The sequence below is a fragment of the Glycine soja genome, chromosome 8 (genome assembly GCF_004193775.1).
Source record: "Glycine soja cultivar W05 chromosome 8, ASM419377v2, whole genome shotgun sequence".
Taxonomy (NCBI): Eukaryota; Viridiplantae; Streptophyta; class Magnoliopsida; order Fabales; family Fabaceae; genus Glycine; species Glycine soja.
The window spans coordinates 37,437,409-37,509,497 of record NC_041009.1 but is presented as its reverse complement, the minus strand read 5'-3'; the positions used below and the strand labels follow the sequence as shown (position 1 = coordinate 37,509,497).

The 72,089-nt window shown below is 35.0% G+C and overlaps 1 protein-coding gene, 1 long non-coding RNA gene and 1 pseudogene across 2 annotated transcripts; 1 reads left to right on the top strand and 2 right to left on the bottom strand.

The window, feature by feature from the left end:
* The first annotated feature begins 7,156 nt into the window (after positions 1–7,156).
* On the top strand, positions 7,157–10,714 carry LOC114424137 (annotated as a pseudogene).
* A 14,698-nt stretch (positions 10,715–25,412) lies between these two features.
* Positions 25,413–27,407, bottom strand: LOC114424136 (UDP-glycosyltransferase 91C1-like). The gene is made up of 3 exons (XM_028390997.1): positions 27,257–27,407; positions 25,697–25,827; positions 25,413–25,619 (listed from the first exon to the last, which is right to left on the bottom strand). The coding sequence occupies exons 1-3, from the start codon at positions 27,405–27,407 to the stop codon at positions 25,413–25,415; spliced, it is 489 nt and encodes a 162-aa protein (XP_028246798.1).
* Positions 27,408–50,496: 23,089 nt separating this feature from the next.
* LOC114423054 lies at positions 50,497–53,979 on the bottom strand. Its single transcript, XR_003668787.1, has 2 exons — positions 53,420–53,979; positions 50,497–52,223 (listed from the first exon to the last, which is right to left on the bottom strand). It is a non-coding gene; the product is annotated as an uncharacterized LOC114423054 (long non-coding RNA).
* Between the last annotated feature and the right edge of the window lie 18,110 nt (positions 53,980–72,089).

The following is a 72,089-nucleotide window of genomic DNA, read 5'->3' as shown; positions in this document are numbered from 1 at the left end:
GGTTCCCAGGTAAAATGTATTTATTCCCAAATGAGTTATAATGTACTTAACATTCGAGTCTTTACTCACATGGATATTGTTGTGTTAGGTATAAATTAGTTTTGAAATGGAACACAATGGGGAGAAAGCTAACTTTCATTTTTGGGATGCAACGTGTATCAAAATGTTCGGTAAGACAGCCAAGGAATGGAGACAGGAATTGATTGCGGTATGTATTGTAACATACCCTCATGGATGAAATGACAATTCAATATGAATTTACTATATTGCAATTAAATTTATTTGTTTAAATTTATTCATAATAATTAGGGTGGTGACGAGATCAAAGTGTTCCCTGAGTGTGTGGATGATTTGGTTGGTAAGACATTGGCGCTAAGGTTCAAGTACCGTGTAAACATGCGCTAGTCATCTGTGATGGATGTTAGCCAAGAGGAACATCATATCCACACATTGACTTTCAAAATTGGTTTACAGGTAATAATTAACTTATCGTAAGGGTGTATGCGGAAATTTAAAAACATTTGATGTTGTCTCTGAATGTGGTATATGCAGGATGAACGAACTATAGGGAAGTCACCCGTATCATGTGCTGAGACTTCATCAGGGGATTACCATTCGACAGTATGTAAATTTGTTACACCTTTCATTAAGTAATTAAGTACAAATTTGGTTTAAATATGTTATTGGGGCGTGCTAATAATACTTTATGTTTGTTTTGTAGCCTTCATTGTCCCAGTCAGCTGACTATGACCCTGGGAACACTGCCTTCATCACCCCTGCCAAAAGATTGAGCGGTCAACAAGCCACAAATGAATTTGATTCTGAGGATACTACTGCGTATGAGATATCCACAAACAAACATATTAAAGCTAAGTAATCAGTTGACATTTTAATTATATATTGTATGCTTAAATTGTATATACGTTTGTTGGGTTATTTTGGTTTATGTTTGTTGGGCTATTTTTTGGTGATGTTGTACCCACTTAATTAGTCATGTATGGACAATGAATTCTATCGACATTATTTCGTATGGTTAAATTTGATATTAGTAATCGTTGTCTATTTAAGATCGTGATGGGAACTATATTGTTAATGATTAAAACGGTGTCTTCGAATTGAAATCCAGACTAATAACATACGACTAAATTTTGTCACCAACGGACAAATATTTACGTCTTTGAATTTGAAATTATCAATTGAAAGAAAACAAAGTTTTTATCAATTCTTTAAACCATATTATGCATGTTTACATAAGGTACATTGTAATTGTTGTTCTGTACACGTGCCTAATTAGTGGGGTTAATTTGCTAAATTCAAATAATGTCATTTGTATTTGTGAAAAAGTAAAAGAGTTGTATTTTGTAATTAATGATAACATTTAGTACGATTTCCTACAGGTTGACAAGCCAAGATCAGCTTCTGGACTTACGACGGCTTTATTACGGTATATTGTAATTATCATTTGAATTTGTAATTACGTCTTTGAATTTGTAATTATCAATTGAAAGAAAACAAAGGTTTTATGAATTCTTTAAACCATTTTATGCATGTTTCCATAACGTACATTGTAATTATTGTTTTATACACGTGCCAAATTAGTGGGGTTAATTTGTTTAATGCAATTAATTTCTTTTGTATTCGTAAAAAAGTAGAAGAGTTGTATTTTGTAATATAATGATAACATTGTGTACGATTCCGTTGCAAGTTGACAAGCCACTATAAGCTTCTGGACTTATGACGCCCTTATTACGGTAACGTATACACTTATACAAAATCACTGCCATATAAATTGTTGGAATTTGTGCCAAAGCAGGTACTATTTAACCTAATACTTTATAGTATATTATTTTCCATATTAGTGTTAGGTTATACAGTGGAGTACCTTTCACATATAATAGAAGTATATATTAGGTATTAGACGTGACCTGACCTGCATATTCCCAATACCCAGTACACGGGAAAAAGTTAATGCCTCCGTGCCAATTACTTAAATTATTTAGTGTTAGGTTGTAATGTAAAGTACGTTTTGCGTACAATAGCAGGACATATTAGGTATTAGGTTATAATGTAAAGTACGTTCCCAATACCCAGTACATCAAAAAAATTAATGTGATTGACAAGAGGAAAGTAATGTATGATTAAATTCTATTAGAAGTGAAAGATTTCACCAAAATGTTAATATATGAATAATTAATAATTAATGCATTTAATTAAGGGTTACAGAAAGAGTAAAAGGGTGTCCATTAATATACAATATTATTAGTAATTAACAAACACATATATGGGAAGGGGGAAAGAATAGCAACTATTATATGTTGTATACTTAATGGAATTGTCATTTGCATGTAGACTTTGGCGACAATATTATTTTTTGGGTAATTGATAATTAATGCAATTAATAAAGGGTTATGGGAATATTAAAAAAGTGTTAATTAATATACAACATTATTAGTAATTAATAAACACATGTAGACGTGATATGAGAATGAAAAAAGGATTCAATTATTAACACGGGAACTTGGAAAATTTAATGAATGTTAATTACAATTTCAAAAAATTATATTTGTTGCCACACTTTGCAATCAATGGTTACACAGTATTCGAGTATATGTTAAGTGCGGTTTCCAATACCAAGTAACTGCTACATTAATACTCATTATCTATTTTTGTAAAAATAATTGAATCATTATCAATTGCAATATACAATTTGTATGTGGTAATTACAAAATCTTCATTTGTCTCTCTTTCTCTTTCTCCTCTCAACATGAGTACACAGACATCTACGGGCTCCAATGTTGTAAGTCTGTTTACTTTCACTTTCTTCTTCTTTTTCTTTTTATATGTGAATGTTGAATGTAGTTTGATCATTCATGTTGGTGATTGTCATGCTCTCGAGTATGAAATTGATGCTACATTCTTAATATTTCCAACATGTCATAATGTTATACTTTTCCAAAGTTTACACTATTGAGAACTTGCAATGTATATGTTTGGAATGCTTTCAACATTGAACTTCATATTTGTCATGACAATTTGGGATGACATTTTTGTGTTTTTGTCTTTATCTCATTTTTGTGTTGTAAGTTTGTCTACTTTCGCTTTCTTCTTCTTTTGTTTTTTATATGTTAATGTTGAATGTAGTTTGATCATTCATCTTGGTGATTGTCATGTTCTCGAGTATCATATTGATGCTACTTTCATAATATTTGCAACATGTAATAATGTTATACTTTTCCAAAGTTTACACTATTGGGAACTTGCAATCTATATGTTTGGAATACTTTGAACATTGAACTTCATATTTGGAAATTGTATCTACGACGATATTTTTGTGTTTTTGTCTTTATCTCATTTTTGTGTTGTAAGTCTATCTACTTTCACTTTGTTATTATTTTGTTTTTTATATGTTAATGTTGAATGTAGTTTGATCTTTCATCTTGGTGATTGTCATGCTCTTGGGTATGATATTGATCGTACTTTCATCATTTTTCCAACATCTAAGTCTGTTATACTTTTCCAAAGTTTTTACACTATTGGGAACTTGCAAATGTATATGTTTGGAATACTTTTGACATTTTCGTGTTTTTGCCTTTATCTCATTAATAATTCTATGAAAATGGTATAATTTATAATATTTATTTGGGGAAATTTTGTCATTCAGGCCCCACCTAAATTCTTGGGATGCATAGTAATATATCAATTTCAGGTTGCATTCCATGTTGATAGAGTAAGTGTTTCCCCATGTAATTATTTTATCATTCCTGTAATTTATATTGCTATTGTGATATTGTTGAATCTTTAATTGCAGAACTACATTGAGGTACCCTCAAAATATCATCAGTAATGGGTTCCTGATTACCCCCCTAATGTGCTCTTTGATTACAATGGACACAAGCACATTATAAAGATTAGAAAATATAATAACATATACTATTTTGTTGATGGGCTTAAACAATTTAGAAGACAGTTGAATATATATGAAGGTGTCATGGTTCACTTTATGGCACCCAACAATAATACAACTTTTCATCTTCATTTCACTCCACCACTAGAAAGACAGACATGTGGAAGGCCTCGTAGATCCACAAGAAATTATGTGTTAACCATAGACATTACCCAACCTATGATCTCACATGCTACCCCATTGGTATAACTTTATTGATATGATAAATGTTTGTTTTGTTTATTAATATCATAAATTATAAATGTTTGCTTTGATTATTAATTAATAATGACCTTACAATCATTAGTGACTGCTTTGCTTTAAATGTAGTTGCTGCCCCCCGAGGCTCTCAATTTGGTTGGGCCATCATCACTATATATGACTATTCAGCGTAGTAGTGGGCGTCGTTTAATATGGACGATGTCTATGGACAATGGCGTTCGATGTCTGGCTGGACCTTGGTACCGGTTCTTAATGGACAATAACCTAATGGTTGGAGATGTGGTCGCCTTCTATTTTCAGCCCAACCAACATGTATGAGAACTTATCTTGAGGAAGCAACTCATATGGGATGACGAAGGTTAGTCCGATTGAAGAATCCAGTCCACAGTCCAATATAATTTATTTGCCCTTTTTTGTTAAACTTATTTTATTTTGTAAGTTTTGATGAACCCGAATGGTGTAACTTAATCACCATGGGTGATTAAACAATATTTAATTACCTTCGGGTATTAGACAATATATATTTTGGGAGTGTTTTATTTTCATCTATGTGACCGTAGTATATTTTTTCTTCATATTATTAGTCAAGTTATTACATGGTTTTTTTTAATATATATATATATATATATATATATATATATATATATATATATATATATATATATATATATATATGCCCGAATATTTATATAGTTTTAAAGTATTAATTGCTCAACATTTAGAACCACAATGGAGCGTATGACTTTACATGTTCCTAGGATCTTTAAAATTACTTTACACAACCCATTTTCTAAATTCACTGCTCTAAAATATATTGGTGTACACAATTCAATAAAAGTGAAGCGTAACTATTTAGAATACCAAAATTGTAAATCATTTTCCACCTATTTAATAACAATAGAAATATAATAAATATATATAATCAGTAGTTTAAACAATTTGGCTTTTGTGAATGTAACTTCAGAAATATGGAGCTTATTATTCTTTCAAAGACCACACAGGGTTATAAAAAGCTGCCAACACATTTAATGAACACAATTAATAATGTGTACTTGCAAGTACTGTAGCCAAAAGTGAAGCAATGGAAAGTGTCACCCAATGTCCAATCAACAACTTGGGCAATGCACGAGAAGGGCTTCTTCTTCACTTTTAGTAGGTTCTCTTAATGGAAATCAATTTGATAATGTTGTTTTTCTATCATCATCACCATTGAATCAAATTCAACAACAAATAACATGCAGATAAACTTGAACGCTGAACCAAAACGCAAGTTGGGAAAGCTAGATTGAGACAACAACACAACATTGACAAGAGACAACTAACCATCAAGTAAAGTTTCTTTGCTTATTTTTTTGTTGGTGAAAAATAAGTTTTAACTCATTGTACAATACTACATGCAGTATCAATTTTACATGTTGCAATTTTAATATGTTTATCTTAAATTTTTATTTGCAAAGACTTACAAAATAATGTAGACTTTATTCACAAGTGGAGTTTGAAATGGAAAATTTTGCCGAACGGAGGAAATGTAGAAAAAACATATTGCGAGAGAGAAGACAAAGTGATGACAGTCAAAATAATTATGTACCTAACTGTAAAAATGTATATCAAAGCACATTTCATTTATGCTTATGTTTTATAAATGCTAACACGAATATAATGACTATTATTGCAGAAAAGTGTAAACGTATGTCACCATGTGACACACAATTTAAAGGGCATAGTCCCATAGTACATACGCAGTGTACACCATTATTAAACATCATGTTGTCTACAAATCAATGTGAGCGCAATCATACAAGTGAATATGCTATTTAGCCGAGGCATTCATTCCACCAACGTACCATAGATGCTTCAACTATCCAGACGAATCTGATGTCAAAGTTTGGGAAAGAAAATTTAACTCCATCGATGTTGAATCATCATGCAAATTGTTCAATACATACAATCTCAGATGCTGATCCCATTCACTCTCCCTCAACAACTCAGCATATACATTCAGGAAAATATACAATACAGAAATCCATATTAATAGAGCACATCTCAGATGACAATGATAAAGAAATCAATAAAATTGAGGGGGGCATTGATACAAGTCAAATGTTGTTGTTGTGTTTAATCAAAGAAACTTTATTTGAATGTTTTTGTTGTGTTTAAATTATGTTAACTTCCCAATCGTTGTATTTAACTTACAACGTATTTGATTTACTTTTTTAGGCAGACACAATTTATTTTAGATTAAATAAACAATTTTGGTGTCATATAGATTACTCATTTGATGACCCACCAACAGAGGATGATGCAGAAACTGATCAAAATGAGAATGTGGACACACCATATGAAAATCAAAATACAGGTTTAGGCAATCAACTTTCCATTTTGATGGTGTTTTGTTTAATTCCTTTTGATTTATGGTTGAATGTAAACTTACACATTAATGTACAGGTATAGGTTACAAAGATGTTGGAGATCCAGTTTGGCAATGCTGACACTGTAAAGCTATGATGTGGTATGATGAGAGGATTAACAAAGACAAACAAATAAAAAACCCAAAGTTTGCATTATGTTGTAGTGATGAAAAAATACAACTACCTGTGTTACAAGATGCTCCACAATCGTTGAGGCGACTACTCTTTGATACTAACGACTCTCAAGCTAAGAACTTCCAGCAAAACATTCGATCATATAATGTAATGTTTGCATTCACATCACCCGGTCTCCAACTTGACACAAGGTATAATACAAAAAGAGGGTCTCCTACATTCCACGTACATGGTCAAGGTCATCATCTTATTGGAAGCCTCCTACCTTTGGCAAATAAGTCACCAAAGTTTGCACAACTATATATTTATGATACAGACAACAAAGTTAACAACAGGCTTTCGCAAAACCCGTAAGTGTTACAATCCAACCAATAAATGTTACATTACATATTTTTAAATTATCTTTTAACAATGTATACCATCACCACTTGCTTTTGCTCCTTCATCAATGTACAACAACAAACATGTTCTTGATGAAGACATTATCATTGCCATTAAGAATATGCTAGATAACAACAACCATTATGCGCATAAGTTTAGAATGGCAAGGGATAAACTACAATCTTCAATAGTCTCTAGCCTAAAGCTTAAACTCATTTATGATAGGCAGTCAGATGGAAGATTATACAATTTGCCAAATACTGTTGAAGTTGCTGCTTTGATTGTTGGTGACGAGCACACAGGTAACCACAGGGATATCATAATAGAAAAGAAAACAGGATTGTTGAAAAGAATCAATGAACTTCATCCTGCATATTTGCCTTTGCAATATCCCCTGTTGTACCCTAGAGGGAAAGATGGCTATAGGCCAGATATTCCTCATAAGGATCATCCAAATATCCATGCAGCAAAGAGAAAAAAGGTTACCATGCGTGAATATTTTTGTTACAGGCTGCAATCAAGGAACAATTAAGCTCAAACAATACTGCATGCAAGGAGATTGTTTCAGCAATAGGTTGTTGATGGTTACTGTATGATTGAGTCGCAAAACCTAAATTTTGTTAGACAACATCAACAGCAACTCAGAGTTGACAAATACATCAATTTGAATGCTTGTAATAATGCCCCTGAAACACTTGGCAACGAAAAAGGTAAGAGAGTTATACTACCCAGCTCCTTTGTTGGTAGTCAAAGGTATATGGAACAATTATATTTTGATGGCATGGCAATTTGTGGCCATATCGGATTTCTAGACCTATTTTTGACATTAACGTGTAATCCAGCATGGCCTGAAATACAAAGAAAGGTTAGGAAATCCAATCTCACACCTCATGACTGCCCTGATGTTGTCTCACAGATATTTAAAATAAAGTTAAATCAATTGATCAATGATCTCAAACGTGGACATGTCTTTGGTCCCATTCTGGGATGTAAGTAATTACCATTTCAATCAATGTGTTCTTACAATTGCAATGTTAAACTATAATTACAATTATTCATTATTAATGTGGCTACTAATATTTTATGTTCACTGCAGTTATTTACACTATTGAGTGGCAAAAAAGAGGATTGCCTCATGCTTATATTTTAATATTTTTGTAACCTGCAAACAAGTATCCAAATCCAGAAGACATTGATAAAATAATTTCTACAGAGATACCAAATAATTACACAGATCCAGAATTATATGAAATTGTCTCCAAACATATGATTCACGGTCCATGTGGACTCCCAAATAGAAGTGCACCATGTATGGTCAATGGGAAGTGTATTAGATTTTTCCCTAAGAAATTCAATGAAGCCACAATTGTAGACCAAGATGGATTTCTAGTATACAGGAGAACAAATGACGGGCGTATGGTTCAGAAGCATGGTATTGAACTTGATAATCGTTTTATTGTACCATACAGTCCACAATTGCTACTCAAATACAGGACACACTGAATGTCGAATGGTGCAATCAGAGCACATCCATCAAATACCTATTTAAGTACATCAACAAAGGTTCTCATCGAGTTACAAAATCTATTGTTAATGTGCAGAACCAAAACGAAAGACAACATTAGGTTGATGATGAAATTAAACAGTATCTTGATTGCCGGTATATGTCAAACATGTCTTCCTTAAATGCATAACATTCATCTACACACAACACACCCTTCATTTATGCTTTTCATTGTCTGGATAGTCTTCTTTTGCTTTTTATATGTTCAACTTCCACATTTTTGTGTTTTTGTCTTTATCTCATATATTATGGTGTTCTCTGAAAGGGTATAAATTATTATATTTAATTCAGGACATTTTTGTCTTTATCTTTCAACTTCAACATTACTCGGTATAAATTATAATATCAACCATATGTTCATTAAATGCATAACATTCACCTATACACAACACACCCCTCATTATTACATTAATTGACCAACTTCTTATGTGTTTATGTTTTACTAATCATCCCCTAGGTATGTCTCGCCCCCTGAAGCATGTTGGAAGATTTTTGCATTCCCTATGCATGGACATGCACCAGCAGTTGAGCGTCTCTATTTCCACCTTGAAAATCAACAGCCAGTTTACTAGACAGACAACCAACAAATTGGGACAGTACTATCTAAGAGTACCATCAAAGAATCAATGTTTACAACTTGGATGCATTCAAATAAAATATACCATGGTGGAAGGGATCTTACTTATCCTGAATATGTGTCCAAATTCGTTTATGTTGCACACAAGAGATGCTGGCAGCCAAGAAAACAAGGAAATACAATAGGGAGGCTGATATGGGTACCCCCTTCAACTAAAGAGTTGTTTTACATGAGGATAATGTTTTCCTCCGCTAAAGGCTCACAATCTTACAAAGATATCAGAACAGTAGACAATGTGGTATACCATACTTTTTGAGAAGCATGCTTTGCAAAAGGTTTCCTAGGAAGTGATCAAGAATTTGTTAGTGCTTTACGAGAGGCTAACACTTGGGGAACTCCACACTTCCTTCGAAAGTTATTTGTCAACCTGCTATTTATGAATACAATGGAGAGACCAGAATATGTGTGGGAACAAACTTGGCGGTGGATGACAAATGATATTGTATTTAATCATAGAAGTCAAGGTAATTTCGTAAATCCTAAATAACTATATATCATTCATAGGAAACAATGTACTTGCTAACAATGTGATTATTTGACTATTCATAGGCATTCAACTCACTGACAAAGAAACAAAGCATCTTTGTTTCACTCAAATTGAAAACATGCTACAAGCCAATAGGAAAAGCCTATGAGATTTCCCTTCAATGCCACACCCAATAGGCTATGCTGCCAACCCACACCAAAATAAGCTCGTCTACAATGAAATGACTTATGACAAGGAAGTTTTGTCTGCCAAATTTAACAGATGCTATCACTCAATGATAGGTACGTACACCCCATTTGAGTTTTAACTCACAAAATATTCATTCCCAGCAATCCTTACTATTAATTTTGATTTATACATTACTAATTTCAGATGAGCAGGCTTCTATTTTTGATAATATTATACGTGTTGTTGCAAGTCAATTAGGGGGAGTTTATTTTCTCTATGGATATGGTGGGACCGGCAAGACATTTATGTGGAAAACTTTATCATCTGCTGTGCGCTCCAATGGAGGCATTGTTTTAACTGTTGCTTCTAGTGGGATTGCTTCATTATTATTGCCCGGAGGTAGAACAACACATTCTAAGTTGTCATACCTGTGCCTGCAACACAAAATTCAACATGTAATATTCATCAGGGGAGTGACTTGGCTGAAATGTTGCATAGGACAAAATTAATAATTTGGGACGAAGCTCCAATGTGTCACAAATTTAGTTTTGAGGCACTTGACAAAAGCTTAAAAGACATCATGTACAACGACAGACCTTTTGGGGGAAAGGTTATTGTTTTTGGTGGTGATTTTCGACAAATACTACCTGTTGTTCCAAGAGGTAATCGCTCTGATATTGTCCATGCATCTCTAAATGCATCATACATTTGGGATCATTGTCAAATTCTAAAATTGACAAAATATATGCTTGCAATCCAATCCTTCTAACCATAGCAACACTGATGAACTCAAACAGTTTTCTGATTGGTTACTAGACATAGGTGATGGCAAACTTGGCCAACCTAACGATGGACATTGCGAAATCGCCATCCCAAATGAGTTTCTTATAATGGATTTTGAGGATCCTATCCAAGCAATTGTTGATGCAACATATCCAGATTTATTACAAAACTACAACAACGCAGATTTCTTGCAAAAGAGATCTATCCTAGCCTCTTCAAAAGATGTTGTTGACAAAATAAATGACTATGTCTTGTCTTTGATTCCCAGTGACAAGAAAGAGTATTGTAGTGCTGATAGTGTTGACAAATCTGATGAGCTACTCAATCTTGCTTTTGGATTACTAACACCTAATTTTCTTAACACCTTGAAAACATCAGGGATACCTAATCACAAGCTAAGAATCAAGATTGGTACTCCCATCATACTATGAAATTTAGACCAGATAGATGGTTTATGCAATGAAACTTGGCTAATTGTCACCAAACTTGGAACCAATGTAGTTCAAGCAGAGTTAATAACTGGACCTAATGTAGGTCATAGGACATACATACCAAGAATGAATATGTCTCCTTCCAATTCTCCATGGCCATTCAAATTAATTAGAAGACAGTTTCCATTTATCGTTTCATTTGCAATGACTATAAACAAGTCTCAAGGACAGTCCTTGGCACATGTTGGATTGTATTTTCCAAACCCAGTATTTTATCATGACCAACTATATGTTGCACTTTCACGAGTGCAAAGTAAAAAAGGACTACGTATTCTTATTCATGATAAACAAGGCATTGCAAAAAATACTACCATTAATGTGGTATACAAAGAAGTGTTTGCAAACTTATAAACAGGTATGCTTACCAAATTGTTATACTTACAAGTCCTACATTGTCAACTGTATACATTTTCCTTAGATATCATTTCCAACAAGTCAATATTTAATTTACAAAATTTCAATATATATTACATTTATTTCTTTATGTTGCCATGCAGCATCAGATGACCAAGGCAACTATTGAGTGTTTCTTATTATATCACCTCCACTAAAGTAAATTGATTTTAAATGTCTACTTATCAGGAGAATATTGTTGAATACAATACTATTGTGCAACCTCTCTTTCATTGCTACAACAACACCATCCAATAATGTACGATAGCATTAGGTTTGTTTGTATTCTTACTTTTTGTTTCTTTTTTCTAAACATAGGTCAACATTATTATCATACAAATAAACATCGTTATTGAACTTTGCACATGTGTTGGTAATATTGAAATAGGAGTATGAGCCTGAGCATCGGCACAGGCAAAAGACTAGTTGTGAAATAAAAGAATGACCACAACCTCCATGTGTTAGTCCCACATTTGTTTGCTATTTTTTAATTCCAGTTTCGTTGAAAGCGCTACGTCGGAGTTGCTATCTACTACGTTTTAAAAAAAATTGTTTCTTAAAAACCATTAACCATTTCACGCTTTATTTTCAAAATACTCAAATTTAGATGAACAAGCGTGTGAGAGAAGCTTGTGCTAGGTATTGTTAAATCATTCTGTTAGGAAAAGGGAAAGCTAGCCTGGGCTCCGAGGGCTAAGATCCTCCTTAACAAGATAAGAATTGCTCTTAAAAGATTTCATTGCCTTGCCTTATTACATGAAATTTGTATTTATAGACATTACGATAACAAAATTTGGAATTTGCAGGATATGCAAATAACAAAATGGATTCTGCACTATGGAATTGGTAGGCAAGTAGGGGACAAGGTTGTTAGGTCAGCTCTAGCCATTACATGTAGTCTTTGAGGTATTCTGGCATGGTGCTCCTTCTGTTGGGCCTTGCCATTGGCACCCCCTCTTTCTCCTTCTTCGTATCATTCCTCATGGCTTGGAAAAGCACCTTGTCCTTAAGGTGGAAGGTAGCTTTCAATGGCTCTCAATCTTCCCACGATGTCTCTTCAGGTAGAAGGTCGTCCCACAGCACCAACACCTGAATTTTCCATGTTACAACGACAACCCAGAATCACCAAGGGAGCAATCAGAGGTTGGCAGTTCATGCAATTGACGGGCAGAGGTAAATGAGTGATGGGCTCTATGGTGGAGTGATGAAAGGGCTTAAGTAATGAGCAGTTGAAAACTGGATGAATGCGAGCATCTTTCAACAACTGGAGTTTGTAAGCAGTTTTGCCCATGTGTTCCACGATTTGGTAGGGCCCATAAAATATCTTTGCAAGCTTGGAGTAAGTTCCTGAGACTGAGGACTGCTTATGAGGTCGTAGCTTGACCATGACCCAATCACCTTCCTTAAAGGTGACGTCCCTACATTTTTTATCTGCCATTTGTTTCATGAGGTCCTGAGCTTTCAACAGCTTCTTGCCGATTACCACGAAGGCCTCCTCTCTGATTTTCAAAACCTCATCTACTATGCCCAATGTCAAGGTGACTGTAATGTATTGTGGTATGGTGAGGGGTTTCTTGCCGAAAGTCATCTCGTATGGGGACAAACTAGAGCCGGAGTGGACCGAGGTGTTATAGAACCACTCCACCCAATTTAAAAACTTCCCCCATGAAGACGGCTTCTTATGAACAAAGGCTCGAAGACATTGTTCTATGACACGGTTCAGCACCTTTGTCTAACCATCGGTCTGCGGATGGTAGGCGGAGCTCATCCGCAAGGTCATGCCACTGAGCCGAAACAAGTTTTGCTAGAAGCGGCTCAGAAACAGGGGACCATGGTCTGCGATCAAGCTCCGAGGCATGCCGTGAATTTTACCCATGATATCCATGAAGAGAACGACAACTGAATGAGCGGTGTGATGGATGGGTAACATACCAAGGTGAACGCCCTTCAAAAATCTATCGACCACTACCAATATTGTTGTATAGCCCTAAAATGGTGGCAAGCCAATGATGAAATCGAGGGAGAGATCCTCCCAAGGCCGGAAAGGGACAGGCAGAGGATAGAGGAGTCCAGCCAGCTTCTTGGTCTCATATTTCGTATATTGACAGTCAAGGCACTGAGCAACAAAGCTTTTGACATCCTTGAGCATCCCTGACCAAAAAACATTTTCGCTGAGACGAGCTAGAGTTTTCGTGATCCCGATATGGCCCCTTATGGGAGAGGAATGATACTCTGCGAGTAAGGTAGGAATGAAGGGAGACCCCACCAGTAACCAAATGCGGCTTTGGTACATGATTAAATCCTGAGCAATTCGATACTCCGGATATTTGTCAGGATGTTGGGTGATCTCTTGTCGCAACTTGAGAAAATCAGGATGTTGCAGGAGTTGGTTCTTCAATTCATTGAGAAAAGTCATGGACGGAATTGAAAGCAATAGCATAGTACCGACAGTAGTTTTCGGAATCCGAGAAAGGGCATCAGCCGCACTGTTCAACTTGCCCGAGCGATACTGAATGGAGTAGTCATACCCCATCAATTTGGCCAAATACGTTTGTTGTTCAGGCATTTGGATCACTTATGTCATCAACTCTCATAGACTACGGTGGTCGGTGATGATGCTGAAATGGTGGCCCAGAAGATATTGGCGCCACTTCTTTACTACAATGGTAATGGCGAAAAGCTCGCGCACATACGTGGAGGCACGATGGAGTCTGGGTGTAAATGGCTTACTGAAAACGCAATTGGATGATTCTTTTGGGACAGCACTGCGCCCATGTCGACACCAGACGCATCTGTCTCCACCGTAAAAGGAAGAGTGAAGTCTGGTAATTGCATGATAGGCGCAGTATTCAATGCCTGCTTTAATTCATTAAAGGAAAGCCTTGTTACGGGGGTCCATGTGAAGGTATCTTGACTAACTAGTCGTGTTAGCGGTCTCGCAATGGAAGAATATCCGAGAATGAACCTGCAGTAAAATCCAGCGAAGCCAAGAAAGTTGCGCAAGGTTCAAGCCGATTGTTGTGTGAGCCACTGTTGAATCGCAAGAATTTTTGCTGGAACTGGTTCCACCCCTTGGACCGAGACCATGTGTCCCAAATATTCAATTTGTTTCTGCACAAATGAACATTTGGACCGACGCATGAAGAACTACTCCCTCAAAAGGATTTGGAAGGCCTTTTCCAAGTGAATGACGTGGTCTTGGAGAGTCTTGTTGAAGATTAATATATCGTCAAAGAAGACGATAATGAAGTGACAGAGATATGGCCGGAAAATGGCATTCGTCATCGCCTGGAACGATGATGGAGCGTTGCATAAGCCAAACGACATGACTCTGAATTCAAAGTGGCCATGATGAATGTGAAAAGATGTTTTAGAAATGTCATCTTCATGCATTAGTAACTGATGATATCCATGAAGGAGGTCCAACTTAGAGAACCACGTTGCGCCCCCCAATTCATCCAACAACTCATCAATGGTGGGAATCGGAAAATGATCCTTCATCGTAATGGCATTCACAGCATGATAGTCTATACAAAACCGCCAAGAGATGTCCTGCTTACGAACCAGGATTATCAGAGATGAGAAGAGGCTGGTGCTTGGATGAATTAGTCCATTCTACAGCATAGCATTCACCTGGGTTTCAATTTCTTGCTTTTGGAAATGAGGATAACGATAGGGTCTTACGTTTACTGGGTCAACATTTGGGACAAGATGGATGCGATTATTGGTGGGTCTGGATGGTGGTAAGGAAGAAGGTGCTTGGAAAAGGGAAGAAAATTGAATGAGGAGCTTCTGAATGGGCGAAGGCAGGGTGTTAGGGATGAATTAAGGGGGATGAGGGTCTATTGGTGTAATCTGGAGATGAAAGTAAGTGCTAGTGGTATCCTTGCGAATTAATCTGCGAAGTTGATGAGGAGTGTTGAGATGGAGGGATGCATCGGTGTCTCCCTGAAGCTCAACCAAGTGCCCTTCTCAAATGAATTTCATGGACAATGTGTTGTAGTCTGTCAATACCGGATCCAGAGATTTCAACCATTGCACATCAAGAACAAGGTTGGCCTCGCACAAGGGTAGAACGTGAAGATCCACATTGAAAGTGATGTCCTGAATTGTAATTAGGGTGGCCTCGCAAAGGAGGTGACAATCCAGCGTATGGCCATTGCCCACCATTACCTGCAAGGGAGCCGTAAGGCACAGCGACAAGCCCAATTGCTGCACCATGCTTTCCTGGATGAAATTATGTGTACTCCTTCCATCTAATAAGATCACCACAGGGTACAGAGCAACTTGGCCCACCAGGCGTAAAGTTTCTGGAGCGAGATGGCCTGAAAATGTATGCAAGCTAATTTGGGCCTGGAGTGGGTCATGGGTATCAGGTGGTTCGGGTGAGGGCTCCAACAAAGGAGCAGCGTCTTCAAAAGGGTCATCATCGTCCCTAATGAGTAGAAAAGCCTTGGAGGCGCATTTGTGGCCGCGATGAAATTTCTCATCGTAGTTGAAACAAATACCATGTTCACATCGCAAGGTGAGCTCCTCATAGGATAGCCATTTAATGGGAACCGAGGCTTGAGGCTTCACCGGAGGCGGAAATAACGGCACCGAAGGAGGAGCCATAGCTGGCGAAGGCGTGGTGATCGGTGGTGGAGGAAAAGTAGATGGTCGAGGACAGAAAGGGCGATGACTGTCCAACAACTTCTCCTCTTAGAGACAAGCCAAGCCCGTTGCCTAGACCAAGGTGAGGGGCTGTAAAGCTTAGACCTCGTGGCGGATATCGGGCTAGAGGCTCGAGACAAAGTAGCTCAGAAGGAATTGCAATGGAAGACCGACGATCCTGTTGGCCAAATCCTTAAACTTCGCCAGGTACGTTTGAACATCACTATGCTGCGTGAGTTTGAATAAAGACCTAGTGGGGTCTTCATATTAGGTGGGGGCAAATCTGGTTTGTAGTGCTTGCAGGAACACTGGCCAGGAGGTGAGTTGACCATTTCGGGTCATCCACTGGAACCAGGCAAAGGCCTTGTCGTCCGTATAGAAGGAGGCTATGGTTAGGCATTTGTGGTCTGGGGTCGTGTGATATTTAAAGAACTGAGTAATCTTGAATATCCACCCCATCAGGTCCAACCTATCGAAATGCAACACTTCCAGCTTCAGGCGATGAGCAGAAGATGGGGATGTGGGAGTTGGGATAGCTATGGAAGAGGAGGATGAGTGCTGAGGGGAGTCTGGGGTTGAAAATTTGTGAAGGAGCTCATCTAATTTAAGGGTCATGGAGTGTATGGTTTTGCTGAGGGATAACTGATGGTGGATGAGTTTGGTGATGGCATCCTTCAAACGCTCCGAGTTGGCTTTCGAGCGGACTCAGCCATTGTCGAGCTCAACGAGAGCACCAATTTGTTAGGAAAAGGGAAAGCTAGCCTGGGCTTCGAGGGTCAGTATCCTCCTTAACAAGATAAGAATTTCTCTTAAAAGATTTCATTGCCTTGCCTCATTACATGAAAGCTGCATTTATAGACATTACAATAATAGAATTTGGAATTTGCAGGATATGCTAATAACAGAATGGATTCTGCACTATGGAATTGGTAGGCAAGTAGGGGACAAGGTTGTCAGGTCAGCTCTAGCCGTTAAACGTAGTCTTTGAGGTATTCTGGCCTGGTGCTCCTTCTGTTGGGCCTTGCCATTGGCACCCCCTCTTTCTCCTTCTTCGTATGACATTCTGTGTCTTTTCTACATAAAAAAGAGCGAGAAATTAGTGAGTTCTTTTGTCATCCTTTGCTTTCTTCACATGACTGATTTGGGATATAAACATTTTAAGCCAAATTAGTGAGTTCGTTTTTCATGCTTTGCTTTCTACTTCTCTCTCAAAAGTGTCTTTTTAAGCCAAATTAGTGAGTTCTTTTGTCGTCTTTTGTTTTCTTCGCATGACTGATTTCATTTCATCTTGTAACAGTCTTCGCTAAAGGGAGAAACAAAGGATAGGATGAATAAGGTGAGATGCGGATCTTTTGAGGAGACATATGCATTCTAATTTCTCTAAAGATTTTAGTATGTGCCATGATTTTAAGCAGCAGCTTAAGAAAATTGAAGAGAGTTTTGCTCAAGAATGGAAAGTTGTTGATGATTTGTTAGGTATAGCCAAGGTATTCTGCACTTTCAACAAATGAAATCCTTCTTTGGTTGTGTGTGTGTTTTATGTAAACATACATATCAATGTTCACAATTTGGTTGGCCTCTGAAATTTGATTTATTTTCTTCAATAAACTCAATTTATATCATCTAGCTGATAGTTATAAATGTTATAGACTCTAAAGGCAATGCCTGTAATTAATTTGGAAACACCAACTATCTGCCTTGTTGGAGCCTGTGAAATTCAGGCACCTTAGTTCTTTTGGTACTAAAATATATAAATATGTCATACGAATCTTTTAGCATCCTTATACCCTCGATTTGGTCATATTACTTTTATCTCTTTTTCTTAATTCATGATTTTTATCTTTGGAACCAATGGGTCTATCATGCTTCATGTGTATCTAACACTCGTTTTGCAATATTATATTGTCCAAAAAGGGATATCAAATTTTATTGAAGCATTAACAATTGATACATATGATTTAGCTATTATTTTTTTACTAAACTTTCTAAATGAAATATATTTTGAACTTTTGATTCACATTGTTTTGTACGAGGATCAATATAATGATAATTCATTTAAACTAATATCCTTTTATCCACGGCCTACTATCTCCTCCTCATGTTGTAAAAACTAATTCAAAATAACAATCAACACATTGAGTTGTAAATAAATATATTGATGATTTAACATATTTTATTACATATAAAAATTCATATCCAACCTTCTTCCGAGAACTCATCTTAGTTTGTTGTGATAGAACAATTTGACTCATTTAGAATATATACAAGACATTTACACATCTAACAAAAATATTAAATTGGAAATATATATGATTGCTAAACAAAATCAATTTCAAGAAGTGGGAACTAATTATAACTTGTTGGCATGATGAGAATCAATATTCCAACATGCAAGATTGTATTTTCCCAAGAATACATTGGAAGTTTTGGTCCCATGAATAATGGTATTGCCATAGATTTTTTATGTTTATGAGTTATTCTCCAAGTCTATTATGTATATGAGCATGTTCTAGAAGATGTTCAATATAAATTCCAATAATCATAATATATTCATTAAAATCATGAGATGTAAACACACCAATATTATCAAGACAAATTTTCTTGAGTTAAAAATCTTGCAAACTCCTAATTGCTAGTTGACAACAAACATGTGATAATCTGGATAATGCATCAATCTAAACCATAAAATATATAATTGGTCCACAAATATTATCTTGTATCCATTCTAAAAATTTAAGGAATTCATTCTTAATTTTTCTAGTGATGGTATTATTATTAACACTACTCTTGGGAACAAATAATATATGAGAAATCATTGAACAAAAGATTCTATTGGATCTTTAATGGGTGTTCATATAATTTGTAACTACTTTTTGCTCTATAATAACTCATAATGGCCTAACCGGTCATGGCAAACAAAGAAAAAAACTTATTTTGTTTCATAAACTTCTAGTTTATAATGGTACATTTTTCAATTGTACTAATTAAACATGTATAGTACAAATTTAGCATTAACGTCTTGTCGTGTATGAGTCATATTTTTCTTGATTTCGCTCATTGTAAAAGACACACCGCATACCATACATACATATACATGTTTATAAACCAATAAAATCATTTAAAGAAACATTGCAACTTTAATACATGTAAAAACTATCATAATTAGTTTATATGAATTCAATAATGATCATCACACAGCTTTAAAGAAATTTTCATAATAAATGCAATGATAACTTAATGAATGCACTTATAAAGATGATAACATATGCGTACGAAACTTAAAATAATTTAAATCTTGTTGCCCATTAAAAGCATTGCAGTTCATATATTGGCATATAAATTTATTTAATAAAACATTTTGGAAAAGGGCATATAAAGTCCATCCACATATACATTATTTCAATTTGGTGGATTCTAAGACAGTTTTATAAATAATCATCGTCAAAGGGCTCATTTGAAGATGGGTTTTCAAAATCGTTTTCGTATAACAAGATGGGATTTACAAAAATGCCATAGTCTTATTTTTTAAGACGGTTTTCTAATGACAGTCGTAGAAAATACTTTTTTTTAGTAGTGTTGGTTCCTTTGATTTAGAATTATTTTAAACCAAATAATATGTCTTCTAACAATAACGTGAATATGAAGTCAAAAGAAAATATTCCGAAAGTAATCCATTTATCTATATAAAAGTTGTAACCATAGCAATAATGATTAAAGGTTACATAATAGTAATAAAATATTTTTAAAAATTATAAAAATACATATGTATTACAATATCTTTAGGGAATGGAGCAAGGCCAATTAAAAGTGAATTTCATACTTAATTTTTCCATGGGTATACATAAAAAATAAACCCTTCAAATGTTTCTTGAGTTTTTTTATATTATTACTACATGAACCCATTATGAATATATATATATATATATATATATATATTATAACGTAATCATTGATAATTTTTTTACTCAATATCAATCAACTAATGATTCTAAATATTATATATTTATACTCATAATATAACAAACACACAATATATAACATGAATATATTTACCGACAATAATAACACTAACAAAAAAATCATAAATAATTATCATAAAGAATTATGAATATGCCTTATACCTACAAACACCTTTACCTACAGTACAGACATGAATTAGTGTAGGTAAAATTTAAAAATATTTTATTACCTACCATTATTCAATGTAGGTTAAATTCAAAGACTTATACTTACAGTTTTTAGTATAAGTAAATCTGGGTAAATAAAAAATAAAAAATACCTACAACTATGTGGTGTAGGTAAAACCTTATAAAAACTTATACCTACAGCCACTACAACAAAATTATCCTGAAATAATGAATCTAATCTAATACTAATTAAAAGTTGTGCACCATGGTCTATGCTGACATCTGTTTTAAAATAAATTAACAATATTATAATTTTAAAATATTTTAGTAAAACTATAACCTGACTAAAGCTCAGCTCCAATTTAGGGTTCAGAAGCAAAACAATTATTAGATTATTATTTCATTTTCGTGGTATCCCCTTCTTTTTCCCAGCGATTTGTTCGATCTCTTGGAGATTTTTGTTCTTTGATTTAGGGTTTTCAGACCTTGACGATCTTCGCGGCCTTCACGACAGGGTTTTCTCTCGCTATGGCCTTTCTCCCAACAGCCTTGTAGTCGTAGGAGCAATCGTGGCAGTTGGAGTAGCGGTGCTCGGTGTAGCAGAGCATAGAAGAGGTCACCACAGCGGCACCGAAATCCAGTGAGCCCCACGCGCCGCCGACAAAATTAGGTTGGATTCCCTAACCCTCCACAAATCCCTTTCTTTTAGATTAAACCAGTCTCTTTTTTTTTTGTTGGCGGAGTGGGTAGATAGTAGATATGCTTATGAATTTGGGTTCAAACTTTATCATTGTTGTTTTAGATAAAAAAAGTGTTTATTTGACTGATAAGTCATAATTCTTTTATTTTCTTGTTGTTGTGTGTAGTGTGTACTGATGAGAATATATTGGTCTTTGTGAGCAAATGTTGCTTACTTTTGTTTATTTCTTTTTTAAGTATAGGTTTGGGCTAAACACAAGCAAGTCTGCCTACACAAAGATAGTCCGTTGGGAGAAACCATTCTAATTGCTTACTACTATATCTTTTGCTTAGTGCTATTGTTGTACATCTTATTGAGTATCTTGTCTTAATTAATACTTTTTATTTTTTTGTTATTATATATTATTTTACTTGTTGATTGCGATGTTGGTAGGAACATTCTCAGGCAGAGGCTTGAGGTTGGGGATTGTGAAGTGGATATTGAGCAATGTCGGGTAAATCAATTCAATCGTGAGGCTTGAGGTTGGTAGGAACATTAGTGTTTTCACAAGTCACAATCAAATTATATTGATATTGTATTTGAAATCTAATCCTCTAATTTCATGCCCAAAAACTATATTAAGATGACAAGATTAAGCAAAATTGTAAGTGTAAAAAATGTTATGTGGTATAATTATAACTTGTAAAGTGGTTATTAACTTATTTTAGAACTTAACTATTTAATCATACTTAACAATCTATAGTTAGATGGTAGTATAAAAAACATTTATATTAATGGTGTATTTAAATCAAGTTCTTATTATTTATTTTTTTAAAAAAACCCTCCAATATATCATACTTACTACAAATGTTTCAGAATAAAATGGCACGTTGATGGCCACCACTGCTATGTTGTTGGGTAAGTTCCTCCAACTCCATAGTAAAACATAGCGTTCATTAATTTTCTCTTCACAATAAGATGTTTCAGCTGCATGTGTGGACGTGTGGTGCTAATGAAGAGTTCTGTCACTTTTTTTCCTCCTTCATAGTAATGTCACATTTTTAAGATGTCTATATTTTCAGAATGGATGGTGTCCAATGGTCAACTTCAAGCAGGTCAAATTACAATTTGAGAGACACAATCTCTCATTGCACAGTTCAGGTATATGCATGCAGATAAATTATTTTGTTGTGTTTTTGATTCCTATAATTGTTCCAACTTTTCGTTGATTATTTTTGAGTTAGTTGATTATTTACAGTTTGTGTTTTGTTGGTGACATGCTCTCTGCCAATTTCCTAATGCTTCATTTGAAAGGCATAATTTCCAATTACAGGAAGATTTTGATTTTAACATCACTAATCTATTTGTTTCCTTTATGTATTAACTCCGTTCTGGCTATTTTTTTGTATGTTATTTATTGTTGAATGTGTTGTTCAATGCTAGTACATTTGAAGTTAATTCTAGTTGTTATCTGTTGCAATGTTCCTAGTTAGTTTATTATATCTATTTTTTCCGGTAACCTATTTCCTTTTGTGCTACTTTTATGCTATGATGCTTTGCCCTTTTTGTAACCAAATCAGACATTATCTTCTTGATTTGTTGAGAGTAACTCCTCGAGATGCCAACTATACTGGACCTGGTTCCCGATTTTGTATCTTGAGACCAGAATTAATTACTGCCTATTGCCAAGTAAGTACACTATGATTTTAAGAGTATTTGGGTTTTGTTTGTATTTTCAATTTTCAACAGCTGGCTCTTTGTGGGAATAGGCCCAAGCAGCAAAGGCATTGAAATCTAAGGAGAAGAATTTTCAAGAGGTAGACAATTTGGCCACTGAATCCTGAAATGGGCAGTACTTTTCAATGCAGAAAAAGTGTTTCTTTGCCATAGGAAAGCTTATCCAAATGGGCGGTATCTTTAGTTGATATTTTATGCATTTACCTACAGTTGAAGATGATAGGTACATATTAAAGACTTTTACCTACAATTAGGAGATGTAAGTAGAAGTTAATGACTTTTACCTACACATTATACATAGTAGGTGAAACCTATAGTGACAGACAATTAGCCGTCATTATAAGTCCCTCAAAGTTGACGGAAAACATGTTCGTAGGAAACGTCTATCATACATTTACCTACGGATTTTTTATTTATAGTGACAATTTTTGTCTGTAGGTATAGGTTATTTTTCTTGTAATGTTGATAATTTTTTTTACTCAATATCAATCATCTAATGATTCTAAATATTATATATTTATACTCATAATATAACAAACACACAATATATAACATGAATATATTTACCGACAATAATAACACTAACAAAAAAATCATAAATAATTATCATAAAGAATTATGAATATGCATATATCTTTTGGTTCATATTTTAATATTATTAATTGATATGTACCTAATCATTTAGATGGCATATACCCAATAATCATATTTTAACAATATTTATCAAATTTAATTAGTGAAATCATAATGATATTCCTTTTAATGAAATGCACATATATAAATATTATAGGTAAGATTAATCATGTTAGGATATCACATATAAATTGAGACAAATTAATATCTACAAATCAAAATTTTAACAAATAGTAAAATGTTACATTCTTCAAGAATAAAAGAAAAATCATTTTTCCTTTTTTTTTCACTATTTCCCACTTTTGGTGAAAAATAACCCATCTTTTTCTATTCTCATTCTTCAAGAATGATAAATTCTTTCTTTTTCATTTTTGTACTACCCTTTTTTCACATTTTGGTTGTGAGAATAAGTTGCTTTTTAAATTCATTGTGTACTATAAAACACACTCTGCATATGTATATGAAATTCCAATGAGGTGTCGTTATCAATAATAAAAATAAATAATTATCTTTCAAAGTATCTTCATCAAATATCAAATAATACATCTAAACTCCAGGAAATACAATGTTGAGAGATAAATAATCAGGAAAATGAAAAAGAAAAATTATTTCATTTTCACTACTTTTTACATCACTTATAGTAAGAAAATTTATTATTAAAATTTCTTTCTTGGATAAAGTTTCTGAGACCTTTTACAAAAGTAATTTTTTGAATTTCTTTATTGGATAGTGTCTTCAAGACACATTACATCTAAATAAATTTCATATTTAAGTGAACAATATAACTATGCACATCATACTTACAAATAGTATGAATAGGGAAAAAAGAAAATTCTTTAGCTTGAAATATGAACTCAAGAGAACAAGACTTTCTTTTGGTATAATCAAATTAAAATAAAATATATATGCCTCAACCATTATGAAATTATTTTCTCACTTCTAGTGAGAAAATTATTCTTTTATTTTTACTTTTGCATTATATTTTCCTTTCTAATGAGAATAAATATTCTAAAAATTTATTTATATGATAGAATCTTTAAGATTTTTAAATGATCAAATTCACAATAAAATAGAACTCAAAAAATATCCTACCAAACACTTAATATGAATAATGAAATTAGAGATGGGAAAAAATCTGATATTGAAATATGAATTTAAAAGAATAGTTTTCTCCCATCAAATTTTTTATGAGGCTTTTTCTTGAAAATTATGATACCAATTATGGGTGACTCATGGAAGAAAGATAATCATACAAATAATATGTTAAATATAATATAATTTGGAGTAGAATAATAGAGATAATATAGAGAAGAAGAAAATTTAGAAAAAAAAAAGTAATAATTATACGTATTATTTGTAACATGAGTAATCTATTTATAGATAAAAAATATATTTGAGATTACAAAAACAAACATAAATAGGAAAAAATCTTAAACCTCGATAACATATAAAAGAAAAAAGATCTTAAACCATAATAACATATATAATATAAAAAAAAACCACAATTATTTTTTTCATAACGTCTACTACTATATTTTTTATTCCACTAGGTAAAACCATAAAACAAGCATTCAACCAAGTTATGATTACGAATAATCGTATAAAAGGAAAAGATAATAACACCATCATCACCTTGCGAATTAACATTTCAACGAGCTTTTAAGATTGCGCAGGAGATTATCAATATACCTATTATGTCCTTTTGTATTCACAAATGAGTCCTTCATTTCTTTGATTCTTTCCCCATAGATTCTTCCTTCTTCTTCAACCATAACCAGCCTCACTGACTCAGTTATCGAGTCACTCATGAATGATCCATCTCTTTCATTTCTAGGCACAGAAATACCCCATTTTCTTCTCCTCCAATACCCCATTTTCTTCTCCTCCAATACCCCATTTTCTTCTCCTCCAATACCCTCGCATTTACTCATTGCTCTGCCAAAAATGTTAACAGAACCAATGGCTTCTCGTTCAGAACCCACCAACCGTCACATGGCCCAATATCTTCAATTGCGGCGCCCAAGAGGCACACACAACTCCACGCACTTGCGTTCGCTCTTCAAACCCTTCTGGTAACTGCAACACATTTGGGTCCCACGGCCCATGCTGAAGCCTCAACACCCACAAAAACGAAGGCTTCAATTTCTCTAATCCCAAAGCGATCTCAGTCACTTCATCCTGCCTCGATTTCGCTTCGCTCCCAAATGCCACGTATACCACACTCCCTCACGCCTGCTTGTCCAACCAATCCTCACCCATCGCCACTTGTCGTTATCCTCACCTCCAACAGGACCAATACTACTAGGTAGCCGCCCAACCAGAATAACCGGTTTCCAATAAATATTGTCCAACACTTGAAACCACTCCGGTTCGAACTCAGTACACCCTTGATAAAAATTTGTACACCAAAACATGTACTTTAAATTATGTTACTAACCTCCGGTCACAGCTCTTCCCATATATCCTTGGTGAATTTGACAACACTCGTCTATTGCAAAGAATGCTTCTAGTCTTTAACACAATTACTCATATGGAATGGATGGGTATTATTTCTGACGTGTTTAGACTAGGAACTCTATGTCTATTTATATAGATCAGATTTTATTCATCATAAAAAATGATTCTATAATATCAGGATGTAAATATTCTCTCTCAACAACTTTATAATTAAAACTAAAATGTTGTTACCAAATATGACTGAGTCAAGTGATTGAGAAAACAGAAAGGTGGGTGAGAAAAATTAGAACCACTCTAATTTTGATCTCAAAATCAAAACTAGCATTCTCTCACTTAGTCCAATGTTTCTCACACTTTATGATATCTACAACATTGATAACTTTATGCTCACACCCAAGATGCTAATCACATGAATCATGGTGATAGGTTCTCTAAAAATGATTATTATCTTCCATGTATTAAATGTAATCACTCTTAGTAAAATCAACAATTTAACTGAATGAACATGTTCAATATTTAGAATCCAAATTACACGTCTTTCTCAACAACAAAAATGTATACAACAAAATGAGAAGACAAACAAATAACTAAAGTTTCACTACAAAAGGAACTTTATATGACAGAATCAAGTCCCATACTCTTAACATGATCCTTCAATGACTTTGCTTGCATGCCTTTTGTCAATGGATCCACAATCATTAGTTAAGTATTGATGTTTTCAATGATGATTTCATTTGCATTGACACGTTCCCTCATGGCTAAATACTTAATGTCAATGTGTTTGCTTCGAATTCCACTTTTATTATTTTTAGCCAGAAAAACAACAGTTTGAATTATCACAATATATCTTTAACGGTCTAGGAATAGAATCAATCACTTGGAGACTGACCATGAAACTTTTGAACCAAATACCCTGTGATGTCGCTTCAATAATGAAATAAAATCAGTCTCCATGGTAGAAGTGGCAACTAATGATTGTTTTGCACTTCTCCAAGATATTGCTCCATCAGTCATCATGAAAATGTATCCAGATGTCGACCTACGAGAGTCAACGCAACTAGCAAAGTCCGAGTCTGAATAGCCGACAACTTCTAAATTGTCAAATCTTTGATATATATATATAAGCTTGCAATCTTTGGTTCCTTGAAGATATATTAACACTTTCTTTGCAGCTGTCCAGTGCTCTATTCCTGGATTACTTTGATATCTCTCAAGCATTCCAACCACAAAAGCAATGTTAGGTCTTGTACACACCTGCGCATACATAAGGCTTCCTATAATGAAAGTATATGGAATGTTTCTCATTTGTTCCCTTTCAAGCTCATTTTTAGGACATTGATTCAAATTGAATCTATCACCTTTCACAATAGGTGCCATGTTGGCTGAACAATCTTTAATCCGAAATCTTTCTAGAACTTTATTAATATAGGCCTTTTGAGACAAGCCAAGAATTCCTTGAGATCGGTTTCTATGGATCTCTATGCCAATGACATATGCTGCCTCCCCCATATCATTCATATCAAAATTCTTAGAAAGGAATTGTTTCACTTCATGTAACATCCCAAAATCATTGGTTGCAAGAAGTATATCATCCACATATAAGACTAAAAATATTATTTTACTCCCACTGATCTTGTGGCATATGCATCTATCCATATTATTCTCAACAAAACCAAATGATGAGATGACACTATAGAATTTCAAATACCATTGACATGATGCCTATTTTAGTCCATATATTCATTTCTTGAGCTTGCAAACCAAGTGAGCCCCATCACTAGAGGAAAAACCTTCGGGTTATGTAATATAAACTTCTTCTTCTAAGTCACCATTTAGAAAAGCCATTTTCACATCCATTTGATGTAATTCCAAGTCAAAATGAGCAACTAATGCCATTATGATGCGTAAGGAATCCTTCATGGATAAAAGAGAAAAGGTTTCTCTGTAGTCAACTCCTTCCCGTTGAGCGAATCCTTTGGAATCGAGCCTTGTGTCTCTCAATGTTACCTAATGAATCCTTCTTGGTTTTGAAAACCCATTTACATCCAATAGGCTTTATCCCATTAGGAAACTCTACAAGATCCCATACTTTATTATTTACCATAGATTCCAATTCATCTTTCATAGCATCATACCATAGCTTAGAATCACAACTGTTAATTGCTTGCAAAAATGACTCAGGATCATTTTCAACTCCAAAGTCATATTGAGACTCTTGTGAATACACATGATAATCACTAGGAATTACAGGTTTCTTTATTCTAGTTGATCTTCTCAATGTTACATCCACACCTTTTGGTTGTTGTTCAACAGGTTGTTCAACATCTTGTGTTTGATGTTGTTCAAAAAGTTGCTCAACATTTTGTGTTTGATGTTGTTCAACTGGATCTTCTAGGACATGATCAACTTGATGTGGAGCTTGTGTTACACAATTTTGGTGAGTATCGCTAAAAACCACAAGCTTATAACTTGATGTAGGAACTGCTCCCTCGTATTGATTTTTCTCAAGACCAATGCCTTTAGTTAAATCACTCCCACTAGCCACATCATTTTCTAGAAACTTTGCATTTCTTGACTCAATAATTCTAGTGCTATGAGTTGGACAGTAAAATCTATACCCCTTAGACCTTTCAGCATAACCAATGAAATATGCACTAATGGTCCTTGGGTGCAGCTTCTTTTCATTTGGATTATAAATCCTAACTTCAGATGAGCAACCCAAACACGCAGATGTTTTAAACTTGGCTTCCAACCTTTCAATAATTCAAATGGGGTTTTAAGGACCGCCTTTGTTGGTACCCGATTTCGTATGTACACAGTTGTCTTAAGAGCCTCATTCCATAATGAATGAGAAAGTTTGGAATTGCTAAGCATACTTCTTACCATATCCATAAATGTTCGATTTTTTCTTTCAGCCACACCATTTTGATTCGGTGAGCCAGGCATGGTGTATTGGGCCACAATACCATGCTCTTGAAGAAACTTTGCAAAAGGACCAGGTGCTTGTCCATTTTCAGTGTATTTGCCATAAAATTCACCTCCTCTATCTGATCTCACAATCTTTATTTGTTTTCCACATTGTTTCTCTACTTCTGCCTTGAAAATCTTAAAGGCATCCAATGCTTCATATTTATTATCAAGCAAGTAAAGATACATGTATCATGAGAATCGTCTATGAAAGAGATAAAATATTTTTGGCCATGTGAGTCCATATCGGGGCAACAAATGTCAGTATGTATAATTTTTAATATTTCTGAACTTCTCTTGACATTTTTCTTTGTCTTGTTAGTTCGCTTTCCCTTTATGCAGTCTACACAAGTGCTAAAATCAGTAAAGTCAAGAGTCTCAAGTACTCCATCATTCACTAGCCTTTTAATTCTTTCTATGGAGATATGTCCTAGTCTCCTATGCCATAATACTAGCGTTTTCTTGTGTAGCCATCAAATTATATGGAATCGTGTTAGATAAATTAATTTTGAACAAACCGTCATTCAACACACCTTTTCCAATAATAGTAGACTTAAACAATAAATCAAATCCGGATGTGTTAAACTTTATTGAATAACCCAAAGGAACAAGTCTATAAACAAAAATTAAATTCCTGAAAAATTCATGAATATAAAAGACATTATTCAATTAAAAAACAAATCCAAATCCTAAATTAAGTCTACATGTGTCAATAGCCGCCACATGCGAACGCATCCAATTCCCAGAGTAGATGAATCGCTCACCTTCATTTGGCTCCCTCTGGCTTGAGAAGTCCTGCATGGTATTAGAAATATGAATCATAGATCTAGAGTCAATAAACCATGTATCATGACAAATATTAGCCATATTAGATTCAAAACATACAAAGGAAAAATAATTACCCTTTTTTCCAAGCCAAGCCTTATCTTTATGGTAGTCCTTTTCCAGGTGCCCTTTCTTTTTACAAAAAAAACACCTAGACTCCTTTTTAATTTTGGCAATAGGAGGTATATGGTTTTTTTCCTTCTTCCCCTTATCTTGACTCATGGTAAGAGCACCTTTACCAATTTCTTGAGAAACTCTCCCTTCCTCCTAGACACATATGGTCAGAAGTTCATTGATTGACCATTTTTTTATGTATGTTGTATGATATTTTGAAAGGACCATCCTGTGATGGGAGTGAATTCAAAATTAGGTGCACCATGAATGACTCAAAAATTTCAACCTGGAGCGACTTAAGTTGAGCCTCATAGATAACAACTTAGACATTAGGGTGCTAGCCAAGGCCTTCTCAGAACTTTCAAACTGTTCATCTATGACTTTCATGAAATCCTTGACATTTTGGCATTCTGGAATTGAACCACGGATACTAGCAGAGATACTCATCTTGATGAACATAATAGAAAGACAGTTAGATCTTTCCCATCGTTCGTATAACGCAGTTTCTTCTGAAGTGCTAGAATCTGTAAGCTCAGTTGGTTCATCCCTACGGAGAGCATAATCAAGGTCAGCAACCCCTAAATGGAAAAGAACTTGCTCCTTCCATTGCTTATAGTTTTTCCCGTCAATATGGGAGTCTCATTTTTATCATCGGAGATTATCAAAGATTGAACTGTAATATGTAACCAAATATCAATGCTTATAATAATTTAAAATGCATGTGGATCAATATGTCATCAAAATCTACCTGTGGGTTAAGATTCTAACGCAGAAAAATTCACTTTATTTCTTTATGATGAAACTCATAAATTATCATTGCATCTCCTAATACTTGTGGGTTAATTAAGAGAAAAATTTATGTCATCCTAATTAATCATGAAAATTATAATAAATTCATGTGGGAAAATTCAATATAGTAAACATAATCAATTATAAGTTATCATATTAATCCTCATGTGATTCTTGTAAGTATAATCTTAAAATGTATGCTATGGCTACTCCATAAAATATATCATTACTAATATGATATGCAACAACAAAAACACATACATAATATAATACCAAAAGAAAAATCCTTTTACGGTTTGAAAAGGCAATAAATGTTTTTTTTTTTAAAGTATGGTTGCAATGTCTATTGAAAAAAACTACCCATGTACAGCTGGGCAGAGGAAAACCTGACTCTGATACCAAATGATAAAAATTTGTACACCAAAACATGTAATTTAAATTATCCCATAGCTCTTTCCATATCCTTGATGAATTTGACCGAACTTTCTAGCCTTTAACACAATCACTCAGTGGACTCTATGTCTATCTTTATATAGGTCAGATTCTATCTATCATAAAAATCCATAATATGAAGAAGCAAATATCCTCTCTCAACAACTTCATCATTAAAACTCAAATGTTGTTATCAAATATGTCTGGTCAAGTGCTTGAGAAAACGGAAAGTGAAAAAAATTAGAACCACTCTAATTTTGATTTCAAAATCAAAACTAACAACCCTCTAATCACCATGATGTATCAGTTCTCCACACTGGCACCGTACCCGTACTTGGCGGAAACCCCGGTGTAACATCCCAACTTTTGTAATCTAGATTAAAAAGGATTGTTATTTATAAATAAATAGAGTTTTAAAAAAATGATGAGATTTTATAAATAAATAAATAAGGAGATATAATTATTGATTAAAATAATGATTTGAGAGAAAACAAAAGGGTATTTCATTTATTTGTTTGATAGAAAATAAAATAGAGTTTGTTTTTATAAAATAAATAAATAAATAAATATAGAAGAAGTAATAGGCTGAATACCCTAGGTATAAATAGTTATGTTAAGTCAGGTGCCTCTTTTTGGCCTCATTTTCGTTTTTCTCCTTCTCCTCTCAAAACCATTTCTTTTTCCCGCAGCCCACCAAACCTGTCTCAGAAAAAACGACGATCTCGGGCTCGTTCACCGTTGGATCGTCGTGAAATTTGAGTACCATGTTCACAACCCAATTTCGAACATTCTCACCGTTGGGAATTTCAAAATCATATCTGAGCTTAGAGGAAAACCCTTCACATTGTAGCATTTTAATTTCCCGCAGAAACCCAAAACTGTCTCGGTAAAACTACGATCTCGGTTTCGTTAACCGTTGGATTTTCATGAAATTGAATATGTTGTTTGAAATTAAATTGTGCACACTTCCACCGTTGGGATTTTCGAGATAATATTCGTGGATGGAGAAAAAGGAATCGCATGAAGACAGTACAAGTGGAGGTTTCAATCTCTTCTCCGTCTCTCTGACGTTTGGGAATTCTATCGGAGCAGTCGGAGGAATAACTGAAGGAATCTCAGGGAACCTCTAGAGATGTTACTATCGCTGGCTGAAGACACGTGAGTCCGCTCAGAGGTAAGAGATGAGTTATTCACAATTGGGGGTTAGTGAGAACATGTGTAGGGATCCTTAGAGAACTAAATTTGGGTTTATTTTAGTATGTTTATTGAATTATAATTTTTCTTTATCATTATGAATGCAATATTATTGTGTTCTATGTACCAATTATGAGAAACTATGATGTCTTTGTGTTTAAACCATGATTTTGATTAATTGATTTTGATACAATTATGAGAAACTATTTTAGAGGCTTTACATCCCATGTTGTGATAAAATCTTTTGTATAAATTGTTATGTTGAGGTTATGAAATGATGATTCAAACTGTGAGTATGTGATAAATTGAACATGTGACGGATGATGAAATACATGTGTATTGAGATGAGATGTGTGTATTGAGTTGTGAACTATGAACTGTGCAATCACACAATTGTAAGACCCTTTAAGGGCGACGAATATTGTGATGGGGACCACTGTGGGAACTCGACGAGTTAAAATAATTTTGAAAACAATTGACTAAATGTGTGTATTGCATAGTTCATAAGTAAAGTGCATATGATCCATGAGGTGTGATAACATGCTATTTTGATATTATACCATTGTGATTGAGATCGAGTGTATGTGATAAATTGTGTATGTATGTGATTGAGTATGAACTATGAATTGTATAATCACACGACTATAAGTCCCTTTAAGGGCGACGAGTTAATGTTAAGTCCCTTTAAGGGCGACGAGTTAATGTTAAGTCCCTTTAAGGGCGACGAGTTAATGTTAAGTCCCTTTTAGGGCGACGAGTTAAAACTATTTTGAGAACAATTAATGAGTCGTTTGTTTTGTACAGTTCATAGATAGAGTCTGTGTGCTAAAATATTTTCTGGGTTGGACCTGAATCAGGAAGGAGAGGCCCTGACGGACTCATCGGAGTGTAGGCCTTGGGGGTCACACGGTTTGAGTTCTCCTTTAAGCCTATGTTGATCCCATATGGTTGGAGCATTCTCGCAAAACACTATGACCCTGACTGGTCTCCCTATGATATTACCTAGTGAGAGTGACTTGACTTATTATTGTGTGGTTTGTCTTGTCATGTACTCCTAGGCGCCCGACGAGGTTTTTCACTGACATGGTACCACATTGCATATAGGCTTGAGTCTTAGCATAACTATCGCATATGCTTGCTAATTGTTTACTATGAAATTGATGTGTTATTATGTCTTGATCGGAGTGTGTGATTCCTGTGTATAGTGATTGATGATTGAAAGGTGTGATTGATGGATGAAAAGTGTGATTGATGAATGACAAAGTGATGAAATAATGTGAGATATGCTAAGTAAATTGTATTTGGCTACTATATGTTGTGTTGTTTCTCTCTAGTAGTTAGCAATGTGATAACTCACTCCCGATTTGTTGTTTGTGTTTGGATCCTGTGATGATCTTGAACTTTGTGTTCGGGGGAGCAGATGAATAGGTGGATGACTATGAAGAACCTCATGCTAGAGGACACGAGAACCCCACGCTCTGATAGGATGTGACATTAGGATATAGGTTCTATATTAATTGTATGAAACTTAGATGGCCTTCTTTGAGTCGAGATGACTTTATTATTTATTTGGACAAGTTTGAATATGATGTATAAGAAAGTGAATGTGAGCCTTTTACCCATTTGAAAGGCTTGTATTTAAAAATGTTTTAAAAATACTTTTATTTAATATTTAAATTTTTATTCCTTTAAAAATACTTTTATTTAAGAACGGTTTTTTTACCATTCTACACCTTCTCTCTCCAATATTTGCTTGAAATACACTACTTTGGGAATTAATTCCCAAACTACACCACTTTCAGCCATGTTCACGGAAGTCGGGTTCTAGCACCCCGACTTCCCTTCTTCCTTTTTTTTATAAAAAGTTTATATATTATTAAAATTAAATATTGTATAATATAAAATTATTTTTAATTGATTTGAAAAACACCGCAAAAAAATATATGACAAATCTGTCATAGACAAAATACTCAAATTACAGTAACTGAAATGATACTCGACAATAATGAAACATATTAAAAATTACAATTACAATGCAAACATAACAAAACTAATGAGGATCTGAAATATGTTGTACATAATACATGTCTTCTTCTATTTAGATTACTGGTTTGCTAAAAATATCCAAAATTTCTATTGTGCAGAATCGTTTCCAATAGTTGGATTGTGCTAACACCTTTAGCACGTCTTCATCATTTTTCAATTCTGTTATGTCATATTCAATCAAATTTTCAGAATACTTAGAATGACCTGGTTGTCGAAAGAACAATCGTCTAACCAATTGTGATCCGTGAATTCCATTAGGGGGAACCCCTGTAGGTGCAACTTGCTTGATTAAATCCTTGAGTTTCTCCATGCCACATCCCGAAGGAATGCCAAATCTTATTGGATTAGTTCTAGTAAAGGACTAACCCAAAAAATCACCTTGATGTGGTATGTTCCACTTCCTGTTGTAATACATAATTGCATCATGAGTAGGAGTGATGGTTGATTGAAGCAGGTTGAGTATAGCATCCGGTGTTCTAATAATGGTACATAATAATTCTATAGGGTCAACACACGAGTATTGCTCATTGCATATTAACATTGTGTAAACATCATCATCATTTTTCAATTGTAAAGATTGAAAAAAATATTATTGACCTGCATCTATGAATGACTGTCGGTAGTAGATTTCATCCAGTAATTGATCGTTGGTTAGTTGAAGGGTGTTGTGCATTCTACGCTTGAGTGTATCAAAAGAACAGTCGTTAGGAACTCGCATTGGTGTTGGAATGAGACTTTGAAAATAAACATCAGTTTGGTTGTAACTGATTGATCCATCTGGAAAAATGAAAGCTAATCTGGAGTTAGTAATGGTCTGACTGCTTGTTTCTCCCAAAAATGACATAGTAATAAGATTGAATTTGGTTTGTGAAATTATGTTGTGTGAGATTGTGTGTTTGTATTGTGTCTGTGTTGTGTTATTTATAGTTGTATGAGTATTCTGCCACGTTGATGTGTATTGGAATCCAATGTTTCTTTTTCCCTACTAAGTGATGTAGCAGACGTCCATTATAATTTCAGAGTGAACAAAGAGATTATGAGTTGTCCATCTCATGTCAGTTTTGCACACGTCTCTAAAAATTAAATGTATCACCTGTAAAAATGACATGAAATGGACAGCTCATAATGCAGAGTGTTGTTAATTTGGACTGTGATTTTTCCCATGTAATTAAAGTAACAAACGTTCATGATGATTTTCAAAGTGAATAAAGAGATGATGAGCTGTCCATTTCATGGCAGTTTTGCAGGTGAGACATTTAATTTTTAGAGACGTGTGCAAATTGCAGAGTATTGTCAATTTGGATTGTGATTTTTTCCTTGTAATTAAAGCAGCAAACGTCCATAATTATTTTAAGAGTGAATAAAGAGATTATGAGTTGTCCATTTCATGTCAGTTTTGTCGATGAGACATTTAATTTTTAAAAACAGTGTAGTATAAATGACAAAGTATTATGAATTTTGACAATTATGTTACCATGTCAACTACTGCAGTAAAAGTGGGTAAACTGAAAATTGCTAATTTAAATTTATAGGAAAAATTATTTTAATACGTAAAGTGATAACTGAAGACAGACATAAGACATTACATGAAAATCTCAAAGAAGAAATAACTTAGACATGAATGATCCGTAGATTACCAATCCCGTTTGAATATAGGTTCGTGGGATGGAAACAAGTTACTTCCTTCGGGCCTGGAAGAGGAGTTCGTATCACTATCATGGTTTTTGAGCCAACAAGTCTCGTATTCACCTGATAAGTCCTCAAGATTAGAGGTTGAGCCATGTTGGTTGCCTGGTGGGTTATTATTGTGACAGATTATGCCAAATAACTCAACAAATGGTAGTGATGGGTTGTTGTAAAAAATGTTGAACATTTGTCGAACATCAGTATCATCTCGCAGAATAAAAGATGTGTACATATAACGTTGTCCTGACTCAAATATAGGGCATCGAAAATGGAGATGTTGGATATGTTGTTCTGGGTCAATGTTTAGTTTTTGGTGAACAAGTTCAAGAAATTGTGTAAAGGTTATGACCTTGTCGACCATGAAAGTTTTTGTGTTGTTACTAATGAAGGTGGTGCCCTCATTAGTATTGCAAATTTGGCCGTCGTAGTAAACACAAACATATGCAGTTAGGTGATACATTGTGGTAGGGATTGAGATGAAAATTTGAAATTGTTACGAATGTCTTTAGTTGTAGTGGTATTTATAGAATTTGGTTATAATTGAGTGAGTCACTAGTTAAGTGTGCATTTAGATGAACGGGTAAATGAACACTTAAGCATATTTACAAGGGTCCATAATGTGCAAATTGTTGAGTGAAAAAAACAACTGAGTGAAAAAAACTGAGTTGTCCACGTCATGTCAGTTTTACTGGTGCGACATTAATTTTTTTAGAGATGTGTGGAAATTGCCGAGTGTTGTCAATTTCAACTGTGATTTATCCCTGGTAATTGATGGAGCAGAAGTCCATTATAATTATCAAAGTGAAAAAAATTGAGTTGTCCATGTCATGTCTGTTTTACTAGTGCGACATTTATTTTTTTAGAGACGTGTGTAAATTGCTGAGTGTTGTCAATTTTAACTGTGATTTATCTCTGGTAATTGATGGAGTATAAGTCCATTATAATTATCAGAGTGAAAACAAATTGAGTACTGCAAGTCGTGTCAGTTTTACTGGTGAGACATTTATTTTTTTAGAGACCTATAGAAATTGCCGAGTGTTGTCAATTTCGACTGTGATTTATCCCTGATAATTGATGCAGCAGAAGTCCATTATAATTTCAGAGTAAAAAAAAAATTGATTTGTGAAAATTGCAGTGTGTCACGAATACTTTTTTTTTAAAAGTTTTTGATATTATTACCATGGAAAAAGTGTCCAAATCATAATTTTTTTTTATTTTGTACTTGTATTTTGAGGTGTTATTCTATGGAACTGGTGCACGAAATAATTTTTTTTGAATTCTTTGACGTTCAAACTACAAAAAAAATGAGTCACAAACATCATTAATGTGTTCGACATAATTTTAAAAAAATGCAGAACATGGGCTCTTAAGCATAGTTGCAAGGGTCCAAATCATAGTTTTTTTTATTTTATACTTGTATTTTGAGGTGTTAGTCAATGGAACTGGTGCACAAAATAATTTTTTTTGGATTCTTTGACGTTCAAACTATAGAAAAAATGAGTCACAAACATCATTAATGTGTTCGACATAATTTAAAAGAAATGCAGAACATGGGTACTTTAGCATAGTTGCAAGGGTCCAAATCATAGTTTTTTTGATTTTGTACTTCTATTTTGAAGTGTTAGTCGATGGAACTGGTGCACGAAATAATTTTTTTTGGATTCTTTCACGTTCAAACTATAGAAAAAATGAGTCACAAACATCATTAATGTGTTCGACATAATTTTAAAGAAATGCAGAACATGGGTACTTAAGCATAGTTCCAAGGGTCCAAATCATAGTTTTTTTTTTTATTTTGTACTTGTATTTTGAGGTGTAAGTCCATGGAACTGGTGCACGAAATAATTTTTTTTGGATTCTTTGACGTTCAAACTATAGAAAAAATGAGTCACAAGCATCATTAATGTGTTCGACATAATTTTAAAGAAATGCAGAACATGGGTACTTAAGCATAGTTGCAAGGGTCCAAATCATAGTTTTTTTTATTTTGTACTTGTATTTTGAGGTGTTAGTCGATGGAACTGGTGCATGAAATAATTTTTTTTTGGATTCTTTGATGTTTAAACTATAGAAAAAATGAGTCACAAACATCATTAATGTGTTCGACATAATTTTAAAGAAATGTAGAACATGGGTACTTAAGCATAGTTGCAAGGGTCCAAATCATAGTTTTTTTGATTTTGTACTTGTATTTTGAGGTGTAAGTCCATGGAACTGGTGCACGAAATAATTTATTTTGGATTCTTTGACGTTCAAACTATAGAAAAAATGAGTCATAGATATCATTAATGTGATCGACATAATTTTAAACAAATGCAGAACATGGGTACTTAACCATAGTTGCAAGGGTCCAAATCATATTTGATGATGCCGTTACAGGGGTACTTAAACATATTTGATCTCATTATCACAACATTTTATACTTTAATGACCAAGACGATGACTAGTCCAACAAGGTGGTGGACGCCGATTACGTCGCAGATTTCTTCTTTCCAGTATGACTAGTTCTTCCACGTCATGATCATGTTGTTGTTCTATGTTAGTATTTTCAATGTTGGTTGTTGTAGCTGAAGAACTTTGTCCTTGTTCTCCAAACGAATGCGGTGCATCAAACTGTTCTAAAGTAGCTAAATATGATGCCGCTGAATTTAGTGTATTGAAATCGATGCCAAATAAATCGGTCATCCATTCATGGGTGGTTGCGGTGACTGACTCGCCAGTGTGGCCAAAAGTTTGATGAACAGGTGAAGGAGTAGAATACATTGACTGAGGATGTGGAATTTCAAAATGTGTTTGTTCAACACCTGACCCTGCAACATTTTGTATAATTGTTGTGCATGGATCATGTAGCTGTTGTTCAACAGACAAGAACAAAATAGTGTTTTTTCTATACCATTCCATGTACGTTGGTGTATGTGTCACTATTCCTTCAACCCATTGTCCATCTAAAATATCGTTGTGTTTGTTTTTCCAGATATTAATCCATTCCTCATGATATTCCATCCAATCAGTGTAATGATTGTCTCGCATGTCAATTTGGTGAAGTAGATCAAGATTCATGGGATCAACAGGGATATCTTGTTGTAGTCCAAACTGTAGCTTCACCCGATTTGTTTGATGCCATTCGACAATCGAGAAACAAATAATTGTAGTACATGCAGACCAAATCTCCATGTCTCTATATGCACGTCTGGGTAGGTGTTCTTCAAATCCTCTATATGGGACCCAAGAAAACTGAAATATATGCCAACAAGGCAACATGTTAGTATGTATGTTTATATTTAAGGTGTAGATCATGATAGTATTATACCTCATGGCTCTCCATATGATCTATACGAGACCTATATCCGACTAAGTCACCATGCGGTGTGGCCCTATATTCTAATCTACCACCACTCCATCTAAAATGTAAAACATACAAAATCAGTATTCATTGTAATGTTATAATACACGTCATTGAAATAAAAAAATTTACATTTCGCTATATGTAAATAACATTTTAGCCAGTGGAAAACTTGTTTCGGATCGTGGGACTCTTGGTGCAATAACATGCGATACCAAGCCCATGACTGCAATAGTATGACACAACCACCCATAGATTTACCAACCTCTGATGATGCTCGACATAGTTCTCTATACAGGTTTGCTAAGCAAGCCGAACCCCAACTATATTTTTTTATGTTGTTCAAATCACGTAATAGGTTCAAATACATTAAATCAACTCTATTTCTAGATTTATCAGGAATTAAAGCACCGCCAATCATGTACATTATGTAAGCTCTACACCTGCATTGTAGTTGGTGCGTTGTTGGTTCTTCAGGCAATGGTGCGCGCAACATGTTTAGCAACCATGTCAGCTTCAGTGCGGCTCCTTTACGTGCATTTTCGGGACGGACTTCCCCTAGTAACTCGTGGCATAACTCATCCCAATGTAAGAAGCTAGGTTCAGCCACAACACGACCATCGACTCTAATGCCTAGATGATGAGCAACATCTTCGAGTGTGATGGTGCACTCTCCCCATGGCAGGTGAAAGGTATGTGTTTCAGGCCTCCATCGTTCAACCAATGCAGTGATCAATGCAGGATCAATTTTACACTGTTTGATTAAGGCAATATGTTGGAATCCGGTAGACAATAATAATGGTATAATTTGTGGTTTTGGTTCAGGTAATATATGGTAATAGGAAGTGATTAACTCATTAATCGTAGTACGTGAACGATGAACATGTTGATGGCGCAATAGAGGTTTATCATCCATGAGAATGATGTCAAATGGTAAACCGAATACAAATGATATAAAATTTCAAGTTGCGTGATGCAAATGTGGTATTGACATGCACCTCTCATCTATCTATCATTTACACTATGTTCGGTTTTGCAAGCACAAATACACTTAAGATAATTGTAATCCCTCGAGATTCCAAAGCACATTTATAATTTGTCTCGTTCTAAGGCCTCGAGATTCCAAAGCACGTTAACATGACTATGGTACTGTGGTGCATCGAGATTCTAATTCACGTGAATCACTAAAATTTCGTGCACACTGTTCGCCCGCATGCGTACGTTAACCACATTAACTTGGTTCTCAATAATTCGCATGTCTTTAACATTACACTTAAGGTAATTGTAATGTCTCGAGAATCCAAAGTACATTTATAAATTGTCTCGTTGCAAGGCCTCGAGATTCCAAAGCACGTTAACATCAACTGTGGTACTGTCACGCATCGAGATTCTAATGCACGTGAACCAATGACATTTTCGTGCACACTATTCACCCACATGCATACGATAACCGCATTAGCTTTGTTCTCAACATTTCGCATGGCCTCAACATTACACTTAATGTAATTGTAATGCCTCGAGATTCCAAACCATATTTATATTGTGTCTCGTTGTAAGGCCTCGAGATTCCAAAGCACATTAACACGACTGTGGTACTGTGATGTATCGAGATTCTAATTCACGTGAACCATGGACCCGTGATTGATTGCATCTATAAACCTACCATGTCACCAAATACTTTGCACTGTTGTGTCTAATCAAATTGTGAGAGAAAACAAAGAGGGCTAGCAATGAGGTCAGAGCCTATTTGTGTGTACGTTTATATCAATGGTGAAATCATTCAAAGTTCAAGTGCAAATGCAATTTTCTGAGGTGACAACACAAAGTCGTTACTCTTGAATCCAACAATGACACTGCCAAATATAATCACTGCAATACAGTCATCAATTACAGATAATGGTGTTACGCCTATAATTAATACCCTTTGGTATCGTTGTCCTGTATATCAATTAAATGGTGAAGTTCAATATAGGGCAATTCAAATTATTGACGAAGAAGCTATCTCATGCATGTTTCATACATTTCTCAATATAAGAAGTGTAATATGTATGGAACTTAAAGTTGATGTTCATAATTCATTATCACCTACTCAAGTTAATGACCTAAGTTGGGCCGACATGGAGTAGAAGCTGGAGAATACCATGAAATTAGAATGAATAATTTAACATATTTTGTTGTTGTATTGCATTGAAGTTTTTCTCCGTCTTTATTATCTAGTTGTAGTTGTTGAATGCTTTGAAGTTATTATTTTTAATTTACTTCAGTAATAATAGTCTACATATGCATCATTTCAGAGATGCGGAGCAATGTCAGACCTAACCCTCACATGCACTGACACCCATTAAAGTATGGTGTTGCTCACTGTTCACTCACATGCGTATGTTTATCCCATTAACATGTTTCTGAACAATCCATGTGACCTTGGCATGCGATACGGAACACTGCGGTCAACAATCATGAATAAACGAACTGTCTGTCATGTATATTAATGTGTGAGGTTGCATACTGTTCACTCACATGTGTACACTAATTTACTCACATGCACTTAATGTCCTACCTAACTCTCCTACCTAACTGTCGTAACTAACTTTTCTGCCTAACCCTCCCACCTAACCTTCCGATCAAACTATCTTACCTAACCTTCCAATCTAACACTCTCACCTAACCCTCCCATCTAACCCTCATAACTAACTCTCCCACCTAACCTTCCAATCTAACTCTCCCATCTAACCTTTCAATCTAACACTCCCACCTAACCCTCCCATCTAACCCTCGTAACTAACTCTCCCAACCTAACCTTCCAATCTAACTCTCCCACCTAACATTCCAATCTAACGCTGGTACTAAACTTTCTCAGCCTATATATAATATCACCATTTGACAATAACATATCACACATAACAATTTTCTCACAAAACAAAACTCGATTTGTAACTATCACACCATTTCCACTCATATCCCATAAGCACCACCATGGCTCCACCTAAAGAAATTTCGACCTTCATTTACCACAATGGTCACATTGTAGACGATCCAGTTCAAGGATCGACGTACCAATGTACGACCCCAATATTTTTTTACGCCAGTCGTTCTATTACGTTTACACAATTCATTCGAAAAATTAACAATCATCTTCCTACTCGAGCATCTGAACAAGTTGCTCAATTGTTATTTCGTGTCCCTATTTCAATTCATCGCGGTCAGACACGTTTTATTTCAGCTTAACTATTCGACAATGATGATCTTAGAGGCGCGATGGAAACAATTATCCAGAATCCACAATTGAATTTTGTCGAATTCTATGTTGTTACTGAGCTTATTCCTCAACCACAACCATCGTCTCCACAACCCTCATGTCCACAACTACAACTACCGCCTCCACAACAGTTACCATACAACAACATAGACCCCTTTGAATCACAAGACCCCTTTGACATTTATACTTCATACACACAAATATTATCTGAGAATGATTCCTTTTTTCATGGCCAACAAACCTCCTTTGACCAAAAAAATCATCATTCATCCCCCTTTACGCCACCTTCACAGCTACCACAAACGCAAACATCAAACCGAGATGAACATCCCATTGCTAACGAAGATCCCATTATACGATTTCATCATGAAAACATGGATGATTTTACTGCTGATGAGGATCAACAGTTCTTTGATCACACCAATCAGCAAAGCGATGACCTAAGTGATGACTAAACCGATGACGAGGGTGTTGGCAGACCAACGACACCTCCGTCACCTCCGTTGCAATATCAGCAACCTAGGTGTCCAATAGACTTGAACTTTGACCACCTAGCACACTATATTGATCGACACCATTTTGTTCATCAGCAACACAATGTACTACCACCAGTCGGTGTATTCGAGGTTGGCATGACCTTCGATGACAAAGCACAATGTATTCGAGCAATCAAAGAATACAACATCAGAAATCATTTTGATTGCAAAACAATTTACTCTGACCAAAGAAGGCTAAACTTCGTCTGCAAGTTACATGAAAATGGTTGTACATGGAGCTTGGGCGCATGCAATTCAAAGAGGCATAACAAATGGATTATCAAGAGTATCAGAGGTCATCACACTTGTCTCGTGCCGATGCTCAGACAAGATCATCGCCAACTCGACAAACACGTCATATCACAGATCATCCAACCAATTATCAAAACAAACCCAACTGTCTCCATTAAGACATTGATTGCAGAGATCAAAACATTCATGAATTATACCCCATCCTACAAGAAGACATGGTTAGCAAAGCAAAAAGCATTGGAGATGATTTATGGAAACTGGGAAGAATCATATGCCAAACTGCCAAAACTTTTCGGAGCTTTGCAATCTTGTGTTCCCAGGACTGTGGTCGCTGCTCAAACAGAATCCTTGTATGAGGGGGGAGAAATAGTACCGGGCAAAAGATTGTTTAAACGTGTCTTTTGGTCATTTGGTCCATGCATTAATGGTTTTGCATATTGCAAACCCATTGTACAAGTAGATGGTACATGGCTTTACGGAAAGTATACTAGCACACTGTTGATAGCTACCGCACAAGATGGAGCTAACCATATCTTCCCGATTCCCTATGCCATTGTAGAAAGGGAGACAACTTCAGCTTGGGGGTTTTTTCTAAAGAATTTGAGAAGACATGTTACTCCGCAAATTAACATTTCTCTTATTTTAGACCGACACCCCTCAATTATAAGTGCCTACAACAACCCAAGTAACTTATGGGTCCAGGAAACATCCCATTTCTTTTGCCTGCGCCACATTGCACAAAACTTTCTTCGTGGTAACTCAAACTGCAAACATTTAAAGAAACCACTTATGTTGGCTAGTGAGAATCTATTTTATTTATTCGTTATAATTTTCTTTCAATCAAATTTTATAACATAATACATTGATTAAATATTTATAGGGTACGCATACACGGAGAAGATGCACTGGCGACATCTTGGGGATATTCGTGCGAATAAGCCAAGTGCAGCTGAATGGCTTCATCAATTACCCAAATAAAAATAGGTACAATGTTTTGATGAGGGGAAACGTTGGGGACATATGACTACCAATTTGTCGAAGTCTGTTAATTCCATGTTCAAAAACACAAGACATTTGCCGGTGTCATCATTGGTTGAGGAGACCTATTTCAAGACCGCACAACTCTTTGCTAATAGAGGGCAACAAACTCAGGCAATGATCAACTCCGGCTCACAGTATTCTGAAGTCGTCTTCGATGCAATCAATAGTGGTCAACAAGAATCTAATACACACATTGTAAATGAATTCGACAGACACAATCACACTTTTATTATAACAGAGACTCAATCCCCACTTGAAACACCCAGACCACCTGGAAGGTTTAGAGTAATGTTACAATCCCAAAAGTGTGATTGTGGTGAATTTCAGGCTAAACATTTACCGTGTTCTCAAGTCATGGCTGCCTGTAAATCTGTCAATGTTGATCCCATGACCTATGTGCCGATGATATTCACTTTACAACACATTTTGCACATCTACGACAACTCCTTTGGTTTATTGCCACATGAATCAATGTGGCAAGAATATGAAGGAGATCAGTGGGGTCCTGATCCAAGGAGAAAGAGGACTGCAAAGGGTCGGCCGTTTCAACTCGCATTCCTACTGAGATGGACGAAGACGAAAATGAACGAGCAAGTAGAAAAAAATGTGGACTTTGCCGGCAACATGGTCATAGCATAAATAATTGTCCTAATGTATCCTCATCTTAGTTTTTCCTTAGACAAATGTCATTGTTGAAATATTTTATTGATGACGTAGTATAATGTTCATATATAAATAAATTGTTAAAAGCATTAGTTTTATCATTTTTAATTAAATCTAATAACATAAACAAACTAATTATATTTAGTAAAATAGTTAAATTAAAAATTTTAAAATTCAAAATATTATACAAAATAAATATTTACTAAAATAAATATATTATTATACAAAATTCAGATTTTAAAACATATATTCACCCAAAAAATATCTTAACTAATTTAAATAATATAACAAAAATACTTAAATTTCATTTTCTTAATAACAAAATTAAATTATAAAATAATATTACATAAATTAATTTAATAAATAAATAATTTTCAAATTAATTAAAAATAATTTTATATAATATAAGATTTAATTTTAATAATATATAAACTTTTTTATAAAAAAAAAAAAAGGAAGAAGAGAAGTCGGGGTTTTCTTTTACCATTCTGCACATTCTCTCTCCATTTTTTGCTTAAAATACACTACTTTGGGAATTAATTCCCAAAGTACATCACTTTCAGTAACTTCACGGAAGTTAGGTTCTAACACCCCGACTTCCCTTCTTCCCTTTTTTTTATAAAAAAGTTTATATATTATTAAAATTAAATATTATATTATATAAAATTATTTTTAATTAATTTGAAAATTATATATTTATTAAATTAATTTATGCAATATTATTTTATAATTTAATTTTTTTATTAAGAAAATGATATTAAATTTAAGTGTTTATGTTATATTATTTAAATTATTTAAGATATTTTTTGGGTGAATATATGTTTTAAAATCTGAATTTTGTATAATATATTTATTTTAGTAAATATTTATTTTGTATAATAATCTGAATTTTAAAATTTTTAATTTAACTATTTTACTAAATATAATTAGTTTGTTTCTGTTATTAGATTTAATTAAAAATGATAAAACTAAAGCTTTTAACAATTTATTTATATAACAACATTATACTACGTCATCAATAAAATATTTAAACAATGACATTTGTCTAAGGAAAAACTAAGATGAGGATACATTAGGACAATTATTTCTACTATGACCATGTTGCCGGCAAAGTCCACATTTTTTTCTACTTGCTCGTTCATTTTCGTCTTCGTCCATCTCAGTAGGAATGCGAGTTGAAACGGCCGACCCTTTGCAGTCCTCTTTCTCCTTGGATCAGGACCCCACCAATCTCCTTCATATTCTTGCCACATTGATTCATGTGGCAATAAATCAAAGGAGTTGTCGTAGATGTGCAAAATGTGTTGTAAAGTGAATATCATCGGCACATAGGTCATGGGATCAACATTGACAGATTTACAGGCAGCCATGACGTGAGAACACGGTAAATGTTTAGCCTGAAATTCACCACAATCACACTTTTGGGATTGTAACATTACTCTAAACCTTCCAGGTGGTCTGGGTGTTTCAAGTGGGGATTGAGTCTCTGTTATAATAAAAGTGTGATTGTGTCTGTCGAATTCATTTACAATGTGTGTATTAGATTCTTGTTGACCACTATTGATTGCATCGAAGACGACTTCAGAATACTGTGAGCCGGAGTTGATCATTGCCTGAGTTTGTCGACCTCTATTGGCAAAGAGTTGTGCGGTCTTGAAATAGGTCTCCTCAACCAATGATGACACCGGCAAATGTCTTGTGTTTTTTAACATGGAATTAACATATTCCGACAAATTGGTAGTCATATTTCCCCAACGTTTCCCTTCATCAAAGCATTGAACCCATTTTTGTTTGGGTAATTGATCAAGTCATTCAGCTGCACTTGGTTTATTCGCACGAATATCCCCAAGATGTCGCCAGTGCATCTTCTCCGTGTATGCGTACCCAGTAAATATTTAATCAATGTATTATGTTATAAAATTTGATTGAAAGAAAATTATAACAAATAAATAAAATAGATTCTCACCAGCCAACATAAGTGGTTTCTTTAAATGTTTGCAGTTTGAGTTACCACGAAGAAAGTTTTGTGCAATGTGGCGCAGGCAAAAGAAATGGGATGTGTCCTGGACCCATAAGTTACTTGGGTTGTTGTAGGCACTTATAAATGAGGGGTGTCGGTCTGAAATAAGAGAAATGTTAATTTGCGGAGTAACATGTCTTCTCAAATTCTTTAGAAAAAACCCCCCAAGCTGAAGTTGTCTCCCCTTCTACAATGGTATAGGCAATCAGGAAGATATGGTTAGCTCTATCTTGTGCGGTAACTATCAACAGTGTGCCAGTATACTTTCCGTAAAGCCATGTACCATCTACTTATACAATGGGTTTGCAATATGCAAAACCATTAATGCATGGACCAAATGACCAAAAGACACGTTTAAACAATCTTTTGCCCGGTACTATTTCTCCCCCCTCATACAAGGATTCTGTTTGAGCAGCGACCACAGTCCTGGGAACACAAGATTGCAAAGCTCCGAAAAGTTTTGGCAGTTTGGCATATGATTCTTCCCAGTTTCCATAAATCATCTCCAATGCTTTTTGCTTTGCTAACCATGTCTTCTTGTAGGATGGGGTATAATTCATGAATGTTTTGATCTCTGCAATCAATGTCTTAATGGAGACAGTTGGGTTTGTTTTGATAATTGGTTGGATGATCTGTGATATGACGTGTTTGTCGAGTTGGCGATGATCTTGTCTGAGCATCGGCACGAGACAAGTGTGATGACATCTGATACTCTTGATAATCCATTTGTTATGTCTCTTTGAATTGCATGCGCCCAAGCTCCATGTACAACCATTTTGATGTAACTTGCAGACGAAGTTTAGCCTTCTTTGGTCAGAGTAAATTGTTCTGCAATCAAAATGATTTCTGATGTTGTATTCTTTTATTGCTCGAATACATTGTGCTTTGTCATCGAAGGTCATGTCAACCTCAAGTACACCGACTCGTGGTTGTACATTGTGTTGCTGATGAACAAAAATGGGGTCGATCAATATAGTGTGGTAGGTGGTCAAAGTTCAAGTCTACTGGACACCTAGGTTGCTGATATTGCAACGGAGGTGACGGAGGTGTCGTTGGTCTGCCAACACCCTCGTCATCGGTTTGGTCATCACTTTGGTCATCGCTTTGTTGATTGATGTGATCAAAGAACTGTTGATCCTCATCCTCAGTAAAATCATCCATGTTTTCATGATGAAATCGTATAATGGGATCTTCGTTAGCAATGGGATGTTCATCTCGGTTTGATGTTTGCGTTTGTGGTAGCTGTGAAGGGGGCGTAAAGGGGGATGAAGGATGATTTTGTTGGTCAAAGGAGGTTTGTTGGCCATGAAAAAAGGAATCATTCTCGGATAATATTTGTGTGTATGAAGTATAAATGTCAAAGGGGTCTTGTGATTCAAGGTTGTTGTATGGAGATACTGAATTATTGAGGTCTATGTTGTTGTACGGTAACTGTTGTGGAGGCGGTAGTTGTAGTTGTGGACATGAGGGTTGTGGAGATGATGGTTATGGTTGAGGAATAAGCTAAATAACAGCATAGAATTTGGCAGAATTCAATTGTGGATTCTGGATAATTGTTTCCATCGCGCCTCTAAGATCATCATTGTCGAATAGAAGAGCTGAAATAAAACGTGTCTGACCGAGATGAATTGAAATAGGGACACGAAATAAAAATTAAGCAACTTGTTCAGTTCATCAAGATGAATTCAATGTTTGCAGTTCGATGCACCACATTCGTTTGGAGAACAAGGTCAAAGTTCTTCAACTGCAACAACCAATATTTAAAATACTAACATGAAACAACAACATGATCATGACGTGGAAGAACCAGTCATAATGGAAAGAAGAAATCCGCGACGTAATCGGCGTCCACCACCTTGTGGGACTGGTCATCGTCTTGGTCATTGAAGTATAAAATGTTGTGATGATGGGATCAAATATGTTTAAGTACCCGTGTAACGACATCATCAAATATGATATGGACCCTTGCAACTATGGTTAAGTACCCATGTTCTGCATTTCTTTAAAATTATGTCGAACACATTAATGATGTTTGTGACTCATTTTTTCTATAGGTTGAACGTCAAAGAATCCAAAAAAAAAATTATTTCGTGCACCAGTTCCATCGACTAACACCTCAAAATACAAGTACCAAATCAAAAAAATTATGATTTGGACTCTTGCAACTATGCTTCAGTACCCATGTTCTGCATTTCTTTAAAATTATGTCGAAGACATTAATGATGTTTGTGACTCATTTTTTCTATAGTTTGAACGTCAAAGAATCCAAAAAAAATTATTTCGTGCACCAGTTCCATGGAATTACACCTCAAAATACAAGTACAAAATCAAAAAAACTATGATTTGGACCCTTGGAACTATGCTTAAGTACCCATGTTCTGCATTTCTTTAAAATTATGTCGAACACATTAATGATGTTTGTGACTCATTTTTTCTATAGTTTGAACGTCAAAGAATCCAAAAAAAATTATTTCGTGCACCGGTTCCATAGAATAACACCTCAAAATACAAGTACAAAATCAAAAAAATTATGACTTGGACACTTTTTCCATGGTAATAACGTCAAAAACTTCAAAAAAAAATATTCGTGACACACTGCAATTTTCACAAATCAATTTTTTTTTTTACTCTGAAATTATAATGGACTTCTGCTGCATCAATTATCAGGGATAAATCACAGTCGAAATTGACAACACTCGGCAATTTCTATAGGTCTCTAAAAAAATAAATGTCTCACCAGTAAAACTGACATGACATGCACTACTCAATTTTTTTTCACTCTGATAATTATAATGGACTTATACTCCATCAATTACCAGAGATAAATCACAGTTAAAATTGACAACACTCAGCAATTTACACACATCTCTAAAAAAATAAATGTCTCACTAGTAAAACAGACATGACATGGACAACTCAATTTTTTTCACTCTGATAATTATAATGGACTTCTACTCCATCAATTACCAGGGATAAATCACATTTGAAATTGACAACACTCGGCAATTTCCACACATCTCTAAAACAAATTAATGTCGCACCAGTAAAACTGACATGACGTGGACAACTCAGTTTTTTTTTCACTCAGTTGTTTTTTTCACTCAGCAATTTGCACATTATGGACCATTGTAAATATGCTTAAGTGTTCATTTACCCGTTCATCTAAATGCACACTTAACTAGTGACTCACTCAATTATAACCAAATTCTATAAATACCACTACAACTAAAGACATTCGTAACAATTTCAAATTTTCATCTCAATCCCTACCACAATGTGTCACCTAACTGCATATGTTTGTGTTTACTACAACGATCAAATTTGCAATACTAATGAGGGCACCACCTTCGTTAGTAACAACACAAAAACTTTCATGGTCGACAAGGTCATAACCTTTACACAATTGCTTGAACTTGTTCACCAAAAACTAAACATTGACCCAGAACAACATATCCAACATCTCCATTTCCAATGCCCTATATTTGAGTCAGGACAACGTTATATGTACACATCTTTTATTCTATGAGATGATGTTGATGTTCGACAAATGTTCAACATTTTTTACAACAACCCATCACTACCATTTGTGGAATTATTTGCCATAATCTATCACAATAATGACCCACCAAGCAACCAACATGGCTCAACCTCTAATCTTGAGGACTTATCAAGTGAATACGATACTTGTTGGCTCAAAAACCATGATAGTGATACGGACTCCTCTTCCGGGCCTGAAGGAAATAACCTGTCTCCATCCCACGAACCTATATTCAAACGGGATTGGTAATCTACGGATCATTCATGTCTAAGTTATTTCTTCTTTGAGATTTTCATGTAATGTCTTATGTCTGTCTTCAGTTATCACTTTACGTATTGAAATAATTTTTCCTTTAAATTTAAATTTGCAATTTTCAATTTACTCACTTTTACTATTGTAGTTGACATGGTAACATAACTGTCAAAATTCACAATACTTTGTCATTTACACTACATTGTTTTTAAAAATTAAATGTCTCATCGACAAAATTGACATGAAATTGACAACTCATAATCTCTTTATTCACTCTGAAAATAACTATGGACGTTTACTGCTTTAATTACAAGGGAAAAATCACAATCCAAATTGACAATACTCTGCAATTTGCACACGTCTCTAAAAATTAAATGTCTCACCTACAAAACTGTCATGAAATGGACAACTCATCATCTCTTTATTCACTCTGAAAATCATCATGAACGTCTGTTGCTTTAATTACATGGGAAAAATCACAGTCCAAATTAACAATACTCTGAATTATGAGCTGTCCATTTCATGTCAGTTTTACAGGTAATACATTTAATTTTTAGAGACATGTGCAAAACTGACATGAGATGGACAACTCATAATCTCTTTGTTCACTCTGAAATTATAATGGACGTCTGCTACATCACTTACTAGGGAAAGAGAAACATTGGATTCCAATACACATCAACGTGGCAGAATACTCATACAACTATAAATAACACAACACAGGCACAATACAAACACACAATCTCACACAATATAATTTCACAAACCAAATTCAATCTTATTACTATGTCATTTTTGGAAGAAACAAGCAGTCAGACCATTACTATCTCTAGATTAGCTTTCATTCTTCCAAATGGATCAATCAGTTACAACCAAACTGGTGTTTATTTTCAAAGTCTCATTCCAACACCAATGCGAGTTCCTAACAACTGTTCTTTTGATACACTCAAGCGTAGAATGGACAACACCCTTCAACTAACCAACGATCAACTACTGGATGAAATCTACTACCGACAGTCATTCATAGATGCAGGTCAACAATATTTTTTTCAATCTTTACAATTGAAAAATGATGATGATGTTTACACAATGTTAATGTGCAATGACCAATACTCGTGTGTTGGCCCTATAGAATTATTATGTACCATTATTAGAACACCGGATGCTATGTTCAACCTGCTTCAATCAACCATCACTCCTACTCATGATGCAATTATGTATTACAACGGGAAGTGGAACATACCACGTCAAGGTGAGTTTTTGGGTTACTCATTTACTGGAACTAATCCAATAAGATTTGGCATTCTTTCGGAATGTGGCATGGAGAAACTCAAGGATTTAATCAAGCAAGTTGCACCTACAGGGGTTCCCCTGATGGAATTCACGGATCACAATTGGTTAGACGATTGTTCTTTCGACAACCAGGTCATTCTAAGTATTCCGAAAATTTGATTGAATATGACATAATAGAATTGAAAAATGCTAAAGACGTGCTAAAGGTGTTAGCACAATCCAACTATTGGAAACAATTCTGCACAATAGAAATTTTGGCTATTTTTAGCAAACCAGTAATCTAAATAGAATAGAAGAAGACATGTATTATGTACAACATATATCAGATCCTCATTAGTTTTGTTATGTTTACATTGTAAGTGTAATTTTTAATATGTTTCATTATTGTCGAGTATCATTTTAGTTACTGTAATTTGAGTATTTTGTCTGTGACAGATTTGTCATATATTTTATTGCAGTGTTTTTTTTTTTTACCTTATTTTAATACTACTAACTAATTTTATTATTTTTTAATTACAAGAACATACAAAAATTAACAAAACATAAATTTAACTATATAATTACATATAACATAAATAAAAAATTATACTCTAATTTTATCCAATTTTTATATTTTTCTTTATATGTATATTTCTCTTTACAAAAAATTATAAAATAATATTACATAAATTAATTTAATAAATAAATAATTTTTAAATCAATTAAAAATAATTTTATATAATATAGTTAAATTAAAAATTTTAAAATTCAGATTATTATACAAAATAAATATTTACTAAAATAAATAAATTATTATACAGAATTTAGATTTTAAAACATATATTCATTCAAAAAATATTTTAAATAATTTAAATAATATAACAAAAATACTTAAATTTAATAATATTATTTATTTAATAACAAAATTAAATTATAAAATAATATTACATAAATTAATTTAATAAATAACTAAATTTTAAATTAATTAAAAATAATTTTATATAATATAATATTTAATTTTAATAATATATAAAGTTTTTTATAAAAAAAAAAAAGGGAAGTCGGAACCCGATTTTCGTGAATTTGTTGAAAGTGATGTAGTTTGAGAATTAATTTATAAAGTAGTGTATTTTAAGAAAAAAATGGAGAGAGAATGTGTAGAATGATAAAAAAAAAATCAAGTTGGGATGTCAGAACCCGACTTTGCTATAGAAAATGGTGTAATTTAGAAATTAATTCTTAAAGTAATGTATTTCAAGCAAATATTGGAGAGAGAAGGTACTGGTAAAAAAAACCTGCTAAGAACCCCGAGAAGGGTGGAGTGCAAATGCTGAAAAAAGCGCTTTGATGCCAAGCTTCGAAGCCATTGAACCCACCCAAAAGGGAGCGAAGTCGTAGAAGACTCAATCGGGTTTGGAAGATTCGAGAAAACGTTTCAGCGGTTCTTGGAGAACGTCGTAGGCTTCTTTGAGGTGTTCAAAGACGTCGTAGGGGATGTCAGTGTTGGCTTCTGCGTTTTCTGGAAGGTTTTGGACTTTAGGCAGTGGAAGGTTCACGAAATTGATATCAAGTGTGTTTAGTGACGGTTTTGGAAGACGCTCTATGTTTCTTGGGTGGATACGAAACTCACGTGGTGACCCTTTTGAGCAATGAGTTTGGCCAGCTCAAGGTTTGGGATCATGTGACCAAAGGCTAGCCATGGAAACATCACACTATTCGAAGCTTTTCTTCATCTCCAGCCATTTTTTTTTCACGGGATCAAAGAGCAGAGAAAACAGCTTAAGCTTGCTCCTTTTTCTCAGTGCTAGGAATTGTCAATGCGGGTGTATAAGACATTTTAGAGTGATAAGACATTATATTTTATTTTTGGTAAGAAGGTACAAGATATTTAACAACAAAAAAAAGAAGAAGGAATAAAATAAAATATAGGGGACCCATGACATGAGTACTTATGGACCTGTCTCCTTTATTATTTTTTTTAAGTTATTGTTTGTGTGTTGTCCCTTAAAATTACCATATCTTAAGAGTTTATCAATATTTTCATAATTAAAACATAACTCTTAAAATGATATTAATATCGTTTTGAAGGGACAATCTCAAAAAACATAACTGAGAAATCAATTTAAAGCACTTATCACGCAAGATCCAACTAGCAGGCTACTTAGCAGACATATATGCCCGAATCCGGCGAGCCCAGCGCCAGTCATAAAATTAATATTTGGAGAAAAGCTTATAACAAAACATTATTGGAGAAAAGTTTTTTTTTTTTTTTAGTTTGGACTTTGGAGAAGAGTTATTAAAATTCTTAAAATAAGACTCAGATAAAAAGAAGTAACTTTATTTCACACGGTTAGAAATGTTATAAGAACCGATCCTAGCTAGTGTAAGCTACAACTACAAGTTAGTACAAAAATTATTGTATAGCGTGGCCAAGACAGTCGTCTGACAATATCTTTGTCAAGATTTGGTTATTTATTAGAGTAAATTTATTTTCACTGAAAAGAATCTGAGACTCGTGTAACACGGGTTCGCATAATATTAATATTTATTTTCACTATTGAAGATTAAAAAAAGAAAACGATGCATGGATTTTTGTATCACGTTATTATATTAAATATTTATTAATTTTATTGATAATTAATTTTTATTAAAAAAAATCTGATTAATCATCACTTTTAAAGAGATTTTTTCGGATTTTATCACCCTCCTGCCAATGATTTATTGGTAACGATGAATGGAAATGACCACAGGTAGTTGATATCTAGAGAGAAGAAAGCTAGCTAGTATGGAAATCCTCTCCAACCAAATTATCCTCTGGCGATTATTCTTCAGTCTCAACCCTGGAATGGTCGGTCAGTGGACAATAGTTGAAGAAGAAAAATGTAATGGATGGTTTTTATTTTGCCTGCAGCTAGCTGCAGAGAATATGGGGCTGGAAGGATAGGAGACTAGGAGAGTTGATACTCATTAGGTATGAAAATGGATAGAATTTATATAGGTAAGTTACGTATTATATTACCCGGTCTTTATATTCTGTTTTTTTATTTTTATTTTTTAAATACCTGTATAGATTATTATGCTTATGCAGACAGCAGATAGTAACTTAAATCCTCATTTTCATACCACCCATATTTGCTTTCTCCACTGTTAATTATCTGAATTAAAATATTATTGTTAAATCATCCGATCATAATCATACAAGTTACATTAGAAACATAATTATTCCTCAATATAATATTTTAATTTTTAAAGTTAATTAAGAAAGGAAAAGAGTAAGGAGTTAAGGATTTTTTTCCTTAGATAAAAAACTATGAGTATCCCTTGACCCCTTGACGCATTGGAGTCGATCGTTCCCCCAAATATGAACTAAATTTTACACTACTACATCAATTATGGATTATAGGAAACTAAGGTTAAGAATATATTTTAAAAAAAGTTGTGAAACATATACAATAATTTATATCATTATATTTTGTATTTATCTCTCCTTCATTCATATTATTTTATTACATTTCAAATTTAACTTTTCTTTCTCTGATTGGTTCTACACTTTGTTGTATGATAATTATTTCTCTTTTAATAATTGAACTAAAGGTTAAGAATAAATCTCAATATTTTAATAAAATATTTTTTTATATCTTTAAAACTTTCAAAGTTTGATTTTTGTATGTGATAATTGTTTTTCACACTTCATTTTTCTGTCCAATTATCTTAATATTTTTTGAATTTTTGATAATAAATCTGTGTTTTTGTGAATAAAACTTTATAAAGTAGTTTAGAAAATAAAAAGAGAGTTTTTAAGGTTTTTTTTTTTTTTTTGAAATTTAGATGTTACAATGTTTTTGAATTTTGAATCTTTGAGCCCAAATTCCTATGTGTTTTACTTTGAGTCTCAATTTCTATAAAAGGCGTTGATGTAGTGGTAATCACCAATTCACCATGTTCTTCTAAATTCCTTTGTATTTCATTGTCATGATTTAATTGTGTTCCCGGAACAGGTTATCCTTGGTTTTTGTGTTGTTCAATTTATTTGTTCTGAATTAGTAGAGAGATCTTCTTCTTGGAGCACCCAATGCAATCAAGAGTGAAAATGGAAATGCTGCTAGAAAGGTGTATGACAAACCAGCCGAATTTGAAATGAGTTGTTGTTTATCTTTCCTTTTTTTCATTCTCTTTTTCCTCTACCATTTAGTATATGTTTTTGTTGTGATTTCATTTAGTGATACCATGTGATAAGATGGTTCTAATGTTGCTTAGTTAACTGCAATCTTCTATTTATTTGGTTAATGCTTTGGAATAAATTCTGAGTCTGATATGGTGATTCTGATATTGCAGAGCTTGGATAGACATGCAATCAAATTTTGGAATTACTTTGTGAGTAAGAGCCACTTGATTGTTTTCCTTCTTTAGTTGTGTGGATGTTGAATTTTGTGATTTGTTCGGTCCATCTACTGTTGATGCCTCAGCAGCAGTGAGGTCTGAGAAAGAGTAGCAGAGCTATACAAAGAAGTTGATTAGAAAGAACTGCTGGAGGTAATGCTGGTCTGTCCTTAAATATTCACTTGAGAACTATGAATCACAAACTCTTACATAGACACTCGACACGACATGAATACAGATATTTTGACATACTAATGTCTATAATATAAGACATGGGGGCACCGCATACACCCAAACAAAAAGATTCTAATTAATGAAAATGAATAACATATAACAAAATATCTAACATAAAGGTATATTTATCAACGTTTTTTAAACTAACCTTCTATGAGTTACATATAACACCTTCTATGTTTTTTAAACTAACATAACAAAATATCTAAATTGATGGTATATTCATCTTTTTAGACTAACCTATATTTTTTTCAAGTGTATTAGTTGTGTAAAAGTAACGACTTAAGTGCTCAAGACAACAAAAAATATTTTTTGAATCACACATCTAATAAGAAATGTTGGACAAGTATCAAACAAGTGTCTGAGTGCGTCGGTGTTGGAAACGTATCCAACACGACAACACTTCAAACAAGAGAGGTGTCAGTACTTCATAGCTTGAGAAGACGAGTAAAAAAAATTTAACTGTTTTCCATCTTTCTAAATGTCCATTTATTGAATCTTTTCTTCCACATGATTGTGTGTCACTGTAGTCCATTGATTCAGGAACTTCTCATCCATGTTTCTCGAACATAAATTGGTTTTTCCCATGCTTCAATTTAGACTTTAAGTGACACCACATTGAAGAGCAAGCCAATGGGTGTTGGGAGCATGTCTATGATATCCATAACCAACTATGAGATTTCCTATGTCAATACCATAGATTATAACCTTGATATTGTTTTTTAGTGTTCCAAATTATTAGTTTTCTTCTAGGATTGTGTCATATGCATTTGTCTTTAAAAAGAGGTGCTTTTGTGATTAATAACAATGAATGATATTGACAGATTGGGGCACTGGTAAGGTCACTGAACATATTTTGAAGGGAGTTTTTGGAATAAACACATGTTATCTCATGATGGAGAAGAGTAGCTACCTCTGTGCACTTTTCTCTCAATCAACAACATGTTTGCCTTCTGTTTAGGTGTTGCTACTTTCTTTATTAATGTGCAAAACTAATATGCAAGTTAAATTTACTGCCCTATAGATTTTTCACATTTACATGGCAATTTAGCTGAGCTTCATACATATTTTTTTGTTTTCATTTTAACATCTATTTTGAAAATTCCATCTTCAACTTTCTACAACTACTATTTGTTAAGTTTGTAATTTAGGTTTTCTTCCCAGACTATGTTTTGACCATATTTTCCATCCCAAATTAATTATGGGATTCCTTTAATAGCACGTGATTTTTTTTCAATTTGCTGCAAATTTTTTTTTCTACATAGGTTTAGGTCTTTGGCAGACAGATTCTCTACAAGTAAGATTTTGAAGAAGTATTAGTAATGGAAGAACATTTTTCTGTCACCAATGAAGTGTTGTTGCATAAAAAATTGACTTAAATATGTTTAAAGTTCCTAATAAATGATTGAATTTTGTTTTAGGTCTCTAATAAATTTTTTTCATTGAGTTCTTAATATATTAAAATTGTTGTTTTGAGTTCATGTTGTCAGTTATGTGATGGCGGAGCACCATTACAATCGTTGATGATGTTTGAAAGATCAGTTTGTAAGGTAACAAGTCATTACTTAACAAGTGACAGAGATTCAAACAAAAGTTTTAATATATCAAAAACTCAAAACAAAAAAAAAATTAGAGACCTAAAACAAAATTTGATCATTTATCAAGGACCTTCAACATATTTAAGCCTAAAAAAATTAGGTATTTGTTCTTACCAAAATCCGGAACCGTGACACGTCAAGGTGGACATGGCTGACTGGGGTCTTGAACTTCACATGTCGGCTTGGAAAGGTACCTTTGATAAGAGACCTGCAAAACAAAGAACTTCAACACTCAATTAAGAATACATGTGAGGAGAGTAAAGCAAGTATGTGCTATAATGGAGCTCGTATGAGCGAAAGAGAGAGAGAGGCACATGCTTGTTGCCGTGTGCTGAGTGTGTGAGCAGATCATCTAGAGTGGCTCGATGGAACCTGTATTTATAATATCTGAGTCAGGGTGTTGGTCCTTGTTTGTAGGGGCTTTCATAGCCTTGTAGATAATTCCCGACTTATAGATAATAGCCGGGAGCTTAGAGATAATGTTAGAGATAAACATTTGAATTATAGGTAAAGGTAGAAGATAATCATACCTTGTAGATAATTTGGCGTTATAGATAATTTAATACCTGCCAATAGATAAAATATTCAAACACGTTTGAATATTAGTTGCGTTAGAGATAACCTGTTTGTTGGGGAATTCAACTACTAAGGACCAGGCGTCCGCACTCTTGTAGCAACAAACAAGATCAAGAAAATCACAGATAAGGAATTAGTCAATTTTCTAAAAGAATCTCATTTTTTATTGCAATAGTTTGGCCTCAAAGTCTTTTATCAAAATTTCTTTATCAAGCTTAATTAGTTCAAAAGTAAGATATTTTTGAAATGGTGATCGATTACCTAAACATGGTCTGTTTTAAATTTTAAACTTATTTGAGTTTTTAAACTGTGTAATCAATTATATATCAGAAATATGTAATCGATTACCAGCGAAGATATTTCAAAAAAGCTTTGAAAAAACATGACTCTTCAGAAATATAACTGTGTAATCGATTACTAGAAACCTATAATCAATTACCAGTGAGAAAATTTCAAAAAATTTTTTTGAAAAGACACATCTCTTCAAACTATTTTTGAAAGGCACAATGGGCCTATATATATGTGTGTCTGACTTTGAAAAGAAAAACGAGAGAGATTTTCTAAGAGAACTTAATTGTCAAATTCTCTCAAAACAACTATTGGCCAAACTCTTGCAAATCTATTGAGAATTCTTCTAGGATCTTCAATTTATATCATCTACTCTAAAGGAAAGAAATCTTTCTGTACATCTTATATACTCAGTTGTAATCAAGAGACTATTTGTCTCTTGGCTTGTGAGAATCTTAAACACAAGGGTGAGGGATCCCAAGGTGTGTTCAAAGACGGTAAAGAATTTACAAAGATAATGGAAAATCTCAAGTGGGTTACTTGAGGACTGGACGTAGGCACGGGAAATGGCCTAACCAGTATAAATCGAGTTTGCAATTCTCTCTTCCCTTATCTCATTTATTTTATTGCAACTGATTTTGTTTTGCACATTTAAAGAACATTGATTAATTTAATTACTACTTCTTCTTCTGCATTATGAGTCTATCATATATCATTTAAAAGGGAATTAAAAAGTTTAGTAAAAAATTATAAAACTTAATTCATCTCCCTCTTAAGTTATTGAGGCCACTTGTCCAATAGTGCCATGTTGGATGCCACTTAGATTTTGTGGGCCCTGGATAGTACATAAACCCCCCAAGCTCTGAGTCAGCTTGCAAGTGAAAGAGGTTGTCCAGTGTCGAAGTAGATTGTCCTGCGTCGAGGAAGTATGTTTGATGTCTGGGGTAATAGTCTTGACAAGCAGAGGGTGACAAGTTTGTCAAGCCCCCAAGTGTGGACGAGTGTTGTTTGATGTTGGGCGTGGTAGCCTTGATGAATGAGAGTTGTAGGTGAATGTGGCACACGCGAAGTACTCTTGCATACGTGTCACATACGGAGTGGGCACGTACTGGAATAGCAGTTGGGCGTGAGTGCGAGAATGTTATGGTGAGAAATTTTAGGGCATCTCTTTAGCTCCCGCTAGTTATTGAAAAGTCCATCTCCCCTATAAATGGAGTGGACATTTGATTTCGGGTCACTGTTCATTGTCTTCCTACTTCCTTGCTTGCTTTTGTTCATTCTCAATTCCTTGTGTTTTCTTGGCTTTCGGTTTCCCTTTCTTCCCTCTTTCAACTTCTAAAGGTACTCTCGTCCACCATAATGTCTTCTTTTTTGTCTGATTCTGCCATTGGATTAGGCGACAACAATTTTGGAGGCTCGATTGAGGAATCCATCATGGATCGAGAGGTCAACTCGATAGGCGGTTCCTCGTTTGAGGATACTCGTTGAGGTGCCTCTGATAGCAAGTCCTCCTCCTCGGAGAGGGTGAGGACCTCACACCAAACTGGTGTGAGCACTTCTCTCCCTCGCAGAAGGGCATGACCTTATGCTACTTTCGGGGAGCCTGTCCCGGTTACTGTGATCCTCCCCATTCTGCTTATGAGGGTGTGAGGAGAGGTAGTGTCAATGGAGATGTGAGGGTGTTTCCCCGCGTGCAACGTAGCAAGAGTGATGGGTCAGCATCGTCTACCCTGGTCATTGCTGGCTATGAATGGGTGAGGGATGACGTGTTGAAGTATAAGTCCTGTCTAACCTTAGCGACAAGTGTTGTTGGGCTTCAATGTCAGGTGAAGTTGGCAAACCTCAAGGACTCTTGTAAGCTGGCCGCTCAGGCTCACGGGAGTAATGACTTCTCAGTTTTTAGGGCGGCGCCTGGTTGTCTGCCCTTCTTCTTTATGTACTGGAGCACTTGAATGTGACCCCTTCCCAAATTCACCCGAACAGTTGGGCAATGGTGAGGGCTTTTGAAGTATTGTGTTCTTTTTTCAAAATCCAGCCGAGTGTGCCAATCTCCTGATTCTTCTTTCAAATGAAGTTGTTTGGGAAGATTGGATGGGTCTCCTTAAACAGTGTGTCCAAGAAGCTGTTCGAGTTTGAATTAAACGTCTTTCGCCATGTCAATGATCGTTTCTTTAGGGTCCTAACTACTGATGTCGTGGCTGATGGAATGCCACTAATGTTTAATATGGACGAAGAGCCCTGCTTCCCATTCTATTGGTAGTCTATTCCCACTAGGTTCAAGTCATATGACAAAGATCTGTTGACCCTTGTGGATAGGGTCAATAAAGCGATTTTGGAGCAGCTGCCACACTCACTAGACGCGTGGGCCATATTGTCTCTTCCTTCGACGAGCGATCATCTCACTGCCTTGCATAGTAAGTTCCTAACCTTGTCCTCGTTTGTTGTCTGAGGTTGGTGTTGGCTGATGTCTAACACGTCTTTTTATTATTGTCTTGGTTGTTTTGCAGGTATTATGGGTGACTTCGCTTGGAAGCCACTCGTGAAGCAGGTAGGACCTACAAGTGGAATCGTGCCACCGTCTGTTGCTACTCCATCCACTGGAGAAGAGGGCCAACCTGCTAGTGAGGTTGGTCCTATTTTTATTGCTGCTGAGGTTGCCTCCAACGCTCATTCCTTTGTTTTGGTAAAGAGGAAGATGGATGATGTTGTTGGGCTATCAGGCCGCAAGAAGTCGAAGGCCCTATGAGCCTTCGTGTCTTGAGGTAGGCTGCAAGGTTGATGCCCGCTGCAGGGTTGATGCCCACTGCAGGTCACCTTTCGACTACGAAAGATGTGTTTCTGGCTCCACCGGCTATCGAGGCTCTTGCTCCACTGACCGTCGAGGCTCTTGCTGCCGCTACTAGTACTCCTGTTATTCATGCTCCTTTACCTCTTCCCGTTGTTGCTATTCAGGAGGTTGCTCTTGCTATTGTGCCAGCCACTCAGGATGGTATTGTTGTGGTGTCGTTGCCCACCATCGTGGAACCTTTGTTAAGTGCTGGTGTGGCTGCCACTGGTGCTTCCACGATGATGCCTCCTTCCTCTATGACTCTGATGGCTTTTCCCTCTGTTATTTTAGTGATGGTAGCATCGCTTTCTTCACCCTCTTGCCCTCGTGTCTTGCTTGGTCATTCGTATACCTCTAGTGATGTTGACTCACTGTGGGGTGCAACTTATACGATGGAGCACAAGACCCCGGTTGGCTTTGTGTCAGCCTTCGACAAGAACCTCATTAGGTCGACTAGGGTGCAGAATGCTACTGACTCTGCCAAAGTGTTTCTCCAAAGGAGTTTGGCAATTTTGGAGGAGAATGGATTGCAACACCAAGAGACTGTACAGAAGGTGGCATCCTTGGCAGGTGGGGCACCCTAAGGTGGCCAATGCCATCGTTGCTTTTGCTAAGGCTGTAAGTTCGAACCGCCAGCTGTCTACTAAAGTTGGTGGTGTATTGGCAAAGTTGCTACACATCTAGTTAGATGGTGATGAGTTGTTTGGATGCTGCAAGGGCTTGCAGGCCAAGAAGATGGACTTGGGTGGCAAAGTGGAGAGCTTGGCGACTGAGAAGGATGGGCTTGCCAAAGTAGTTGTTGACTTAGAAGCCCGACTTAAGGAGTCGGAGACCAGGCTGGAGGAGTCCAAGTTGTGGGCTGCCAAGGAAAGGAAGGTCAGTAGGGAGCTCGAGGAAGAGCTAATTCTGTATAAGAAGGAGGTCGTGGAGCAGTATGAGAAACAGTTTCAGAAGGCCATCAGGCATGTCGATTTCTTTGTGAAGGATGTGAAGGAGGGTGTTCTGCTTGATGAGGAAGAAATTGATGTGGAGGAGGAGGCTGCTGATGAAGGGCAGTGTGCTGCGGAGCAAGGTGATGATGCATGTATCTAAGTTGCCTTTGTCTTTATCTTTTTTCTTCTTTGTTGAAATTTGGCCGTATAGGCCCTGAAACTATGACAATTATTTTATGTTCTTCAATGCATAATTTTTTCCTTTGGTGATGAATTTTAAACTGTGTATGTATGTTGCCTTTATCTTTGCAACGCTCCGTACTTGTGGCCGTATGGATAGGTTGTCGTAATGTAGACAACACAGGAAGCAAGACCTTGTAGAAGTAGGACCGTGGTGGTCTTGTAAAAAGTAAAGTGACGTGAAGTCATCTCAGGTTTGAGTTCAACCTGATTAAAGGTCTTGTCACCCATTTGGGGTGGCTTCCTTCTGTTTTATAGAGCTTATCCCCTAATGGTTATGAGGAGTTGTGTTTGAATTTCCCCTGGTTGAAGGTCTAGCCTAACTAGTGTGGGGATAGGTCATTTGACCTACTGAGTTTCTCCTCTGATGGTTATGAGGAGTGAGTATGGGCTGCACCTGATTGAAGGTTTTGTCATGCAATTGGGTGATGGTTCATCTTGACCCACAAAAGTACTCTTCTGATGGTTGTGAGGAGTAAGTATGTGCTTCGACTTGATTAAAGGTCTTTCCAAATAATGGGGTGGCTGTTAGTCGTCATCTACGACTAACTTGTATAGAAAAGTTTTCCAAAATGTATATATTTTCCCCAATTTATGGTTCTTTTGTAGGATTGTAAATATTTTCTTGTTTAGTTTTATCTTTGCTCAATAGAGGCTCTCCGCATGGAATTAATGTAAATTTCACTTCATTTTCAGGTAAAAAGGAGAATGGAAGGTGCAGCAACTGGTGTCTCGCTAAGCCTAGACCATGTGCTTAACGAGTATCATCTGCTAAGCGAGACATCATCCCGCTTAGCGAGTAAGAGGAATCTTGAAAGGAATTTGCTATGCAAGCACGCGCCCAGTGCGCAACCAGCTCGCCCAACGAGTCATCTGTCTCTTCTGGCGCTTAGCGCGCCTGGCTTGCTTAGCCAAAGATCACTTACTCGTGCTAAGTGCGAAAATGGCGCTAAGCACACCTTCGAGGACAGAAAGCCCTTTTTAAAGCCTGAAATGAAGAAAAAGAGAGAAAAAAGGCAGATAAAGTGTGAAGAACAGAGAATAAAGGCACAAAATAGAGCAAGGAAGCAAAAACCTTAGCTTTTAGGAGGATCTTAGGTTTAGGAGTGATTTCTAGGTTTCTAGAGGTGGAGGAGACATCCCTACCACTATGTAATCTGTTATTCTCTCTTCAAACCCACTTTCTGCTTGTGAAATGTGCTTCCTTGTGATGGAAGGCTAAACCCCTTGTTGGGGAATTCTACTGAGAACTTGATGTAAATCCTTATCCTATCTATTTAAAGTTGTTCTTATGTGTTCAATGTTTCTATATGTGCTTAATCTATGCATGCTTGTGGCTTGATCACCCTTTCATATATAAAGTTAGGAGCTTTAGCAATGGAAAATGTACAACATCCTTAGAACTAGATAGAACGGGCTAGGTTATCGTATGTCTGGACATGGAGTGTGGTAATTCAGTTTTATTATGTTGTGACCCTAATGTTGTTCGGTTAAGCTAAGTTTGATGAGACATCCGAGAATGAAGTTTAATTAGAATTAGCCCATTCATGCGAGACATCGATGTTTAGGAATGTTGTCCTTAACATAGAACACATGAACATCTTTGGATAGAGAAAAACCTTTAATTGCATCAAGTAACTCAGTAGGAGGACCCAACGTTTTTAATTATTTGTTTTAACACCCACTTGCTCATGTTTTCTGTAATTAGTAATTAGAATAGAAAACACCATAGTTTTATTCATGTTCATTGTCTTTTTATACAAATTCCTACTTATTGAATGATGCTTCACTAAATGAAACAAGTTCCCTGAGTTCAATACTCGATTTCTTACCTTTTTATTATTACTTGCACGACTTGGTACACTTGCCGATAAGATTTCGCATCCATAATAACATGTAGTATAGGGGAGGAACAAGTTTTTGGTGCCGTTGCCGGGGAACTTCTTTCCATTTGGGAAGTCTAGTTCAGTTTGTAGGCATTAATTCTTTATTCTTTGATTCATTGTTTTTTTATGAATAAATAGTTAGTGTAGAATTCGTTTTTCTCTTGAATTCATTAACCACTATTCTTGCTAGTGTTTTGTATGCACCGTAGATCTTCTGCAGGTGATTTGGTTGATTTGGATTTGGAGATTGAAGCTACTTGCAGAAGAAACAACGCAAAAAGGCGGAGAAAAATCTTGCAAGAAAGGGCAGTACCAATTCTAGAGAAGCCTTGTTCATCGAAGTCATCTTCTGTTTTTCCACAACCAAGGGAATCTCATACAGGTGCATCTGAAGCTCACATGATGGCTGAAGATCAACCTCGCAGAGTCACCCTTGAGGACTATTCTAGTTCTACTATGTCGCAATTCTTTACAAGCATTGCGCAGCCAGAGGTTCAGGCACACAACATCACTTACCCTCATTCTTTAATTCAGTTGATACAAGGAAACTTATTTCATGGTCTACCCAACGAGGACCCATATGCACATTTGGCAACATATATTGAGATATGCAATATTGTCAAAATTATCGGTGTGCCAGATGTAACATCCCATTTTTCGTAAGCTAATTTAAAAAAATAATTTTTATTTATAAATAAATAGAGTTTTACAAAAATGATGAGATTCTATAAATAAATAAATAAGGAGATATAATTATTAATTAAAATAATGATTTGAGAGAAAATAAAAAGGGTATTTTATTTATTTGTTTGATAGAGAATAAAATAGAGTTTATCTTTATAAAATAATAAATAAATAAATAAATAGAGTAAACCTAGCTATAAATAGTGTTAGGTCAGTTTTCACACTGACGCGGTCTCTTCTTTCCCTCATTTTCGTTTTTTCCCTTTTCCTCTCAAAACCCTTTCTTTTTTCCCGCAGCCCACCAAACTTGTTTCAAAAAAACGACGATCTCGGACTCATTCACCGTTGGATCATCGTGAAATTTGAGCATCACGTCCACAACACAATTCCAAGCATTCTCACCGTTGAGAATTTCGATATCATGTATGAACTGAGAGAAACACCCTTCTCATTGTAGTCTTTTTCTTTCCCGCAGAAACCCAGAGCTGTCTTGGTAAAACTACGATCCCGGTTTTGTTAACCGTTGGATTGTTGTGAAATTTGGATATGCTGTTCGAAATTCAACTGCGCACCCTTTGACCGTTGGGATTTGGGAGATGATGTTCGTGAAGAGAGAAAAAGGAATCGTATGAAAATAGTCCAAATGGAGGCTTCAATCCCTTTTACGTTTCTCTGACGTTTGAGAACTCTATCGGAGCAGTCAGAGGAGAAACTGGAGGAATCTTAGGGAACCGCTCGAGATGCTGTTATCGCATTCGGAAGACACGTGAGTCCGCTTAGAGGTAAGGGATAAGTTATTCACAATTGGGAATTAGTGAGAACATGTGTATGGATCCTTAGAGATATCAATTGGAATAGGTTTTTGGGTGTTTTTGCAATTTCATTTTATCCTTATAATTATTACAGTGAATCATATATGTTTGACAGACCAATTGTTGTGAAATTGATATGTTATTATGCTGAGCGTGAACCCTATAAATTGAGTACTTTTTCTAATTAATATGAATTGATAAAATAAAGTAAGGAGAAATTTAGAGAGAGATATTGATTTTGTATTTCCTCTTTTTCTTGCTGTTTAGGTTTTTATATATAATTTAAAAATTAATATCATAATTGAAACAGACCAAAGTGTTCATATAATTATTTAGAATTTGTGCATTGAAAGCTTACTTTGAAATTTGTGATTTAATATGATGTATGCTAGTTTATATATATAGAGGTAGTTATTTATATTAATAATTTATGTAAATAATATTGTAGAGTGTTATAGTATGATTCCAAAAATTATTAAGTGTTGGAGTTTGAGAATATTATGGTTAAATTTTATGAACATGTGCATGTTGTACCTTATGAATATCATTGGGAATGTTATGAGATGGTTGATGTGATGTTATAAGATGTTAAAGTGTGGACATGATATTCTATTGTGAATAAGTGGATGTGTTAACATTTGATGTTACATTAATTATATCGTGAGCTATGAATTATACAATAACCCGACCAGTGTTTATGCGCAGTGTTAAAGAGAAAGTGTAGGTTTCTAGTTAGGAACCAGTGTTAAATTGTAGCGCAATTGTGTTAAACATGTTTGAAACATGAGTGTGAGGTCGTGGTATTATATAATTCATGAGCAATGCTTATAAATGAAATATGTGATGAATTGTGAATAAGTGTGTGATTAACTCTTGATGTGACATTATTTGTGTTGTAAGCTGTGAATTGTACAATAACCCGACCAGTGTTATCTTGGGAAATGTGTAAATGCACAATGTTAAAGAGAAAGTGTAGGTTTCCTATTTAGGAACCAGTGTTAAAGAGAAAGTGTAGGTTCCTATTTAGGAACCAGTGTTAAATTGTAGCACAATATGTTGTACGTGCTTAAGACACGAGTGTGAGGTCGTGGGTATTGTATAATTCACTAGCAGTGTCTGTGTGCTAAAATGATTTTAGGGGTTGGACCTGAATCAGGAGGGAGAGGCCCTGATGGACTCTTCGAAGTGTAGGCCTTGGGGGTCACCGGGTTTGAGTGCTCCTTTAAGCCTATGCTGATCCCATATGGTTGGAGCATTCTCGCAAAACATCGTGATCCTGACTGGTCTCCCTATGATCTTACTTAGTGAGAGTGACCTGACAAACCCATTGTGTGGTGTGTCTTGTTATGTACTCCTAAGCGCCCCAAGATGGTTTTTCACTGACATGGTACCACATTGCATATAGGCTTGAGTCTTAGCATAACTATCTCATGCGCTTGCTAATTGTTTATTATGAAATTGATGTGTTATTATGTTTTGATCAGAGAATGTGATTTTTGTGTAATGTGATTGATGATTGAAAAGTGTGATTGATGGATGAAAAGTGAACTTTGAATGACAAAGTGGTGGAATTACGTGAATTACGTGTAAGTAAATTTTATTTAGTTTATATGATATATATATCTAGTTGTCTTGTTTCTCTATTAGTTAGGAATGTGATAACTCACTCCCCGTGTGTTGTTTGTGTTTGGATCCTGTGATGATCTTGAACTTTGTGTTTGGGGGAACAGACGACTAGGTGAATTGATTTAAGGAACCTTGTGCTGAAGGACGTCGAGACACAACGCTCTGATAGGATGTGGCATTGGGGTATAGGGTTTTATATTAATTGTATGAAGTCTTAGACGGTCTTGCTTAAACCGAGATAACTTTATTATTTATTTGGACAAGTTTGAATATGATGTAGAAGAAAGTGAATGTGAGCCTTTTATCCCTTTGAAAAACTTGTATTTACAAATGTAAAAAAAATACTATTAATTAATATTTGGATTTTTATTCCTTTATCAGTATATATGTGAGGGGTAGAGGGTGTCACACCAGAAGACACAATTAGGCTGAGCTTATTTTCATTCTCATTATCTGGAGAGGCCAAGAGATGGCTACACTTATTCAAGGACAACAGTTTGAAGACTTGGGATGAGGTTGTTGAGAAATTTCTAAAAAAGTAATTTTCCTGAGTCAAAAACTGTAGAGGGAAAGGCTGTTATTCCTTCATTCCATCAGTTTCTCGATGAGTCATTGAGTGAAGCCTTGGAACGATTTTGTAGCTTGCTACGAAAAACTCCAACTCATGGATTCTCCGAGCCTATCCAGCTTAATATCTTCATTGATGGGTTGAGGCCACAATCAAAGCAATTACTTGACGCTTCTGCTGGAGGAAAAATTAAGTTGAAGACTCCAGAAGAGGCAATGGAATTAATTGAAAACATGGCTGCTAGTGATCATGCTATTTTGCATGATAGAACATATTTTCCCACCAAGAAAAGTTTGTTAGAGCTTTCATCACAGGATGCTTTGTTGGCACAGAACAAGGTGTTGTCCAAGCAGCTTGAGGCCTTAACATAGACATTAAGTAAGTTGCCAACTCAATTAAATGCTAGTCAACCTTTACCTTTTTTTGTTTTGTAGGTTGCACTATTTGTGGTGGAGCTCACGAATCTGGCTGTTGTATTCCTACTGAAGACACAACACATGAAGTTAATTACATGGGAAACCAGCCAAGACAAAATTTTAATGCAGGTGGATACTCAGGATTTCATGGCTAGAATTACAACCAGCAGTAAGGACAGTGGAGAACTCACCCTGGTAATCAATTCAACAAAGACCAGGGTGGGCCATCCAATAAGCCACCATAACAAGGGCCTAATCTCTATGAGAGGACGACAAAGTTGGAAGAGAATCTCGCTCAATTCATGCAGGTTTCTATGTCAAATCACAAGAGCACAGAGTCGGCCATCAAGAATCTTGAGATCCAGGTGGGACAGTTGGCCAAGCAACTGGCGGACAAGCCTTCAAGCAGTTTTGGAGCTAATGCAAAAAAAAAAATTTGAAAGAGGAGTGTAAGGCTATCATGACAAGGGGTAGAAGAGCCATTTTTGCTAAAGATGAAGGAAGGTTGGTTGCTGAACACCAAGATGTAGTTGCTAAAGAAGAAAAAGAAGGAGAGGAGAAAAATAAGAATGAGAAGGAAATAAATGTAGAAGAAAAAGAAAAAGAAAAAGAAAAAAATGAAAAAGAGAAAGAGAAAGAGGAGAAGAAAAGAACTAAGAGTGAGTTGGCTCGTGAAAAGAAGAGAAAGGCTAGTCCATCTACAGGGAAATAGGTGTCATACCCTTTGGTACCCTCAAAGAAAGACAAGGAGCGGCACCTAGCTCGGTTCCTTGATATCTTCGAGAAATTGGAGATTACTATGCCCTTTGGAGAGGCCCTTCCGCAGATACCGCTCTATTCAAAGTTCCTGAAAGATTTGGTAACCAAAAAGAGCAAGTACATACATAGTGACACCATTGTTGTGGAGGGAAATTGTAGTGCAGTGATTCAACGGATCCTTCCACCGAAGCACAAAGATCCTGGAAGTGTCACTATATCATGCTCTATTGGTGTTGTGTCTGTTGGCAAAGCTCTCATTGATTTGGGAGCCAGTATTAATTTGATGCTGCTCTCCATGTGTAGTGTAACATCCTAATTTTTGTGAACTAGATTAAAAATGATTGTTATTTATAAATAAATAGAATTTTAAAAAAAATGAGGAGATTTTATAAATAAATAAATAAGGAGATATAATTATAAATTAAAATAATGATTTGAGAGAAAATAAAAAGGGTATTTTTATTTATTTGTTTGATAGAAAATAAAATAAAGTTTGTTTTTATAAAATAATAAATAATTAAATAGAGTAAATAATAAGTCGTAAATGCTCCTAACTATAAATAGCAATATGCTAGGTCAGTTTTCAGACTGACTCCTCAGCCTCCTCTGCCTCACAATTTCGTTTTTTCTCTCTTCTCCCAAAATCCTCTCTTTTTCCCGCAGGCCACCTAACCTGTTTCAGAAAAATGACGATCTCAGACTCATTCACCGTTGGATCGTCCTGAAATTTGAGCACCACATTCGCAACCCAATTCTGAGCATTCCCACCGTTGGGAACTTTGAAATTATGTCTGAGATAATAGAAATACCCCTCTCATTGTAGCATTTTCCTTTCCCGCAAAAACCCAGAGCTGTCTCGGTAAAATTACGATCTCGGTTTCGTTAACCGTTGGATTTTCATGAAATTTGGATATGTTGTTCGAAATTCAATTTTACACATGTTTACCGTTGGGATTTACGAGATAATATTTGTTCAGGGAGAAAAATAAATCACATGAAGACAGTACAAGTGGAGGCTTCAATCCCTTCTCTGTCTCTTTGATGTTTGGAAACTCTATCGGAGCAGTTAGAGGAAAAAAAAATTGGAGGAATGTCAGGGAACCACTAGAGATGTTGCTATCGCTGGCTGAAGATACGTGAGCCCACTTAAAGGTAAGAGATGAGTTATTCACAATTGGGAACTAGTGATAACATGTATAGGGATCCTTAAAGATATCAATTGGAATGGGTTTTTGGGTGTTTTTGCAATTTCATTTTATCCTTATAATTATTACAGTGAATTATATATGTTTGACAGACCAATTGTTGTGAAATTGATATGCTATTGTGTTGAGCGTGAACCCTATAAATTGAGTATTTTTTCTAATTAATATGAATTGATGAAATAAAGTAAGGAGAAATTTAGAGAGAGGTATTGATTTTGTATTTCCTCTTTTTCTTGCTGTTTAGGTTTTTACATATAATTTAAAAAATTAATATCATAATTGAAACTGAACAAAGTGTTCATATAATTATTTAGAATTTGTGCATTGAAAGCTTACTTTGAAATTTGTGATTTAATATGATGTATGCTAGTTTATATATGTAGAGGTAGTTATTTATATTAATAATTTATGTAAATAATATTGTAGAGTGTTATAGTATGATTCCAAAAATTATTAAGTGTTGGAGTTTGAGAATATTGTGGTTAAATTTCATGAACATGTGTATGTTATACCTTATGAATATCATTGGGAATGTTATGAGACGGTTGATGTGATGTTATAGAATGTTAAAGTGTGGACATGATATTCGATTGTGAATAAGTGGATGTGTTTAACACTTAATGTTACATTAATTATATCGTGAGCTATGAATTATACAATAACCCGACTAGTGTTTATGCACAGTGTTAAAGAGAAAGTGTAGGTTCCTAATTAGGAACCAATGTTAAATTGTAGCTCAATTGTGTTAAACATGTTTGAAACATGAGTGTGAGGTCGTGGTATTGTATAATTCATGAGCAGTGCTTATAAATGAAATATGTGATGAATTGTGGAATAATATGTTGCCTTGAGATTATAATATTGTTATTGAGATTGAGTAAAAGTGTAAAGTAAAACAGGTGTTGAATTGTGAGATACGTGAAAACATGTGATG

Excerpts from the sequence above, each read along its gene's own strand:
- LOC114424136 (XM_028390997.1), bottom strand. The coding sequence starts at position 27,407 with ATGGGGGAGGCAGCATATGTCATTGGCATAGAGATCCATAGAAACCGA. Across the intron at positions 25,828-27,256 it reads CATGGCACCTATTGTGAAAG|GGTGTACTGAGTTCGAACCG; the intron begins GTGATAGATTCA and ends ATTTTTATCAAG. Across the intron at positions 25,620-25,696 it reads ATAACGACAAGTGGCGATGG|GATGAAGTGACTGAGATCGC; the intron begins GTGAGGATTGGT and ends AAATCGAGGCAG.